At 46.4% G+C, this 72,089-nt stretch overlaps 3 protein-coding genes across 3 annotated transcripts; 1 reads left to right on the forward strand and 2 right to left on the reverse strand.

The window, feature by feature from the left end:
• Positions 1-21,088: 21,088 nt before the first annotated feature.
• LOC125543054 (PI-PLC X domain-containing protein At5g67130) lies at positions 21,089-24,696 on the reverse strand. The gene is made up of 8 exons (XM_048706299.1): positions 24,459-24,696; positions 24,068-24,190; positions 23,808-23,945; positions 23,569-23,667; positions 22,940-23,243; positions 21,875-22,098; positions 21,691-21,777; positions 21,089-21,408 (listed from the first exon to the last, which is right to left on the reverse strand). The coding sequence occupies exons 1-8, from the start codon at positions 24,534-24,536 to the stop codon at positions 21,223-21,225; spliced, it is 1,239 nt and encodes a 412-aa protein (XP_048562256.1). The 5' UTR covers positions 24,537-24,696; the 3' UTR covers positions 21,089-21,222.
• A 1,770-nt stretch (positions 24,697-26,466) lies between these two features.
• Positions 26,467-27,869, forward strand: LOC125548050. The gene is made up of 2 exons (XM_048711745.1): positions 26,467-26,749; positions 26,878-27,869. The coding sequence occupies exons 1-2, from the start codon at positions 26,593-26,595 to the stop codon at positions 27,603-27,605; spliced, it is 885 nt and encodes a 294-aa protein (XP_048567702.1). The 5' UTR covers positions 26,467-26,592; the 3' UTR covers positions 27,606-27,869.
• Positions 27,870-29,876: 2,007 nt separating this feature from the next.
• On the reverse strand, positions 29,877-35,252 carry LOC125543055. The gene is made up of 5 exons (XM_048706300.1): positions 34,813-35,252; positions 33,235-33,388; positions 32,157-32,377; positions 30,340-30,513; positions 29,877-30,231 (listed from the first exon to the last, which is right to left on the reverse strand). The coding sequence occupies exons 1-5, from the start codon at positions 35,002-35,004 to the stop codon at positions 30,145-30,147; spliced, it is 828 nt and encodes a 275-aa protein (XP_048562257.1). The 5' UTR covers positions 35,005-35,252; the 3' UTR covers positions 29,877-30,144.
• Between the last annotated feature and the right edge of the window lie 36,837 nt (positions 35,253-72,089).

Consider the following 72,089-nt stretch of genomic DNA (forward strand, 5'->3'; position numbering starts at 1 on the left):
CCAGATTGCCGCGTTAAGCCGGTTTATCAGCCGCCTTGGTGAGAAGGCGATCCCTTTGTATCAGATGTTGAAGAAGACGGATCAGTTCGTCTGGAGTTCTGCTGCTGATGAAGCATTTGAGGACTTAAAGCGGCAATTGGCCAATCCGCCTGTGCTCGTCGCTCCCATTGACAAGGAGCCGTTACTGCTATATGTTGCTGCTAATGCTCGTGCGGTCAGCGTGGCTATTGTGGTGGAACGAAAGGAGGCAGGTAAGGAGCATCCGGTTCAACGTCCGGTCTATTATATCAGCGAGGTACTCATTGAGTCCAAGCAAAGGTATCCGCATTGGCAGAAGCTAGTGTACGGAGTTTTTATGGCAAGCCGGAAGCTTAAGCAATACTTCCAAGGGCACCCAATTACGGTGCTCAGTTCTGCTCCTTTGGGAGATATCATCCAGAACCGGGAAGCAACTGGCCGGATTGCAAAGTGGGCTATAGAGCTGGGGCCGTACGGTTTGAAATATGTGCCTCGGACAGCGGTTAAATCTCAAGCACTTGTTGATTTCATCAATGATTGGACGGAAATGCAAGCACCTGAAGAAAAGCCGGATCATACGTATTGGACCATCCATTTTGACGGATCCAGGCAGTTGGAAGGCTCGGGGGCTGGAGTCATATTAACTTCCCCACGAGGTGATAAGTTTTGTTATGTTCTCCGTTTAATGTTCCCTTGTACTAGCAATGCAGCTGAGTATGAAGCCTTGCTCCATGGTCTTTGGATGGCTAAGGAGATGAATCTAAGTCGAGTTAAGTGCTTCGGTGATTCGGACCTTGTGGCTCAGCAAGTGTCTGGCACTTGGGACTCCAAGGACCCACTCATGGCAGCATATCGTCGTGAGGTGGATATTGTTGCAGGTTATTTCAGAGGCTATCAGGTGGACCATGTGGACCGGCGGAAAAATGAAGCGGCGGGCGCTTTAAGCCGGCTGGGCTCTCAGCGCAAACCGGTCCCACCCAATGTTTTTCTGGATGTGTTGCACAACCCGTCGGTGAAGATCCCTGGTGAAGAGGATTTGGCCATTCCTGATCCGGAGGCTCAATTGGTGGCAGTTCTTCATGTTATTCCGGATTGGACGCTTCCTTACCTGGCGTACAAGAACCGGGGCGAGTTGCCAGAAGATGAGATTCTGGCCCGGCAGATAATCCAGCGATCCAAGTCCATGGCTGTCATCAACGGTGAGTTGCATCATTGCAGTGTATCAGGAGCTTTTCAACGTTGCGTGTCTCCTGAAGAAGGCCGTGAAATTTTGCGTGAGATCCACGAAGGAGATTGTGGTCACCATGCCGGTTCAAAGTCTCTGGTGGCTAAAGCGTTTCGCCATGGTTTCTATCGGTTAACTGCTCATGCTGATGCGAAGGATCTGGTCAGACGATGTGATGGTTACCAAAGGTTTTCAAGACGTACTCATGTACCGGCTCAAGAATTGAGGATGATTCCAATTACTTGGCCGTTTGCGACTTGGGGGCTGGATATGGTTGGGCCTTTCAAAAGGTCCAAAGATAAGAAGACCCACCTCCTGGTGGCGGTGGACAAGTTTACAAAGTGGGTGGAGGCAGAACCTGTTAGCAAGTGTGATGCGGCCACGGCGGTTCAGTTCATCAAAAAGGTGATTTTCCGGTTTGGCTTTCCGCACAGTATTATCACAGATAATGGTACCAATTTGTCCAAAGGTGCTATGAAGGAGTTCTGCGAACGGGAGCACATCCGGCTCGACGTTTCATCAGTGGCACATCCACAGTCCAATGGTCAAGCAGAAAGAGCTAATCAAGAGATCTTGAGAGGCATCAAGCCCCGGCTCATGGTTCCTTTGCAGAGAATGCCGGGTTGTTGGGTAGAAGAATTACCATCTGTGTTATGGAGCATCAATACAACACCCAACAGATCAACAGGATACACACCGTTCTTCATGGTTTATGGAGCGGAGGCGGTTCTCCCCAGTGATATCCGTCATGATTCACCTCGTGTCACGGCTTATATTGAAGCGGACAACGAAACAGCACGGCAAGATGCTTTGGACCGGTTGGATGAAGAGCATGATATCGCAGCAGCCCGATCAGCGATTTACCAGCAGGATCTTCGTCGTTATCACAGTCGCCGAGTCAGAACCAGAGCCTTTCAGGAAGGAGATTTGGTGCTTCGGCTCATCCAAGATCAGACTGATATGCATAAGCTATCCCCACCTTGGGAGGGGCCTTTCGTGGTCAGCAAGAATCTGCACAATGGGTCGTACTATCTGATTGATATTCGAGAGCATAAGGACTCACGTACATCAGAGGAGGAGACTAACAGGCCGTGGAATATAGCTCATCTTCGGCCTTACTATACCTGAGCCATTGGCTATACTTATGTACATATTACGACAATGTATATATTATAATAAACCGGAACCTCAGCTAAAGCGGGGTATCTGTTCTTTTACATCATGTGAGGTTACACGAAGTTGCTCTAAAGCGGCCTCCGGTTTACCCCTTGAGTTCGCTTTGCTAAAAGCATCGTGTTATATCACTTGGAGGATTGGTCGTGTCCGAACCAATACCATGCCTCTTGATAGGCGAAAGCCACCAGATCACTTGGGGACTTGGTCATGTCTAAACCAGTCATGCCTCTTGATCGGCCTAAGGCCATAGAATCACTTGGGGGCTTGGTCGAACCCGAACCATGACCACGCCATTTGGTCAGCATAAATGCCACAAGAATCACTTGGGGACTTGGCTAACTAGAACCATAGTTACACCTAACGGGAGCTTGGTCGTGTTTGGCCATGGTTACACCATTTGATCAGCTTAAATAAATCTTTTTTGGTCATGTTTCATACTTTTCTTTGAAGGGTTTTTTTTTTGCTTTTCGTTGTGTTTTTAAACCGACAAAGTTTTTTAACCAATCAATTGACGGAACACAGTTCACGTCAATCCGGAGACTATTTGCCCGGTTTGATCCTTGTTGTTAACATCCTCTTATGGAGTAACACGGCGTTTATCACAACCCAGCACGGTTTTAGTATAAACCGGCACAATATGGAAGGAGTTATCAGTACTCAAAATTTGGGTTATCACCCTTATTACAAAAAGTTGGTAAAACCAATGATGTGATTCAATGCCACAGGTATGATATATTTCATATTTGATTATACATATATACAGGAGTCGTTATTTCCTCCAACAGTGTGGGTTTGCAAAACTCCGCTTCAAGGTTGGCCAAGCCAACTTCACACTCAACGGTGGCAGAAAGTATTTTGGAAAGTTCATTACCACAGGAAGAACAAGTTATGCACGAAGGCATATGAACATCAAAGGTATCAGCTAGCCTATTACAAGGCAACATGGTGCCCGTAATAACATAATTGTTTTTCACAAAGGAGAGACAGTTTTAAAACCGGCTACCGGTTTAAGATTGGCCACCAGCCTGGCCTGATGGTTGTGGGTCATCCTGCGCCGCTTCAGCTTCCGTTTCTCTACCCAGTGGCTGGAAATCCACAGTTGTCCAGTCGATTCCCATTAATGCTTGAAAAACAGCTTCGTCATGGATTAGCGAAGACGGGTCAATATCGGGAGCGTAAGTATGCTTACGAATTGGAGGGATCAGGTTTTCTGATTCATGGATTGGTGCAGCTATTCGCTTGTTCTGGCTGTCATATTGGGCTTGATAATGAGACAAATCTGCTTCCTCAGCCAGTTGACAAGCTAGCGGACATACCTCCCAGTTTATGGCTCACAAATCCGCTTCACCAAATTCTGACCCGTCTTCCTTCAAGCTGGGATAACCCTGAGCCGCTTCAATAGGATCAAAATCCGGCACCCAGGCTTTTGCCCGGATTAAAGCATTGATTGCACCGGTTCGAGCAGCAGATTTCTTCAGCTCTTCAACCCGGGCAGGAAGCACTGACAGTTTCATCAGAGTATCTTGAATCAAACTGGGCGCCGGTTTGTTATGAGACGCGGTACAGATGATCCGCTGGGCACCAGTATACAATTGTACAACTAAGGTATAGGCGGCTTTCAATTTCTTCCGCACATCTGACCCCAAGTGACCAATGCGTGTCCCTGAAATACCATAAAGGGTTAATAAACTGGCGACTCTATAAGAAGGCAGAACCAATTCAGAAGGCAAGCTGGCTTACCAAAGATAGCAGTGGTCATGGCATGAACGTGCCGCTTTATGCTGGTCAGTTCATCTGTCACTGGTTTTAATGCAGCCTCGGCATCCTCTGCTCGTTTGGTCAAAGCGGACTTTTCAGTGGCCCAATCCGCCTGTTTCTTCTTGAAGTTCTCCTTAAGTTGTTCCATGGCGCTTAAAGCACTGGCCAATTCCTCTTTTGCTTTGGAGGTTTCAGCCTGTTGGGTTTTCAGCTTTTCTTGAAGATCGATTACTTGGTTTTCTTTCGCCTTCAGCTCCGCCTGCAGGCATACAGATATATGTTTCAACAAATCGGTAGAAGGATTCAAGTGCCAACCACATAACAAGTTATGTGCTTAGCACTTGGGGGCTAATGCATATTCGATCTTCATCTTTTCAATTGTTTACAAAGTCCCAAGCTCAATACAAGTATTCAACTTGGCACTTGGGGGCTAATGGCTATTTGATCATATGTATTCTGATGCGGCAGTTTCAATTACTTAAAGTACCGATTTAACTACACTAAGTTGAACCAGCCCTTGGGGACTACATCAGCAAATTTCAAAGCATCAAGATTCATATTATTAAGTCCCGGTTTGAAAGAATATTTCGAATCGGCCCTTAGGGGCTAGGAGAGTCAGCAAGAATGAAAGCATACAAGCAGGAAGGAGCATACGGAAGTTACCTCATATTTATCCTTTATCATGTTAACCAGACCGGCTTCATAGTCACGGCTGGTATACAGCCGGTTCAGATAGCCGGAATGGATATCTTGGGCGTTCAGAGCAGCGTAAGCCATCAGATCAGCATTCCACTTGCCTTTGCCAAAAGCAGCTAATTCTTCCTTGGCAGAATGTTTGGATAAAGCGACAGGATTGCTTGGCTCAGTATGGCCAGTGCCAGTAATGACAACTTCATCATCATTGGTACCGCCGGTTTGCACTGGAGCTGTTGGCTTGTCAGTAAGTTTTGCGGGACCGGTGGAGCTTTCAACCCGGAGGGAACCTGTGGGCTGATGGATAGGACCTGAGGTATCAGTAGGTCTTTCCTCAGCAGTAAGATCATCATCTGGCTGCGGTGGATCATTGGGAATATCCTCGGGAATAGCCGCTTCAAGATTGGGTGTTGTGCCTAGTTCAAGAATGACATCTTCTTCGGCCGCTTTATCCAGGCGGGCCTTCTTGCTCGGCCTAGGTTTGGCCCTGAGAAGAATAACAAAATTAAATACAGCATATGTTTTAAGGCAATATACTGCAAACATCACAATAAATATAGCTTACCCAAGCACCGTTTTGAGCGGTGGGAGCTGAGTAGCCGACGACTCGCCAGAAGATGAGTGGGAAATAACCTGATAATCAGAGTCAGACGGATTAAGAGGTTGACGAAAGCAGCCCGCTTTAGGACAAGCACTGACAAGCGAATTAGAGACCTCGGAATGACGTTTCCGAACCGGACTGTTCGGTAAACCGGCGGAGGTAACTACCTGGCTGTTGTGCCAGGTGGTGCGGCGAGCTTCGTGTTGTTGAGTCTTCATAAGAAGTTTAGGATCCAAATAAGCAAGAGGATGAGAAAATTTAACTTTTTGGTTTTCCTGACGGATTTTTTGTGAAGGCAAAGTTTCTGAATCGGAAGAGAGAATAATTACCTCTGCAACATCCGCATGGCTGGCTTCGGCATCATCCTGACAAATATCATCATTAATAAGATGCATGAAAAATAAACCAAGTGAGTCAAGCTCTACCTCAAAAGTCCGGATTATCCACCTCGTCATCAGGGGCCGGATTAGAAGATGCAGTGGTTCTTTTCCGGTGGGCAGTCTTCTTCACAGCTTTAGTTTTTTGCCGGGTTGCTCTTTCCGGTTTATCTGTTTTCTCTGGTTTCTCCTGCGGCAGCTTTTTGCTCCAAAACGGATCATCGCCCTGATTATGCAGACACTGATATTAAAAACAATGACCAGACATATCAATAACAGATTCAGCAAAGAGAAAAATCAAAGTCTTACAGCTGGCGGTTTGTTGGTGGCACAGAAGGGAAGCAGGCCGGTTCTAGCGCAGATGTGCTCCGGTTCATTCAGTATCTTACGCACAGCTCTGTGATTTCTTCACCGGAGAGCTGGAGTCTTGAATGTCGCAGTGGGTCATCCACACTATCAGTATATTCGCACATCAAACCGGAGCGCTGACTAAGGGGCAGTATGCTCCATGATATCCAACAGCGAGCAAGGTCAACCCCTGTTAAACCGTTGGCCATAAAGGCTCTGAGCTTTGACAGCTGGGGAGCATATTTGCTTCTCTCCTGGGCAGTCAATCGTTGAGGAAAAGGATGGGTATTGCTGAGCCGCTCCGGACGAAAGCCAGGCAAGGGATTCTCACCAGCAGGGGAGGTGTCTTTGCAGTAGAACCATGTCTGATTCCACTCCTTGGGGTGACTGTGCAGCTTGGCGTGAGGGTATGTGACCTCTTTCCTTTTTTGAATCGCCATGCCACCCAACTCCGTATTAGAGCCATCAGTAAACTCAGTACGGCGGTTTAGATGGAAAAGATCTCTGAATAATTCCACTGTGGGCTCCTCTTGAAAGAACACCTCACAGAGCACTTGGAAGTGGCACATATTTGTAACAGAGTTGGGGCCAGTGTCTTGCGGATGGAGTTGGAAATCAGCTAGAACATCCCGGTAAAATTTAGAACCGGGCGGTTTAAAACCCCGGGCTAAGTGGTCTACGAAAACAACAACCTCTCCTTCTCGAGGTGTGGGGGGGCATTCTTTGCCAGGAGCCCTCCAATGGACGGTGTCTTTGCTGCCCAAGGCGCCAATCAGGACTAAATCGTCCAGTTGATCCTCTGTGACGCGAGAAGGGACCCAATTGCACTCATACACTTGCTTGGCCATGATGAAATCTACAAGGTACATTGATATGTGCAATGTTAAACCGGAAGCAGATCTATCTAAACCGGAGTTTATGAAGCAACAGCATCCCGGCGGTTCAACAAGGGGACTAATGATATATGATAGATTGCTTTTTCAAAGGTGAACCGCCTATGTGGTAAAGAGGATACAGATCTAAGGCAAGAATGACTAAGGAAGGTAAAAACAGATTTCATAAGGTCGCAGTGAAATTTTGGATCTACCGTAAGACAGGAAAATAAAAGGATTTAGACCTAAAAGGTTGATCTCAAAGCAATTCACAAGGGACCAGATCAGTGTTTTATGCGCATAAAGGTTTGCTTTGGTAACAGAAGATAAGCCATTACGGGGAATACATCAGGTTTGAAGTTTTATTCATGGGCTAAAGAAGAAACAAAGGAAGAACAGCGCCAGAGTCTCGATGAACTTCGACGAACGAGGAAACCCTAGAACAGATCTGCGGGGGAAAGGAAAGAAGATTTACCGGAGCTGAGGAAGAAGCGGAAGGTCGCCGCGATGCTCTGGTGTGCTCAGGTTGATGCAGCGGCCAAGGTTGATGCAGAGGTCGACGGTGGCGGCGGAGCTCCGAAGCTGGGCGACGCGAGGAAGATGAAGCAGAAGGGGTCGGAGGGAAAGAGAAAGGAAATGACCCTTCGGTCCTATTTATAAAGAAAGGGATATGTCAGGCGCGAGAATCAAGGAGCCGCGAGTTTGGAAACGAAGCTGCGGCCTTAATTGTCGCAGGCTTGTTAACAGGATAAGGTTCTTTATAACCAGTGACGTCACACCGGTCTACCGCGAGCAGAGAAGATGACATCACGGCGGTTCAACAAAATACAAGAAGATGTTGAAGATGAAGATTTTTGCTAAGGATTGACATGAACCTGTTCAAATCAATTTGGGGCCTAATGTTGGGGATATTACTACTGGGCGTAAACCGGCCAGGACAGGCCGGGTTAACTTCATCAGTAGTTGAGTATGTAAAAGCCCATGAGGGCAGATGAGGGCTAAAGGCCCATAATCGGTTTAAGGCCTATAGCTATAAACTGGCGTCGGTATGTAACTTGTGTTATAAGTTAGGAATAGTGGAGACCGAACCGGACGCATCTATGAGCCGGTATCGGGACTCTGTAAACCGACGGGCGTCACCCATGTATATAAGGGGACGACCCGGCGGCGGTTCAAGGAGACAACAACTCGAGACATAGGCGAAGCTTATTTGCTCCCTAGTCATCGAAACACCCATCAATTCCATCACAACTAGACGTAGGCTTTTACCTTCATTGAAGGGGCCGAACTAGTATAAACTCTCTTGCATCCTTGTCCGCTTTAACCCCTTCAAGCTAACCCGTAGCGATGGCTCCACGACTAAGTCCTTTCTCTAGGACACTGTCGTGACAAAACCACGACAGGTACGTTACTTGCCCGAGAATTCGATCGTCAGTATCCCAATACCTCGTTCAATCTCGTTACCGGCAAGTCACTTTACTCATACCGTAATGCATGATCCTGTGACCAGACACTTGGTCACTTTGAGCTCATTATGATGATGCATTACCGAGTGGGCCCAGAGATACCTCTCCGTTATACGGAGTGACAAATCCCAGTCTTGATCCGTGTCAACCCAACATACACTTTTGGAGATACCCATAGTATACCTTTATAGTCACCCAGTTACGTTGTGACGTTTGGTACACCCAAAGCACTCCTATGGCATCCGGGAGTTACACGATCTCATGGTCTAAGGAAAAGATACTTGACATTGAAAAAACTCTAGCAAACGAACTATACGATCTTGTGCTATGTTGAGGATTGGGTCTTGTCCATCACATCATTCTCCTAATGATGTGATGTCATTATCAATGACATCCAATGTCCATAGTCAGGAAACCATGACTATCTGTTGATCAACGAGCTAGTCAACTAGAGGCTTACTAGGGACATGTTGGTGTCTATGTATTCACACATGTATTATGATTTCCGGATAACACAATTATAGCATGAATAAAAGAGAATTATCATGAAGAAGGAAATACAATAATAATCCTTTTATTATTGCCTCTAGGTAAGTTTCAAAGAATCAACATCAAGAGAAAGTCTATCCACGTTCCTAGCCAACTCATCAAGCTTAAGCAATATTTCTTCAAGCAAAGCATTGAAATTCTTTTGCGAATTCATAAATTTTTTAACACTAGTCTCAAAATCAGAGGGCATCTTATTAAAATTTCCATAAGAGTTGTTGTAGGAATTACCATAATTATTAGAGGAATTACTAGGAAAGGGCCTAGAATTAAACTTTCCTCTATACGCGTTGTTACCAAAATTGTTCCTACCAACAAAATTCACATCCATAGATTCATTATTCTTCTCAATCAAAGTGGACAAAGGCATATCATTAGGATCAGAAGAAGCACTCTTATTAGCAAACAATTTCATAAATTCATCCATCTTTCCACTCAAAACATTAATCTCTTCTATCGCATGAACTTTTTTATTAGTGGATCTTTCGGTGTGCCACTGAGAATAATTATGCATAATATTATCTAGGAGTTTAGTAGCTTCTCCTAAAGTGATTTCCATAAAAGTGCCTCCCGCGACCGAATCTAAAAGATTTCTAGAAGCAAATTTCAATCCAGCATAAAAACTTTGTATAATCATCCATAAATTCAAACCATGAGTAGGGCAATTACAGATCATTAATTTCATCCTCTCCCAAGAGTGTGCAACATGCTCATGATCAAGTTGCTTAAAGTTCATTATATCATTTCTAAGAGAGATGATCTTAGAGGGAGGAAAATACTTACAGATAAAAGCATCTTTGCACTTATTCCATGAATCAATACTATTTTTAGGCAAAGACGAGAACCAAGTTTTAGCACGATCTCTAAGCGAAAACGGAAATAGCTTCAATTTAACAATATCATTATCCATATCTTTCTTCTTTTGCATATCACATAAATCAACAAAGATATTTAGATGGGTAGCGGCATCTTCACTAGGAAGGCCAGCAAATTGATCTTTCATGACAAAATTCAGCAAAGTGGTATTAACTTCACACGATTCAGCATCGGTAAGAGGAGCAATCGGAGTGCTAATAAAATCATTATTGTTGGTATTGGAAAAGTCACATAATTTAGTATTATCTTGAGCCATCGTGACAAACAATCAATCCAACAAACAATCACGCAAGAGGGAAGCAAAAATAAGCGAACGAAAAAAAGGTCAAACGGAAAAGAGGCGAATAAAACGGCAAGGGTGAAGTGGGGGAGAGGAAAACGAGAGGCAAATGGCAAATAATGTAATGCGAGGGATAAGAGTTTGTGATTGGTACTTGGTATGTCTTGACTTGGCGTAGATCTCCCCGACAACGGCGCCAGAAATCCTTCTTTCTACCTCTTGAGCATGCGTTGGTTTTCCCTTGAAGTGGAAAGGGTGATGCAGCAAAGTAGCGTAAGTATTTCCCTCGGTTTTTAAGAACAAAGGTATCAATCCAGTAGGAGACTACACGCAAGTCACCTAGTACCTGCACAAACAAATAAGAACCTCACAACCAACGCGATAAAGGGGTTGTCAATCCCTTCACAATCACTTACGAAAGTGATATCTGATAGAGATAATAAGATAAATATTTTTAGTATTTTTGTTGTATAGATTGAAAAGTAAAGATTGCAAAATAAATAGTAAACTAGAATTGTAGATCGGAAACCTATATGATGTAAAGTAGACCCGGGGGCCACAGGTTTCACTAGTGTCTTCTCTCAAGATAGCATATATTATGGTGGGTGAACAAATTACTGCCGAGCAATTGATAGAAAAGCGCATAGTTATGATGATATCTAGGCATGATCATGAACATAGGCATCACGTTTGTGTCAAGTAGACCGAAACGATTCTGCATCTACTACTATTACTCCACATATCGACCGCTATCCAGCATGCATCTAGAGTATTAAGTTCAAAAGAACAGAGTAACGCATTAGGCAAGATGACATGATGTAGAGGGATAAACTCAAGCAATATGATATAAACCTCATCTTTTTATCCTCGATGGCAACAATACAATACGTGCCTTGCTGCCCCTGCTGTCACTGGGAAAGGACACCGCAAGATTGAACCCAAAGCTAAGCACTTCTCCCATTGCAAGAAAGATCAATCTAGTAGGCCAAACCAAACTGATAATTCGAAGAGACTTGCAAAGATATCAAATCATGCATATAAGAATTCAGAGAAGAATCAAATATTATTCATAGATAATCTTAATCATAAACCCACAATTCATCGGATCTCCGCAAACACACCGCAAAAGAATTACATCGAATAGATCTCCAAGAACATCGAGGAGAACTTTGTATTGAGATCCAAAGAGGGAGAAGAAGCCATCTAGCTAATAACTATGGACCCGAAGGTCTGTGGTAAAATACTCACACATCATCGGAGAGGCTATGGTGTTGATGTAGAAGCCCTCCGTGATCGAATCCCCCTCCGGCAGATCGCCGGAAAAGGTCCCCAGATGGGATCTCACGGGTACAGAAGGTTGCGGCGGTGGAAAAGTGGTTTCATGGCTCCCCTGGGTGTTTTCAGGGTATAAGAGTATATATATAGGCGAAAGAAGTAGGTCGGTGGAGCTGTGAGGGGCCCACGAGGGTGGGGGCGCACCGCCCTACCTTATGGTCGCCTCGCTGCTTCCTTGGCATCCACTCCAAGTCTCCTGGATTGTGTTTGTTCCAAAAAAGATCCTCGCGAAGGTTTCATTCCGTTTGGATTCTGTTTGATATTCCTTTTCTGCGAAACACTAAAATAGGCAAAAAAAACAGCAATTTGCACTAGGCTTTCGGTTAATAGGGTAGTCCCAAAAATAATATAAAAGTGCATAATGAAGCCCGTAAACATCCAAAATAGATAATATAATAGCATCGAACAATCAAAAATTATAGATATATTGGAGACGTATCAGCCGTTGGCTCCCCATACGTACTTATGCTATTTATGTTGGCATAGGTTACATCGTGTGTCTACCTCTGCTATATATGAGAGGCCAAAGAGCATCTCCAGCCGCGCCCCCAACAGGCCCCCAGATGATTTTTTAGTGTCGGCGTCCAAAAAATCGGCCCAGTCGCGCCCCCAGAAGACTGTTTTCGCCGATTTGGGCCGAAACTGGCACCGACAGACCCAGGCAGAACCCGGCGCGTCGCGGGGCACCGGGGCAAGTGATTTTGGCACAAACGAACTGCGGGCCCGCTGAGTCAGTGACACTCGCCTTGTCATCCTCACAGCGCCTCGGTTTCTCACGAGGAATCAATGCCAAGGATGCCACCGGTCAGCCTTCCATTGATTCCTCACGGGCGGCGCGGCGACACCCCCCTCCCGCCATGCATACACATGGCGCCCAGCCCACGACTGCTATAAAGAAATGCCTCCCCAAGCCTGTGGCCACACCCCGCCCACAGCCGCCGAGCTCTGCCTCTCTCTCCCCATGTGCATCCGCCGCCGACGCTCCTCCCCCTCTCTTCCGGTGCCCAGACGCGATGATGGGCGAGCGGTTCTGAAAGTGCAACTATCCCTGGGTGGTTTTGGTAATTCCTAACAACATACAGCTCATTGAACTAATGTTATTTCAAGATGATCATTCCAGAAAGTTCAATGATTGGCATGGCATGGATTAGGAATGTGGACCCCTCAAAATGCTAAGGACACATATTGGCTCAAGCTCAAGACTCTACATTTTTATTTTAGTTATCCAAGATCACATTGAGTCCATAGGAAAAGCCAATACTATTAAAAGGGGATGAGGCGTTGCTTAATGGATTACTTGCTCAAAATGCATAGTGATATGTTCCAAAAGCCCTCAACCACTTTCTCATATCCACATATGTACCAAACCAAAAGTCAAACTCGGCCCCACTGAAATTATCTATCCAGCGCCATCGAATTAATTTGACATAGCCACTTCCAGAAACCCTAGTCATTTCGGTCTCACCGATAGGGATCTCGGTCTCACCGAGATGGGATTGCAAACTCTCTGTTTCCCTTCGTAACGTTTCGGTCCAACCGAGATGAGCGATCGGTCCCACCGAGTTCGCAATGCAAACTCTCTATTTCCCTTTCGTAACTCTTCGGTCTTACCGAAATGAGCGATTCGGTCCCACCGAGTTTGCCTGACCAACTCTCTGTTTGCCTATTACAGAAATCAGACCTACCGAGTTTATGTGATCGGTCTCACCGAGATTACGTTATGCCCTAACCCTAATGAAATAGGACTCACCGAGTTGACATGTCGGTCCCACCAAAAATCCTAACGTTCACATTTTGAACTAAATCGGTCTGGCCGAGTTTCATGATTCGGTCTCACCGAGTTTGGTAAATTAATTGTGTGAGAGAGAGTTGAGTGTTGGGGAGACTATCATTTGAAGCACAAGAGCAAGGAGTTCATCATCAACACACCATCTACTACCTTTTGGAAAGTGGTGTCTCCTAGATTGGTTAGGTGTCATTTGGGAGCCTCCGACAAGATTATGGAGTTGAACCAAGGAGTTTGTACGGGAAAGGAGATCGCCTACTTCGTGAAGATCTACCCTAGTGAGGCAAGTCCTTCGTGGGCGATGGCCATGGTGGGATAGACAAGGTTGCTTCTTCGTGGGTGGAGCCCTCCATGGACTCGTGCAACCGTTACCCTTCGTGGGTTGAAGTCTCCATCAACGTGGATGTATGATAGCACCACCTATCGGAACCACGCCAAAAATCTCCGTGTCTACATTGCATTTGCTCCCTCTAAACTCCTCCCTTTACCTTCATGTGCAATGATTTACATTCTGCTGCTATACTCTTAGAATTGCATGTGTAGTCTGATTGCTTGACTTGTGCTAAGTTGCTAAAATCTGCCAAGACTTAAAATTGGGAAAAGGATAGATTTTTATTTGGTCAAGTAGTCTAATCACCCCCCCCCCTCTAGACATACTTTCGATCCTACAGGTTCCCCGGCCGATGGGGCGGCGGCCAATGGCTTCGGCCGCCGCTCGTTGCACGAGTGGGAAGCCCACTTGCTGTTCGAGGCCAACATCCCGGTGCCTCCCGGCATGCGCGTGTCGGTGCGGTGGAAGCTCAGCGTCGGTGGCATCCCCATCCCCCGCTGCCCGACGTCACCGTGCACGCCGACTACTTCGCCGACGAGGTCGACCGCGTGCGGGTGTCGCTGACGGAGGAGCAGCGGGCCCTCCCGCAGTACGCCGCCAGCAACCATGAGGCATGGGCGGCGTACTTCCAGCACCGGCAGGCGCAGCGGCTGGCCTCCACCAACGGGGCGCCGGTGGTGCAGGGGACGAAGAACAGCGAGGGTCGCCGTCTATGGTTGGGCACCCCCGGCCGCACTCTCCATGCCGTCCTCCGGCACCACGAGGGCGGCAACGACCCGTCGTTGATGTACCCTGCTGCCCCGCCACGCCAATGGATACCGAGGAGGACGGCGTCCTCTTCCTCCTCCTCCTCCTCCTCCTCCCGCTCCTCCACCTCTGGGTCGCCGACGTTGTTCAGCGTCAAGGCCGAGCCCGCGGAGACACCGCTCAGCCGGCGCACCCGCAGAGCCTGCATCATCATCAACGAGGGTGGTCATGCCTCCTCATCGGCTCCTTCCCACTTCGTCAAGCCAAAGACAGAGCCAGGGCTCGCCGCCGCCGTGAAGACGGAGCTCGGGCTCGCCTCCGTGAAGACAGAGCCAGGGCTCGCCGCCGTGAAGACGGAGCCGGAGCTCTCCGATGCGGCAGCCTTGAAGTGGGCGCGCGAACACTGGGCGCGGACGGAGCTAGAGCGCCAGTGTCGCGCCCTAGAGCAGATCGCCGCTCGGCACCGTGGCCGCGACGAGGGAGGCGTCATCGTTCTCGACGACGACAGCGACGAGGACACGCCGCCACCGGTCCGTCAGGGCGACCCGGGCAGGGGTCCAGCAGGGGCGGCCGCATGAAGGAGGAGAAGGACGACGACAACGGCGATGGCGGCGACGGCGGCCACTTCGCCGTGCGCAACGCGTTCTTCGGCTTGTAGTTGCGGCCTTTGTTTCTTTTAAGTATTTCACTTTAAAACTATTTAAGTCGCTTAAGTAATGTCATGTTTGCCAAATGTTAGCCGAATCTTTGTCCCATTTGCCAATTTTAGCCGAATTCCTTTAAAAAAATAAAAACGCCTTCTGGGGACGACCCTGGGGCCGGTGACTGGGAACCCCAAAGCCCCCATGCCAATTTTTACGCCGGTTGGCGGCGATTTTACGAGCCCCCTGGGAGGCCAATGGCTGGAGATGCTCTAAGATACAAGTGTCCTATTTGGACACGACTCCATATTCTATCTAAACACAATACAACTACAAGACCAACTATAACCTACCTTGTAGAATAATATTCGACACAACTCTAATAATGGATTTATTTGCTGGCTAAAAGGAATTGATCTACTGGGTGGATTTGAAAAAAAAATGAAATTTGACAACCTATGAGGGAACTCGAAAATAGGATCTAAACTACGAGACCGATCTAATCATTGATTGACCGGGTGCCATGCCCCCGACGAGAGGAGATTAATCTCCTCGGGGCGGCGCTCTGCAGAAGTGGTGGAAGGTCCTAGGGTCGGCGTCGTTGGACAAACCGCTCTAATACCATGTGAAAATTGTAAGATGGGTAATATTTTTGTTGTGTTGATCTGTCTCTTGTAGGGGTATTTATAGAGTACAATATGAAGAAGAGAGACTTGGAGTAGAGAGCAAATCATACATGTTTAAACCTATTCTATCTCTAGCTCTTGTCTCTATCTTAAACACTAGGACGTCGATATCCACCACACGTGTGGTATAATAGGTATTCGCCCACACACCGTGTGTGGCATGAGCAGGGCAGCCCACACGGGCTGTGTGTGGGCGAACAGTAGAATTGCCGACACGTGTGGACGTAGGTACTTCGTGTCACACGCCCAACAAGTACTACTCATCCCCACCCCGTGCATGTGGCACGAAGCAAATATGCCCACACGTCCTGGCACAGCTACATTAGGTACCCACGGGATGACGATTTAGTTGCCATCTGGGATGGCAGATGTAGTTATCCAGGATGGCAAATATGGTTGTAAAAGCATGGCAACTCTCACTGTTTTGGTTAACTATAGTTGCCATGTCTAATTTATGGTAGTTGTTGCGTGTAATCAAACCATAATTGTCGTGTGTGATTAACTACTTGTCACATATGGTCAAACAATAGTTGCCATGTGTATTTACCTCGTTGCCACGTGTGGTTAATCACAATTGCCATGTATGTTTATCTGATTGCCACATACGTGCAACTGCAGTTGCCGTCTAGCAAACGAATCATAGTTGCCATGTGTGTTTGCCTAGTTGCCATCCAACAACATACGACTGTCGTGTGGGCGAAAATCAGTTCACCCACACGCGCGTGGACTAGGTGGTGGCTGTGTGCGCAGAAACTAGTTCACCCACACAACGCAGCTGGCAACCGTGTGTTGTGGGGCATGTGGGCGACCTCTCCAATGCCCACACACCATCCTTGTCCTACGTGGCACACGAAAACTGTCTCGGTGTGTCAAGATTCGTGCAAACTTAATTGGACGGCGATCCAGACGTGTGGGCGAGTTGCAGTGTTGCCACACGTGTGGGTGTTAGTGTTTTCGAAACACTATTATACTTCTAACAGACACCACACAACTTTGTTTTGATAATTTACCAATGTGAGAATAATTCAATCATTTTCTTTGTACTATTTCGCGAGGGGGACAAAAAAAGTACAGAGTGCTAGCATTGCACACTATTTGTTCTATCCACACTGAGTCCAAACTTTCTCGAATACGTAGGAGTGTGCGTATTATATTATATAGAAGGGAGGGGCAGAGAGCCCAAATCCACCGATGATGTTACAAATTTAGTACATCGTGAGCCAAGCTCCTACATCCGCACGGAAACAAGAAAGATCTGTATGACTACTCACCTAGCGCCCACCTTGATAATTCCGCGGCAACTTCAGCCCAGTCACCCTTAAGCAGTCCGGCTCTGAACCAAGCCATTCCCTCCTCCACGATCCTCATGATGAGACCAGCTAATGAGGGAGAGGCGCCATCGAATACAATGGCGTTGTGATGCTTCCAGATTTCCCATAGGACCAAGGAGATGATGACGCGCATGTTCTTCGGCTTATCTGCACACCAAGTAGCCAGAGTGTCGTGCCCTGCGGGTGTCCATGCAAGTTTGCCTATCGTGGTGCATAGAGTTCTCCAGATTGTCCGAGCAAAGACGCAAGTTAGCACAATGTGATTCAAGGTTTCTTCTTCTTGGTCGCAGAAAGGGCAAGTATCATTGTGTGGCAGCCCTCGCTGAGCTAGCCGATCCGCTGTCCAACACCTATTCTTCATGGCAAGCCATAGAAAGAAGCAACAGCGTAGTGACGCTCTGGACTTCCACGTAAACTGCGTTGTGACTGACACCTCTCTGCCAACGAACTTCGCCACATAGGCAGACCGGGTTGAGTACTTGCCACCAGGTTCCCAACACTAGGACACCACATCCTACACGTCTTCCTGCAGTGTAACTTCCTGAACTCTTGACCACAGGTTCAGGTACTACCAAAGGGCCTGCAGGCCTAGATCTTGTTTGATATCGGATGCCCAGACTCCAGTGGTGATGGCCTCCTTAAGGGTTCTCGTTCTTCTTTTGAGCGGAGGGACGGCCTCATAAATTTGCGGTGCAATTTCCACAATGCGATATCCATCCATCCAGCGATCTTCCTAGAAGAGGGTCAGGCTTCCGTCTCCTACTGTTATCTTGGCTGCTGCATTGCAGAGTGCGGTCGATTCCTTGGGTACTTTGATGTCAAACTCACTCCACGGTCTGTTCTGATCCATCCGTTGTAGCCAGGGCCATCTGGCTTGCAGCACGACATTGAGCCAAGCCAGGTCAGGGATGCCTAGCCCGCCCGCCCACTTTGGCATACAAACTGTTGTCCAGGCCACCGAGCAGTTTCCACCATTCGCTTCCTTTTTGCCACATCACAAGAACCCTTGTATAATCTTGTTTATGGCATGAATTGTCTTCATTGGTAGTGCTAAATCAAGCATCGTGTGGATGGGAACCAAGCAAAGAACTGAGAGTATGAGGATGAGTCGGACGCTCTTCGGCAAAGTAGCAGCCTTCCAGTTCGGTAGGCACTGAGCAATGCGTTCCGCCAGGCTGTGTAACTGGGCAGCCGAAGGCTTTCTGGGACAAAGCGGCATCCCCAGGTAGCGGCGTGGAAAAGATGCAAGCTCACAGCCCAGGGTAACCGTGGCCAGAGCTTTTTCTTCATTGGAGCAACGAATTGGGATTGCCGCCGTCTTGTTGAAGTTGACCTGTAGGCCGGAAGCCATCCCAAATAGGTGCAGTATGTGGGAGCAAGCATGAAGATCGATTTCCACTGGTTTGAGGAAGACGGTTGCATCATCTGCGAAAAGGGACACCCGCTGCTTGAGACCATGGCTGGCAAGTGGTGTCAAGACGTCCATCTCCGTGGCCAGCTGAAAGAGATGGTGGAGCGGCTCCATCATAAGGATAAATAGCATGGGGGATAGAGGTCCGCCTTGCCGCAGGCCCTTGCAATTGAAGATTGGCGCCCCAGGCACTCCGTTGATCATGATGCGAGTAGAGGAGATAGCAAGGAGATCCATGATCCAGCTCAGCCACCGACTTCCAAAACCCATCGTTTGGAGAACTTCAATCAGAAAAGACCATTGTACCGTGTCGAATGCCTTCAAGATGTCCATCTTTAGAAAGATTGCAGGTTGACGGAGCGCGTGTAGCCGTCTTGCGGTGCTCTGAACGAACATGAAGTTGTCGTGCAGCGCTCTCCCTTTGACAAACGCGCTTTGGTGGATGCCGACCAAGTGCGGCAGCTCTAGCGCAAGGCGGCTTGCCAAAACTTTGTCAAAAATCTTAGCCAGCCCATGCATGAGGCTCACGGGTCTAAAATCTCGCAGCTCATTTGCGCCATCCTTTTTTGGCAGGAGCATGACCAGGGCTTTGTTGATCGTGACGAATCCCCTCAGATCTCCACGGTAGAATGTCGTGAAAGCCTTCGTAATGTCTCCCTTGATGATGGACCAACATGCTGTGTAGAATCGGCCGGTGAAGCCATCCGGGCCGGGTGCCTTGTCCAGGGGCATGTGCTTAATGGCTTCGAGGATCTCCTCCTCCGAGAAGGGTTCTTTGAGCTTGCGCAAATCCCGAGTGGGCATACTGATGGCATCCAGGTGAAGGTCGTGATCGCGTGGCGAGGTCATGCCCAGTAGCCTATCATAGAAGTCATCCACGGTAGAAGCAATCTCCTCCTGCCCAGTGAGGACCTGGCCGTTGTGGCGCAAGGTCATGAGCGCATTCTTCCTCTGGCGATGTCGCATGTGTTGGTGAAAAAAATCGAGTATTGGCGTCCCCATCCTTCAGATGCAGTAGCCTCGACTTTTGCCTAGCGATCGTCCGCTCAAGGGAAGAGAGGCCAAGAAGTTTCCTTTTCAGCGTGCGCCTAAGAGCCAACTCGCCCTCGCATAGATCCCGCGAATCCATGGCCACATCTAGCCGTAGGATGACCTCAAGTGCAACGGCAATTTGAAGCCGCACGTTGCCAATCCACTTGGAGCTCCATGCTTGCAGACGGCGCGCGGTGATTCTGAGTTTGTTATTGAGCACCGTAAAAGGGTGCCATCCGACGGGCAGGACTGACATGCCTCCTGAACCGTTCGCATGAAGCCGGGAGCTTTGGTCCAAAAGGACTCAAATTTGAATCTCTTCCCAAAGGAGAAGTCCGCATGGAAGTCCAAAAGCAGAGGACAATGGTCTGAAACCGCCGATCCGAGCGCCGTGAGAAAGCAAGACGGGTATAGATCTTCCCAAGAGTTCGTGGCAAAAATGTGATCAATCTTCTCCAAGGTAGCCCTAGCCCGCTCATTAGACCACGTGCACCTCCGACCGTTAAGGTAGATCTCTTTGAGTTCCAGTCTGTTCAAGCGAGAGCGAAAGCGCGAGATCATTCTCCGGTTGATCAAGGTGTTATTCTTATCCTCCGGGTTCACCAGCAAGTTGAAATCCCCGACCAGAAGCCACGGCCCTGACTGTAACTCTCGAACTTCTGCTAGCTCATGCATGAATTCTATCTTATCCGCCTCTAGGTTAGGGCCATAGACACCCGTGATCCACCAAGAATCCGCTCCAAAGGGAGAGACAACCGCCGAGATCGTGTTTTCAGAGAGGTGAGGATGGGAGAGAGTAGCCACAAGGGGGTTCCAAGCTAAAAGGATCCCTCCACATGTGCCCGAGGCCGGCAAATAGTAAAACTCCTTAAGTTTATTTCCCAAACATTGTGAGACGATGCTCAAAGTTAGCACTTCCATCTTAGTCTGTTGGAGGCAGACCAGGCTCGGATCCACCGCAGCAATGGTCTGATACACGGCACTACGCCTCGCAGGGTTGTTTAGTCCACCTACGTTCCACACAATCAGCTTGAGTGGTTGTGAAGCCATGAGAAAAGCCCACGGAATCCGCACTCAAGGGAGAGAGTCTACGCTCCCCCCTCCACCGTGTCCACGTCCTCTTGCAATGGGGATGCCGGCGACTCCCATCCAAAGAGGGCGAGGATGGCCGCAATCTGTCCGTCATTGAGCGGGTCCTCTTGCAATGGGGATGCCGGCGACTCCCATCCAAAGAGGGCGAGGATGGCCGCAATCTGTTCGTCATTGAGCGGGTTGTCGAACAAGCGAATGTATGCTTGAAATGCTTCATCCCCAATCGTATCCCCCTCGTGCGCCAAGCACAGTTTACGGATGATGACTTGCTGCTGCTTCGTCACTGCCGAGCCACGATCAACACCGTTAGCAAGCCGGACACTCCGGCGTGGCGTGGTTTGAGCTGGCTGTCTACGCTGCCGTGTGCGTTTAAGTGGCGGCTGCACGCGGCAGGTGGGCGCTGGCAGGATTGGAGAGAGTGCACGCCTTACGCGCGTGCAGAAGTCCATTTCTCTGAATATAGCCTAGAAAGCTAGCAAGCTGCTGACCATCATCCCATCACGGAAGCAACATGACAACATACATACGCCGGTATGAAAGAAGAAAAGGACAGTTCACAAACCCACAAGGACACGTAAACCAAAGCCCGAAGGTTCAAAATGGCTTAAGAATCAAAGCAAGACTTAGCGAAATAACCAAGTTGCTCCAGGTGGAAGTACTGCTGGCCCTTGAAGCAGAAGTCTTGAATTCTATAGTTCCTGAATAGACGTTCCCGTTTACAGAAGAGGTAGTTCGATTAGGTGCTCCAGTGTTCTTGCATGCGCCCGTTGGTGCCCCAGCCTGCAAACATTTCTTCATGAAACTTCCATAACAACAATATGGCATTTAAAGTGTAAATGGTGAAGAAAAAATGTATGCCCAGAATAGGAATGGTGTCCTCTTAAATATATGGAGCGGAGTCATGTTGATAAGCCTGATCGTGCATAAGGTATTCATTTTTAGTACTGTTTAATTGTATATAGAAGTCTGGTTGGAAAACATGTTCTGAAGCTAATGCGAATTTACACCAAATTCTGGGACTACAGTTTTTTGTTGGCAGAAAATTTATGTCTTCACAATTACCTGGCAAGCAGCAATGGTGTTGCAACCACATAGCGTAAGGCCGTTGATTCTGTCCTGAACATCAAAAACACCACCACCGTCGCTTCGCTGCGCATGTCACATTAAGAACAGTTCCATACTTACATTCGATACCAGATAAATCTTGTTTTTATTTGTCTGAACTGGGCATAAAGTATTATATTACCATGTAAAAATTCACAGCTATGTAGTTCGGGATTCTATTTCCAGCTGCAGCATAGCAAGTTTGGACCATCTGAGGTAGTCCAACAGAATTCTCTTTGCATGCTTCACTCTCAACAGGAATTGTGGGGAAATAATTTTGCATAAATAGAGACGCAGATCTTGAGTTTAGTGGCTGTGATTCCTTTCTGTTTGGACAAGCGCTAGGGTCAATACCCGGATCTCCAGCTGTCATGATCACGGGAAATAAAATGTAAACATGAATAAAATATAAGAGCTATATATCTGTGCTCAGAGAAAATTAGTAAAGTACTCAAGATAAATCAATTAGAGTTAAGTGCAAATTGAGTGATATATCCACAGGACTACCAGTATAAAACTCCTATGAGAGCAAATTTGTAGGAGAACACAAATCTTGCATACAAAATAACTCCGGATCAATGTCTTAAGAAGCAAATACTGATCAGATAATGTATATTATGATACAGTACAATATAAAACATTCACTTGTGGTGCAATCTTTTTTATTGGTTTAAGCACCAAAACAGCATGAATATTTTTCAAAAACAATCGAGGTGGTTCTTAATTCATCAAGCATCTAATGTGGATCATGTGGATCACTCAAGGGAGGGTTGATCCCTTCTCTTCTTGTGTAACTAGCACATGAGTAAATAAAAAATACCGAATATCCCAGAAAGGACAACTAGCACAATTAGCTCTTAACAGGGAAATGAAAAAACTACACAATTAGCTCTTAACTTAGTTCTAAATCAGAATATGTTCAGCTCATAGTCATCTTTGGAGTAAATTAATCACACGAGACTCTCATGGTCCAATATATTATAAGTTGAAAGGTGAAATGGATGTTAAACAAGGTTCTCAAGACAAAGAAACAACACAACAAAGCCTTTAGTCCCAAACAAGTTGGGGTAGGCTATCTCAAGACATAGAAAGCCAAGAAGAAATTTGTATTTTGGGTTTTAGATTTGCAAATTGTGGTATAGCTATCGCTACCTAGAATCGATAGAACCTCTGTTTTTTTCAATAAAGCCCAGAAAGCCATACTTACACTCATTCTCCAGCAAATAACTCCACTGGTAAGCTATTCCTTCGCTAGACTCCTTTGAAGCATCGGAAGTAAACACAAGCAACCTGTGGTTCTTTGTAACCATATCTGTGACGGTGGGCCACTCCTGCCCACTCGTTGGCATTTCTGAGATAGGGTACCAATACTTCATCAAGTCAGCAGCAGTAAACAATTTGCTCAATCTCATCGGGGCATGTACGTAATCCTCGATGAATATTGTAACAATCTCCGTGGGATTCTCGGATAGAAATGCTTCCACCTCTTTCAACGTGTCAATTGCTGGTTCCTAGAATCACATTGCATTTGAACATTAGGAGTCTGGTCGCCTTAACAGCTATACATCTCGCAAGGTTAGTGATGAATTCAGAAAGGAATCAATTAACTTCCATTCCCCACATTCTTTAGTTCCAATTGATTACCACACTGAAACAATATTATCCACAATAGAATCGTAAGAGTGACAAAACAACACAAGTCTTCGTGTTCATCGTGTTCATGAATTTAACATACGAGTTGACGGAGTATTATAACCGAGCTTCATTAGATTTTGAGGTGGCTTAACTAGAAATGAAATGTCAATTAGTTTGGTATCTGCAAAGAACAGAACTTACGAAAGCGGTGAAGTTGTAGCATTGCCCTTGCAAGGAGTGGCAGAGCCAGACATCCCCACCGAAGTCATACATATCCAGCATCAATCCCCTCACTCCATTCTGCACACACCATTATATCAAAGAAAGAAAAAAAAACTAAAAACACCCATCCTATAAAATCGCGAAAATATAACCTCCCCCCACCCCCAAACAAAAAATAAATAAATAAAAAGATTGGCCCATGTATTCAGTGTAGTTACCCTGAGTTGGTTGGTGACAGTGTCTTCCTGGTTGTAGAATGTAACCCTCTCAACCCCGGTGCGTGATGGCTCGCCGACGATGGAGAATGAATTATGGGTCACCAGCCATGAGTACCTGTTAAATGGCAGCCCCTTCACCTGGACAAAACAAGCATGCCCCATCCCATGGTTGAAGAACAAGATAGATGAGTAATTGCCGAACACAAGCCACAGACAGAGTAATACTACAAGCAAGCGCTTAAGGGAATGCAAGAGTTTACGATGGAGGTGGGCTGGATGGCTAGGTCCCTGATGCAGGACGGCCGCGTCCGGCCGGCGGCGGCGCAATCGCCGCAGTAGAGGCCCACCCCGCAGTCGCGGGCCGCCGAGCACGAATCCCCGACCTGCAAACAAGACCCAGCGGTAAATTCAGGCTCCCTCAAAGATCGCACCACTTTTAGGAAGAAACAGACACTGAGAGATAAATTCAGTTCATGTATCACTCTCGCGGAAGAAGGAGAAAAGAACAGTATGCTCATGCCATGCCATCAGGAATTATAGGCATCAAGAAGGGTTAGATCGAACTGGACAAGAACTTGATGGGAGACACAGCAGGTAGGTAACACGCAAGAATCGGAACCGTGGAGAGGATCGGGCTGACGAATCGGGTACCTGGCAGGTGCAGGGGACTAGCAGCAGCAGCGCGACGTGGAGCGAGAGGAGGAAGCGGCGGCAGGAGAGGCGCGCCATTAGTGGCCACCAACCACTCTCTCCACCATGGAGTGAGCTAGTGATCTGCTGCTGCGAGAAGGGAAAGCAGGGGAAGCACTACATGGCTGCCCTTTTTCTCTTTCTTTCTTTCTTTCTTTCTTTTCGACGAGGGACAGCGCCGGAGGAGGGGTCAAATCGTCAACACGCTTTCCCTTTGTTTTCTTGGTAGGATACCCCGGTCCTTTTCTTTACAGAATTAACCGACAGCAACAAGCAACGGTAGTAGTATTTATAATAGTTCACGTACATGATTTGGAAATAGCATACTCCCTTCCATCCATATTACATGTCCCACAAATAAATGTATGTAGCATTGAAATATATCTCTATAGAGCTATTTAAGCGACGAGTAATATGAATCGAAGAAAGTAGGAATCTTCACATGAGCTTGGAGTGGATAAAACTTTTTACTATAAAATGCAGGACAAATGAATCCCAAAAATTATACTGCATTTGTGCGGGCAAAATCTTTGAATCAAAGAGGAATGTAGTGAATATTGTGGCATCATTTCAATAGGTCTCTCGTAATCTAGTTTTATCCTATACAAAAATATGGTACACACTTTTGGTGTACTTTTGAAAAAAAAGCACAAAGAGTATTAGCGCTCCTCACAAGTAAAATAGCAGTCTTGAAATCATCCCGTCATGCTCATGCGCTCTTTTCTTCCTTTTGTTAATGTCATTGAACGACTGTCCCCACCGTCAGGCTCTGTCATCATCACTGTCCACGTCGTACCGCTTTAGAAAGCAATTGGAGTCCAGCTGTCTCTCCATGAAGAGAGATGCCTTGACCTCAACGCTAGAACCACTGGCATGCCTGTTCATCAGCTTGGATGTGACTGTTGAGCGACTATACTGATATCGAGATACAAGAGCGACGTCCCATGTAGCAAGCATGCACTCCAACAACAGGGTCCAAACATAACGCTATATGTGTAGGGTGCGAGTCGAGATAGTGAAAGGATATTAAATCTTTTAACATTTTATAATATAATATTAAATCTAGTTTATAATAGATCAATAGAACGTTGGATACAAGTAGATGCAAGGTAATTGAGCGGACCCTAAACAAAGATGCAACTGCAAACGGCTATATGTCTTAAAATTATTATCAAAGTCGCAACTAAATTTGTCACGGTTACACCATCATAGCTCTTTCCCACAATTGACAACATCAAGATAAATCCAGTCAAACCACGAAGTACCTACCTGCAACTATAGAGGAAGAAATCTCAACAAATCATAACAGTAGTAGACCGTCGCGTACATGAAGGTTGGCAATCGCGTCAAGCATACCAGCGATGGGGCCGCCAAATCAAGAAGATAGTGTTACAGTTGTTGATGCGCATGAAAACACGCGACCTGGAGCACAAATAACCAACCAACTTTTCATAAAGAGTAACCGGGACACAAAAACTCTGGAGCTCCTCAGCAACGCAACACCAATAAAAACGATTGGAGTTGAAGGACTTTTATTCAAAATGACATTGATAGCATTGTTAGAGCAACATCACTAAGACACAAAACTTGCTACACAAAGGGTGAGAGACAAGGGGAATCCCCTTCCCTTCGCCTCACGGTGTCGGAGCAGCGGCTGAAAGCAAAGGGGAGAGGAGATTGATTTTGTGGCAGCTAGGGTTTCTCCACAATGAAGGTTTTATGTCACACACAATCAGTCAATCACTTAGCCTTTCACAGTATGGTCTTATGAACATCTTGTGTTCATGAACCGCAGAAATCTATGAATCTATTGTTCACGTTCCTCTTTTCGTATCCGGTCACAAGTTCCTGTTCAGTAAAATACGCAGTGGAACATCAATCCTCAGCTCTGTTGATCTGTGACTGTTGGATCTCAATCTAACGGTCAGCGATCGCGCCTGAAGCGCTGATCGACAAGTTGCTCCCCCGGCGTTCAGCGCCGACGGGACGGGTCTCGGCCGAGCACCTTCAAACTCGCCTCCTCCACCAGCGCACCCAACAGAAGCCACCTTCCCACCCCCAGTCTCCGCAGGTCACACGCACCCACCGCGCTGCAATGCCGTTCCTGAGCCCCCTCCCGGGCGACGACGCCGACGACTACTACTACGGCTACGACGCCGGGTACCGCCGCGGCGGCGGCAGCGGCACCGGCGGGAAGAGCGCCAAGAAGGACAAGGGCATCTTCTCCTGCCTCCCCTGCTTCGCCCCCTTCTGTAATTGCTTCCCCTCCCTTTCTTGTCCAAGAAGGATTTCATGGCGGCTCTCTTCTAGTCCATGGCGCCGATTTCTTGGCTTTCTTGCTTCGCTGATTCGTGCCTCTTTCTCGTTTCTTTCCGACCAGCGCCCGGGGCGGTGGACCCGATGGCGCACCGCCGCCTCCTCTCCTCCGACTCCAGCGACAGCGACAACGTCGCCGCCACCGACATCACCGCCGATCTCGCCCGCCTCCGCCTGCGCTACTCCCGCCTCGCCGCCGGCCCGCCCGTCCGCCCGCGCGACGTCCCCGCCCTCGTCGCCCGCACGGACGACCCGCCGCTCGCCGTCGCCGCGCTCTCCTGGCTCGGCGGCGACCTGCGCCCGTCCTGCATCCTCGCCCTCCTCCCGGCGCTGTTCCCGTCCCTGCGAACAAGCGAGTCCGAGGGCGACCTCTTCCTCCCCTCCAACGAGCGCCAGTCGCATGCGCTCTCCGCCGCCAGGCGCCGCCTCCAGGCCCGCGAGGCCGCGCTGGACGGCGAGGTGGCCGAGTACCAGTCCACCTACGCCATGAAGCTGGCGTGCGAGAAGACCAAGGAGGGGTTCGCCGAGACGGCGGCCGAGGAGGTGTGCAAGATGGCGCGCGCCGCGCGGCGCGCCGACAAGTTGCGGTGGCGCGCCGTGGAGGCCGCCGTGAAGGAGGTGCTCACGCCGGCGCAGGCCAAGGAGTTCCTCAAGGCCGTCGAGGACGTGTCCGGCAAGGCCGGGCGGCACGGCGCGAGGTGGCAGGCGCGCGCTGGGCCCCTCTCGGTGCCCGCCGAGGCGTTCGAGCGCATGCGTACCAATGCCAGAGCAGCCGCAGATGATGCGTGGTGACCGGACCTCGCCATGGCCTGCTTCTTTGACGATGACTGAAGCCTGTTGGGATAGTTTCGTCGATGAATCTCTCTGCAGCTAATGCTGAAGAGAAAGCTGCTGCAGATTCATGGTGAGCTTCAGATGGTTTTACTTTCAACAAGGGCATTGTATCTGAATCTGTGAACCGACAGCAGTTGTGTGAACCATCGTGAAATCGTGTTAATCGACGTAATATGCTCCTTTTGCCACTTTGAAGGAATATGCTCATAGTAGTTTTGTGAATTGCAGTGTTTCTATCTCGCTTTTTTTTCATGATAATGATAATACTAGTCTTATTAATAAAGTAAAAATTTTATTACAAGCCACACAAACACCGACATCACAGGACTGAAAAGATAGGATAATCCTACGCAAAAAACCGATGCATGTCCCTCTTCACCAGGAAAAAGAAGACAAATCACCTCTTCATCCAAACTGGACGTGGCTCCATCGCTGATCAACAGCTTTACGAACCTCCAAAGTAGTTTGCCTCAAGCAAAACCATTGCCGTTGAAAGAATCAGATCAGGGCAACGTGTCCCCAGACATGCTATCGAACTCCAGAACTGACATCCCCCGCATGACTACGACGTCGGAGAAGGAAGCCAAAACTGCCATCCTCCAATCACCAACCCAACACAGGATGCACCTTCTTCCAGCTATCACCTGCATAGACAACCGTCTGCGCGTACTCCAAGACGTCAAAACCTCCCCGCTCCATCGTGACGTCGGAGACAACGCCACAGTAAGATGGACAGAGCAAAAGGGGAGACACACATGAAAGGGTCGCTGTCGCTGCCTCGCCAACACCATCCATGAACACTAATGCTGCTGATATGAAGGATCGACAAACACGTGATGCCATCAACTTCGAGACGCCGCCATGAAAGACACCGCCGGTGTGAGAGTGGGGCTGAGGCAGATTTATTCGCTCGGGCGCTGCTCCCACCACCCCAACGGCTCACCACGACCTACAAAACGATACCCTAACTACAGAGCAGAGGGAGAGGGGACCGGCCCTGGCTGGTGTAGATCGAAGGTAGAGGATCGCCTCCCTAGTCACCTTCATGAGGTGGCGGCTAGGTTAGGGAAAACTGCGTCATGGTTCTATCTCTCTGACACCTTGAGGAAATACGGGAATAGTTACAACCAAATCAAAAGACTATCAAAATGTGCATTTGTAGAAAGTTTGGATATGCTAGTGAATATTAAACCTTGCCAGCTCTTATTAGTGATGCTAAGACCATCTACAATTAGGATGTGCTAATTTAAATCCCTATATGTCCATGAACATGTGTCACCTGTCAAGTTTCTGCGTCCACAGCCGCCCCCTCATGTGGAAACTCTAAATCCATGCAATACATGCAACGTGAAAGTAGCATAACGTACATCAACATATACGTAGCATTCAAAGAACCGAACATGGCAAGTTCAATATAAACAAAAGCATTCAAAGGACATGAAATTTGGAGCGGCTTTTTTCTGTTTCTCACTGATCATCGTCAACCTTGCTGCACAGATGCCTGTCATGTTCGCCGCCACCGCCGGTGTTGTTTCTCTCGGACTCCGCACTTCTCCTCCCCGCCCTCTGCCTCAGCACCCTCCTCCTCGTCCCTTCTCGCGGACTTCCCGTGCAACAAATGATGCTAGTGTCGCCGATGGAATCATGTGTAGCTGCTGCCACTCCGTGCGTGTCGGACGCGACCCATGTGTAGATTTGAACTTTTAATTGTCTAATGCATGCAACCAAACACCGTGTAGTACATCAGCCCAGCCAAGGCAGGCCACCAAACACCAGGGAAAGATTGCTTTCCTGATGCAGCCTATCAAACTACTCCCCCGGTTCCTAAATATAAGTCTTTTTAGAGATTCCACTATAGACTACGTATGGAGCAAAATGAGTGAATCTACACTCTAAAATATGTGTATATACATCTGCATGTAGTTTGTAGTGAAATTTCTAAAAAGACTTGCATTTAGGAACGGAAGGGAGTACATGCAGAACAATTACTTACCATGCATTTACTCAACAGGCTCAACAGATTCACGTTGTCGCCCGACAGCTACATATACTTGAATAACTTAAAAACAAGACAAGTAAACAACGCACCACACTTGAATAACTTGTGCAGCATGCAACAGTTATATGATGAACACTATACAGTAATAAAGCCACACATTCCTTGTCACAGGATGAGCAAAACTGAACATTTTGCAATCACGGCACAGAATGAAAAACCGCACATCTGTGTAAAAATCAAATGTGTTTTTCTCCTTTCTTTTAAACTTCATCACATTATGTCTGTTCTTAAACAACAGCACGACTCATGCTGGGCTGACCGGGAGGGCAATCAGCACACTATACAGAGGTACAAAGGTATACATCACCATATATCAAAGCTATCGTATCACTTGCCTATAATATCTTGAGTATAGGTGATATATGTTGAACATAGCCTCTCGCAACAAGACCTGCAACTTGTCCTCATGCTATGGAAACCTTGTATTGGCTTCTGGTTTCACAAAATGTCCCGATGAAAGTGCCCTGGAATCGAGTTACCCTGCTGAGATTGTCTGAGGTGCATGGACAAGGCGTAGTTGTTTATCTGTACACAAGTGGAAAGAAACAAAAATATCATTTACCACAACCGTGTTCCCAAGGTACATCAGAGGCATGATAAAAAGGGAATAGCAGAGCAGTAAGAATACTGAACCTCAAGATTCCTAATTTGTTCCCGGTACTGCATAACCAACTGCTTTAGTTGTTGAAGCTCCTGGTTTCTCTCTTCATGCTCCTTTTGGCGTTCATGTTGAATTGCCACGGCTTTCTTAAGAATAGTATTTTCTTTAATGACGGCTTCAAATTGTTCCTTGTACAACAAAATTTCCTGTTTGAAAAGCAAGAATTTCTCAGGGAGAGCACAAAATCAATCAAATTCTAATTTTGCTTCACATACTTACAATAGCAAACATACTATGTAAACCTACTTTATGTTTTAAACCACCATACATTGATATATTTTATTCATATTCGTAATGGGGCTGTAATAGCAGAACACTATAGCTATGTCAGCTATCACGGAAGCTATTTACAATAGTGTTTTTATAGGAATAGCGCTTTTATAGGAAAAAGATAAAAGTAAGTGCCTAACCAAAAACACTAGCCAGGTAAGGACTAAAGAGGATCCATCATTTAACTAATTGGATCAATGATTCTTTTTCTGGTTGCAACATCATGAGTGTCGGTGAGAGTCGTCTTGAAGTAGTCGCCAACCGGCCTATGCTCCAAGATAAAACAACCACCCAAGATAGATTGGATGCTACATTGTTAGGATTTCTAATTTATTTTATTTATATATGTGGTCGTTTTGGATTAAATTTATGTGTACAAATGATTGCATGATGTTTACCACTCAATATGGTCGTTTTTGGACCATGCACACTTGCTATAGCTTTAGCTATAGCGGTCGTAGCTAGGATAGCGGTACAACGTGCCATAGCTTCGCTTTTAGTCTCCTAAAAAGGTATGAAATCAAAGATTTGGCTGCGCACTTGAATTTCTTCCATCATGTTTACCACTCAATATTTTTAACTAAATTACGTACATGATCAAATAACCTACGAGCACAACAGGTAGTACCTCCTTTAGGGCTTAGAAGGCTTGCACGTATTTTGAGGTCAGCTTTGACCATAAATTTGACTAACAAAAAACTCGTGTTAATTATATGTCGTAAGTATTACCATTGAATTTGTATTCAGTATTCGAAAGAAGTTTCCATAGTGTAATTTTTATGGCACACAATTCATATATTCTTGGTCTAACTGATGGTGAAAATAATCTTAAAATACATACAGGCCTTGTAAACCCAAAAGGAGGAAGTATTACCCTGTAGAAGTGAACAAAACCACCAACAATAACAACAACAAAGCCTTTCATTCCCAAACAAGTTAGGATAGGCTAGAGTTGAAACCCATAAGATCTCGAAACCAAGTCATTGTTCTGGCGCGTGGATAGCTAACTTCCACGCACCCCTATCCACGGCTAGTTCTTTGGTGATATAAATAGACCATCGTATGAAAATGCTATGGTTTGATATCTAGCAATCACTAGTAAATAAATTACAACAAAGAAAACAAGGAGAAGGTAATTTAAACAAACAAACTGTGGAAATAAGGGAGCAAGTCCCTGGAATAGTACATTTCAGAAAGCGGAAGTTTGATGCAAAGTACATTTTTGGAAGTCATTAGTTCATTACTGATATGTGACACATCATGGAAGTCCTCGTTACTGACAAGATTTCTACAAGGCATGGACCTATACAAACCATCAGTTGCCAATACTTGGCCCTCAAGCCACTTATAGAGTGTCCGACCAGTCACTGGAATCAAGCTACAAGCACAAACTTATATTGCTCGAGAAGCCAAAATCAAAGGACAAGGATAAAAGCACAAAACCCATAACAAGTATCAAAAATCAGACAGGTAACAAGCAGGCAAGTTCCGAAGTGCTTTGGGAGGGGTATTCAACTACCTTCTGATATTTCTGCATTGCTTCTGTATGGATACAAGAGGACGTGGACTTGTCATAAGCCTCCAGTACTCTTGACGCACGAACCTTTGCATCATCTGAATTAGAGGCACTTGCCATCTCATTCATAAGAATCTCAACCCATTGGGTGATACCTGATTGAAGGTTCTCTGCACCGGGAACACTTCCTATGGGTGCTGGAACTTCATTACATTCTACAATACCTGTAGCATAAAGCAAGATAGCTGTCATTATTAAGATCATCGCTTTTATGAATAAGATATCTCCAAATTAATCTAATCAAAACATAAAACATGGATGCACGATTCTCACAGCTGAATAAATCATTATGTAAACCATTTGTTATCTAAAGCATGCTACTTGCATTAAACAGGGTGTTTTTACTTAGCACAAGACATTGTTGAAAAAACATATACAGTTACGTGGTCATTTTAGTAAATTCCTTAAAATAACAGAAGCCTTAAAGCCACGTAAATATGAACAGAAGAAGTACCGAGGTAGAATGCGATATAGCATTAAAAGGACAGACCCAGTGCTAGAAGCTCCCACACCAGGGGAGGTCTGGGAAGGATTATACGAGGCAAGACCTACCATGCATAGTGCAAATGTGCAATGCAGAGAGGCTGCGTAAACCCAAGACCTTGCACAAGGGGGGGAGTACTTCACCAAAGTGATAGAATGTAATAGCATTGCATTACATTAAATATTTCAACCAATTTCACATATACGTGGAGCTCTCCTGCTGGAAAAACAATGCTGGGACAAGCTAGAAGAGTGGATACTAACATAGTAACTGACAATGATAACTGACAGAAGAAAATGCTTGACCACAAGTGTGGTAAAATCTACCAATGCCAAGAGGAAGCAAATCTAATTCAAAACAACAAAGATTACGGTGTCCAGGCATCACTACAGGCGGAGCTTAGTGCTTAGGGAGTGTAAAGAATTGTTTTTCCTCTATTAATGCATCAAGACGCAAAGCTTTTCGCATTACTTGGTTTTCTTTCAGATTAAGTGGTGTCAACATCACATAAAGGATCAGACTACAATGAAAGACTACCTTCATTGGGCACTTGAACCTCAGTAGACATTTCATTGGGAGATTGATACACGGGATCCACATTATATTCTGTGGGTTCTAAGTGTAGAGGAAGTAAATACTTCATCGCTGAATCCAAATTGTTTTCACATTCTTCCAGAGCCTTTTCAATGAACTGAAATGAGAAAAGCTTCCATAAGGCTTCAAATAGTGAGTAGGTTTAGTTGCCAAAGCCAATAAGCCCTCAAAAGTGACATACTTATACCACTTTAGCAAACTACATCTAACATGTCAATAAGCAAATGTGACAATTCCAATGTTCAAAAAAGCGGAAAGCCTAAGTGAAGCGGAAGGGCACAGATTAGAGCATGCTCAAGCGTTTTTTTTTTAAATTGGCCTGATTTTTACTGTTATTGAATAATATGCACAGGAAAATAGGAAACATAGCACATAGGTAAATATTACCATTACACCGTAGCAAATACACATCAGGTTCACACAGCAAGCAAAATAACAACTAAAATGCGGTTTAGTTCAAATAGACATAGCTTAATAGAGATGATGTGGCCAGAATCTGAAGGAAATAGTTCCAGAACAGACACTAATAATAAGATAAATGGCATATTGCCACTATTGCGCAAGCAGCCAAGCAGAAGTAGTTCAAAAACAGCCAAATTCTGGCCAATAAAAAAAAACTTAATCTACCGCTTAGTGCCAGAGCGAAGTGTTTTGCCATTGCTCAGCGCTTAAGCCTGGCTTAAAAACGCTTTCTTGAACACTGGAGAATTCAATAAAAGGGTAAGAATATCTAGCTATGGCAGGCTGACATTACCACTTCTTAACAATTACGAAAAGTTGAAGAATTAGAGGATAGCATCCCATGTAAGCTAACAAGACAACACATGACATGACTACAAAATCAAACAATGGCATCCTATCTAAGCCAAGAAACACAGTAAGTGGCATAACACTAGGTACAAAACAGGCGAAGAAGAAGACAACTAACCAACAGGGATTTGTAATGGTACCGGTTAGCATGTTCCTCCAACCAAGACAAGGCTGTCGGTGCCACGTTATTATTTGTTAGAACTGCCAGCTGCTCATATTCGCAACAAATATATTTGAAAAGGGCAGACCGGTGCAAGTAGCTCCCGCTTGCGCAGGGTCGGACAACAAATATATTTCTTACTAAAATTTCCCACAATGCATAATGCAGAAAATATCTAGGCACACATATCCTACCTCCATTTCAGCATAAAATGATCACAAACAACAAGTTCAACAATTAACAAGGGCACACAATTACTAAAAGCACAAGCTAAAACAAACTATCTTGTTCCGGCAACTCCATCTAACCTTGTCAATGGGAACTTAGCACCCACTCCCAGGGGGCTGGAAAGCATGCCACGCTTGTTCACGACGGCTACAGCGGCGCGTGGGAACTCTTGCTCCTTGCACAGCCACATCAGCGAGAGCTACTACTTATTTCAAGTGAAAGAACAGATTTACATCACACGAAACGTTTCCTCTCGCAATCAATCCAAACAAGGAAGCATAACCATGTCCGCTTTGGAATGGATTCGAGCAGGGTGGGATCACCTCAAGCCTCACGGAAGGGAACCGCGCGCGGATCACGGCCACCAGGTCGGAGTCGACGACGCCCCGCGGCTTGGGGCTGCCGCCGTCCGCGAGGAAGCGTGCGCGCTTGGAGAGCGGCGAGGACGACGCCTCCGCGTGGGAGCGTTCCTCGGAGAAGGAGGACGCCCGCTTCCGGCACATGGACGCGGACATCGCCGCCAATGCCGCGCGGGCCGCGGGCCTCTCCCGCTGCTGCTCCTTCTCGCCTCCTTGCTCCTCTTGCCGCCCGCCGCCGCCTCACTCGCGAGGTGAAGGGCGTTGTGGTTAGGGTTTCGTGGGAGGGCGGCGAGGATTTGTACGGGTGCCGAGGGGGTCGGCGCTCGAGGGTAGTGTGGGGAGGCCGGAGGAAAAGGCTGGGACGGGACGACTCGGGCAGGGAAGGGAGACGTTTGGGCGGGCAGGCCGATGGCCCGTGCTGTGCTTTGCTTGCTTCGGGTGGCCTGAGGATCCGACGCGAGGCCAGGGTTCCACGCGTCAACCGCCACACACCTTGCATTTTTTTCCCGACGGAGATAGGGTTTCGTATTAATTAACCTGAATTAAGACAATCCAGTTCACGCAGTTTCACGTCTCTTTTGGTTCATAGGATAGGATTATCGTAGGAATAGAAATTTTGTAGGAAATGAGATAACATGTATCTCAAATTCTATGAGTAGAAATAGGAAACGAGATGTCATTTGGTTGACACCAAAGAAATTTTTCCATTAAGTCTGAATAGGAATCCATTCCTATGAACCAAAGGGCTTTATAGGAAAAAAATTCTATAAGAATCCTATCATGTACAATTCCTATGAAATTCCTCCAAACTAAAGGAGTACACAATGTCTCGAAATCCGATTGTAACCATACGACCATCTGAATCTAGTGCGAACCAATCTATGGTTGGATGGTTAGAGGCAGTGGCGGAGCTTGAGATGAAATTATGAAGGGGCATGGACTGAGGGGGGGGGGGCAAACATGATTGCTTTAGGCTGATTTTAGTCAAAAATTAAACCAAATATTAAGGCATACTAGGTGGTACCTCGCGCGTTGTTGCGGGATATTCTAGATGAGAGCCGGTGCAATGATAAATGTTGACATTGTGAAAGCAAACATATATTTGCTATGCCTTAAGGCTTGCTGCAACATTTTGACAATTTTTTAATCATATTTTGTACGGGTGCCGAGGGGGTCGGCGCTCGAGGGTAGTGTGGGGAGGCCGGAGGAAAAGGCTGGGACGGGACGACTCGGGCAGGGAAGGGAGACGTTTGGGCGGGCAGGCCGATGGCCCGTGCTGTGCTTTGCTTGCTTCGGGTGGCCTGAGGATCCGACGCGAGGCCAGGGTTCCACGCGTCAACCGCCACACACCTTGCATTTTTTTCCCGACGGAGATAGGGTTTCGTATTAATTAACCTGAATTAAGACAATCCAGTTCACGCAGTTTCACGTCTCTTTTGGTTCATAGGATAGGATTATCGTAGGAATAGAAATTTTGTAGGAAATGAGATAACATGTATCTCAAATTCTATGAGTAGAAATAGGAAACGAGATGTCATTTGGTTGACACCAAAGAAATTTTTCCATTAAGTCTGAATAGGAATCCATTCCTATGAACCAAAGGGCTTTATAGGAAAAAAATTCTATAAGAATCCTATCATGTACAATTCCTATGAAATTCCTCCAAACTAAAGGAGTACACAATGTCTCGAAATCCGATTGTAACCATACGACCATCTGAATCTAGTGCGAACCAATCTATGGTTGGATGGTTAGAGGCAGTGGCGGAGCTTGAGATGAAATTATGAAGGGGCATGGACTGAGGGGGGGGGGGCAAACATGATTGCTTTAGGCTGATTTTAGTCAAAAATTAAACCAAATATTAAGGCATACTAGGTGGTACCTCGCGCGTTGTTGCGGGATATTCTAGATGAGAGCCGGTGCAATGATAAATGTTGACATTGTGAAAGCAAACATATATTTGCTATGCCTTAAGGCTTGCTGCAACATTTTGACAATTTTTTAATCATATCGATGTAATCAATATTTTGGAAGCAATTTCATTCAAAATTTTGATATGGTCTGTCTTTATTTTTGTACTATTTGCACATGTAATAGGAAAATAGTATATATTGACAACAATTATAGTAAAATCTACATAATCATCCCAATAAAGTGGATAGAAGCGCATATATACTTCACAATTCAGATTTGCTCAGTTTTATACTAATGCAATTCAGCCCATTTATAGTTGCATAAGCTGAATCCATAATACATGCATATGATCATCCTGAAGTAGTACAAATAATAGTTAGAATGGATTACAATTTAAGCAACAATATATAAATTTAAATAGAAGTGTGGTTCTTTGCTGCTTGCATGCATGCTTGACGATAGCAACCCATATATACCTCTTGTATATGATACTGGCAGATCCATAGGCAGAACCCGCAGTGATGGATTACATGAAACATTAACCTGTAACGCCCTCGATGCGGCTATATCTTCCACGTGTCGAAGCACGACTTAGAGGCATAACCGCATTGAAAGCAATGTCGCAAGTGAGGTAATCTTCACACAACCCATGTAATGCATAAGGGAAAGAGATACATAGTTGGCTTACAATCGCCGCTTCACACAATACATGAATAAAGCATTACAACATCCAAATACAATCAAGGTCCGACTACGGGACCAAAATAAAAGAAGAACCCCCAAATGTGACAAGGTCCCCGATCGACCCCAACTGGGCTCCACTACTGATCAACTAGAACGAAACAACAAAAAGGACAAGATCTTCATCGAGCTCCTCCTTGAGCTTAGTTGAGTCATCTGCACGGTTCAACGGCACCTGCAAGCTGGTTTTGGAAGTATCTGTGAGTCATGGGGACTCAGCAATCTCGCACCCTCGCGATCAAGACTATTTAAGCTTATGGGTAAGGTAAAGGTATGAGGTGGAGCTGCAGCAAGCGACTAGCATATTTGGTGGCTAACATACGCAAATGAGAGCGAGAAGAGAAGGCAAAGCACGACCGAGAAACTATGATCAAGAAGTGATCCTAGAACAACCTACGTCAAGCATAACTCCAACACCGTGTTCACTTCCCGGACTCCGCCGGAAAGAGACCATCACGGTAACACACGCGGTTGATGCATTTTAATTAAGGTCAACTTCAGGTTTTCTACAACCGGACATTAACAAATTCCCATCTGCCCATAACCGCGGGCACGGCTTTCGGAAGTTCAAATCCCTGCAGGGGTGTCCCAACTTAGCCCATCACAAGCTCTCACGGTCAACGAAGGATATTCCTTCTAGCGGGAAGACCCGATCAGACTCGGAATCCCGGTTACAAGACATTTCGACAGGGTAAAACTAAACCAGCAACACCACCCGAATGTGACGACAAATCCCGATAAGAGCTGCACATATCTCTTTCTCGGGGCACACTCAGATTGTCCAAACTTCCGGTAGGCCCAGAGTTGCCCCTGGTGGCCACCGGCGGCTGACAGTTTGGACCAACACTCAGAGGAGCACTGGCCCGGGGGGGTAAAATAATGATGACCCTTGAGTCTGCAGAACCCAAGGGAAAGAAAAGGCTAGGTGGAAAATGGTAGGTTGGGCATTGCTGGAGGAGTTTTATTCAAGGCGAACTGTCAAGGGGTTCCCATTATTACCCAACCGCGTAAGGAACGCAAAATCCGGGAACATAACACCGATATGACGGAAACTAGGGCGGCAAGAGTGGAACAAAACACCAGGCATAAGGCCGAGCCTTCCACCCTTTACCAAGTATATAGATGCATTAATTAAATAAGAGATATTGTGATATCCCAACAAGTAAACATGTTCCATCAAGGAACAACATCTCCATGTTCCAACAAGGAACAAACTTCAATCTTCACCTGCAACTAACAATGCTATAAGAGGGGCTGAGCAAAGCGGTAACATAGCCAAACAACGGTTTGCTAGGACAAGATGGGTTAGAGGCTCGGTTTAACAATATGGGAGGCATGATAAGCAAGTGGTAGGTATCGCAATATAGGCATAGCAAAAGAGCGAGCAACTAAGCAAGCAAAGATAGAAGTGATTTCGAGGGTATGATCATCTTGCCTGAAATCCCGCAAGGAAGAAGAACGAGTCCATGAAGAAGATAAACGGACGTAGTCGAACGAATCCTCACACAAATGACGTTATCGGAACCAACCCGAAGAAGCAACACCGGAAAGAAGCAAACAACATAGTAAACAACCAACACATCAACATGGCATGATGCACAATCGAGTATGATGCATGTCCGGTTTAATGAAGCATGGCATGGCAAAGTGCACAAACAATACTACAAATTAAGTGGAGCTCATTATGCAACGGAGTTACATATTGACGGAACACCACATTAATTTTTTAGTTCAATCTCGTTTATGTACCCAACAAAATTAAATGTTGATTAACCATGGCAAGAGGGTGAAGCAAAGTAAAACTACCTATCAAGTCAAGGTTAAATGAGGCCGGAAGCAACGAACAACAAATCCGGAAACTCCTCATGTGCATAAACTATATTTGGTACTGTTCTACCCTAAACACAATTTTAGGGTAGTTAAACATGCAAAGTAAAGCCATCATGATAATCTAGGCATTTTTCCACCCCATTTACATATAAAGTTTATTAAATTTTGAGTTACGGTTATTTAGTTATGAATTAAACCATTTTAGCAAGTTATTTAAGCAAATTTAAACAAACAACATATTAAACATTTTAAACATGGATGAAAAAGACATATCATGAAACTATATGAAATTCTAAGCATTTTACATATTTAAACCATTTTAATCCGAAGCACGGTTCAAGAGTTATTAATGCATGAACAACAGGGGCTTTCTGCAAAACTGCTGCCTTTGGAAAAATACTAAAACGCAGATCTGAAAAAAAAAGGAACTGGACCAAAACAGGGGCGGCTGGGCGCTCACCATGGGCCTTGGCCCGGAACTGTGGAGAGGAGGAGGCAGGCCCGCAGCTGGGCTAACAGATCTGGGCCACGGGGAGGCTTGAGGCCCAGGTGGCTGCCCACGTTGGCGATTGAACGGTTCAACGGGGAGGCTTGGCCGAAGCAGAGCAGCGCACGATAGGGCCAGCGAGCACGAAGCAGAGCAGCGCCCGAGCTCCGGCGAGCGGGCAAGGCAGAGGGAGAAGGGCGGCGGCGAGGACCACTCCGGCGAGGCACGTACTTGGCGCGGGGTCCACGAAGGAGCGGCAGGAGAGGTTCGCGACGGCAGCAGCGGCGCAGGCGGTGCTCCCGCGCCGCACTCGCCGGTGCGGCGGCGGAGGCTAGGGCGGAGAGGTCGCCGGGGCCCTGGGCGATGGAGGTCGTCGGAGGGCGAGGTCACGGTGGGTCTGTAGTTCGCCTAGGCCACGACGAGGAGGAGGCCACCGGAGATGGCTGGATCGGGACAGTTCATGTCGGGGAGGCGAGGTGCAGGCGAAGCTTGCGGGCATGACGAAGGTCATGGCAGGCGGCTGGAGGGCCGCAGGAGGAAGGAGCGCTTGGGCGCTGTTCCTTCTTGGGGTGGAGCGCCGGGCATCTCCTGTGTGGGGGCTCGGGCGGAGGAGGCAGAGACTCGTTCGATGCAGAGGCGAAGCAGCAGTCACAAGGTTCGGAGAGGACGCGAGGATTCAGGCGGGGATGGACGCCGACGACGCGGACGAGGTGAAGGCCTCTGGCGAAGAAGCTCCAGGCGGCGGCGCTGCAAGATCGGGGACGTGAGCGTCCAAGGCGTCGAGTCTCTGCTAGAGAAGGGAGAGGCGAGAGAGATTAGAGAGGTTGAGAGACAGGAGCACGACGAGCAAAAGAAGGGAGGGCAGGGGCATGGCGACCTGGTCCTCTGTGGCCTAGCTGACCGTGGTGGTGGTGAGGCACAGCTCCGGCGCACTAGGCAAGGGGCTTCTGCTCCGGCGATATACGGCGGGGCCATGGCGCTCGGCTCAGGAAGGGCACGGGAGGAGCTTGCGCCGACGAGCTTCCCGGTGACTGGTAGGATTTTTGGGTGGCCGCGAGTGATGGGGATCGAGGAGGGACATGGGGGAGCGCTGGTTGGTGGATTGGATCAGGGAGGATCCCGATAGGGGATTTGGTGGAGAGTGCGGCGGCGGGGAAAGGGACAAACCTCCTAATTTCTAGGGTTGGCTAGTTTAGGTAGGGTTTCATCTACTATAAATAGCAGGTAGGAATTGGGTAGGGGCTATCTAGCCCCTCCGATCATAGTCGGACGGGCAGAAAAAAAATAGGCTAGGGGGTTCAATGAACAAAAGGAAGATGTTTTGTAGATGTTTGGGGTTGATCCGGATCCAACGATGACGACTGCCCGGGTCGGGTCCGGGACAGATTTCGGACGCGCGCGCGAGGGGTCGGGCTGACGAGAGAGGTTAGGTTGGACCTGGCGGAAGGTAGTGAGCTGTGTAGGCGGTCTCGAGTTGAGAGAAGAGAAGAGAGGGAGGCCCAGCGACTGTTTTCGGAGACCGAAAACGTCCGACGTTAGACCGGCTATAATGCCGCTATAGTTAAACGTTGGGGCGTCAAATGCGATGAAACTTGACAGGCGGTATATCTACACTATAATAAGACCACACGCCAGTTTTCATCCCATTCCGATAACATTTTCCGGACACTTATAAAATAATATTTCGGACATGCCGCGAGCGCGTGCAAGTGTGTCTAGGCTCAGAACGGACAACATATGGAACTGGGGGAACCCGGACGAATGCAAGTTTTAAAACATGATGATGCAATGCACATGATGACATGATATGCAATGCATGACACGCAAGCACATGACAAGGCAACAACAGCGAATAACTAGAGGACACCTGGCACATCGGTCTCGGGGCGTCACAAACCTAGTGAAGTAACACTTGAAGGGCATAATCATTTTTTACTCAGAAGGAGATAGTATTCGGTTGTGTTTCTATGCTATCATGGAATGCCAAATAGTCTTCTTATAGAGTAAAAGTGGTTTGCTAATCTAAGTTGCACAACTTGTGGAAATCCATGTTGAATTCCATGATACTCTACAATAGCATGCAAACAAATATTATAATCTTACCCCTGGCCTCTTTCTGGTCAGTTAATCTGGTAGGCAGAGGTACTGTTTCAGGTCAAATGAACTACTATTCTGTCTGCCCCATCTTCAAAAAAACTGCATATGATAGATTAAACTCTAGCATTGAAAGAAATGAATACAACATATCTTATGGACCACATACATATCAGGAAATAATATGGGGACCAAGAGAGGTTGTGTGATTTTTTTCTTCAATGAGCCAAGCACCTGTGGATCCAGAGCGCAAGCAGGCAATTCAAAAGGCATAAGTGCATGAATCAGAAAGAATGACGATGGTTAAAAATAGGGAGCGTCCACCTACCGGAGTGGAGGGCTAGAGACGAAGAGGACGCGAGGAATTGTGCGTGCTTGAGGACGTCTTTTTAAAGAGAAAGGCAGCATCGAGCGAAAGAGAGAGCGGCGGGGTAATGGAGGGTCGAGTAATGATCCGCGTTGAATGCTGCTGTTTCATGTGTAGTGGTGGCTGCCGTTTCATGGTGGCGACTGGCGAGTAGAAGAGAAAGCGTCGGCGGCGAGTAGAAGATAGAGCGACGGCGATGAGCGGAAGAGAGAGATGAAGCCTTAGAGACCTAGGTGGTGTTTGGTTCTCTAGTCCTAGGACTTTTTCTAGTCCCAACTAAAAAGTCTCTAATCCCTAAAAAGTCCCTCCCTATTTGTTTCCAGAGACTAAAAAGTCCCTAGTCCCTTCCTAGAGGTTATTAAATGACCATGTTGTCCCTAGTATATAGAAAAATAACAATCAAACAACACTATAGGGTGGCGGGCCAATGGGTGCATGAAGGGGCATTGTTGGAAAAGTCCCAAAAAGTCCCAAAAAGGCTCTCCTTGAGAGTTTTCTTCATTTAGTCCCAAATGCCTAATTTAGTCCCTAAAAAGTCTCTCCCGTTTGGTAAAAAAATCTCTAAAAGGGACTTTTTCTAGTCCCTACACAAAAAGTCCCCGGAAACAAACACCCCCCTAGTGCGATGCATTAGATGGGCTAACAACATGACCAAACTAAGCAAGTTACATGCCTGCCTCTTACATGGGCTAGCACGGACAACCAACAACGTACCATAAGATGTCACACGTAGCAGGGCTATTGGGCTTGATATGGGCTAGCAACGAACCGTGCGGCCGCAACCTCTATCTAGCCCAGTTTGGGTCATCCTCAAGCTTCGGCACAGGCATGGATGAACATATATAGACGCACAACTACCACCAAATCCTGCTGTATTGAACAATTTAGGCCATGGATTGCATCAACTCTAAACATGAAATTTCTTTCTCTATTCCTCGCGAACCCATTCCACCAGAGCGCACACGATATTGTCCAGTAACGAAGGAGATCAAAAAATGAGCTAGGCCGGCCATGGGGAACGACCAGACGCACTGTCGACAGAACCACGCGAGGGAGCGTCATCCGGCCATGGGGAGTGATCAGGCGCACTATCGAGAGAACCACATGGGAGAGCGACCTCGTCCGCCTGGGGAGCCCTCGTAGTTTGTGTGCTGTCACGGCGAGCTAGGTTGAGGAAAGCAACGAGGATGAGTTCTTGCAAGCGATGCCTTTCTTTTTTGTGTGTTGCGCTGTGTATGTCCGGTTCTGTCGAGAAGAAAGAATGAATGAGAGAGAAGGAACGAAGCGTTATTGTCACTTAGCGGTGGCAAGCCTCCGTAAATTTCACCAGTTGCTGATCAGACGGCTGTAGACTTCTCGGCTCTACAGTATCAACGGCTATAGCAATTCGGGTGATGTGGCTTCCTGAGAAGCCAAGAAAATCAGCTAATGGGGTGTCCCTATTCAGATATAGAAGATGTGCATGTTTTCCTATGAGCTGGGGGGCCATGGCCCAGGTTGGCCCCCAAGTAGCTCCGCCACTGGTTAGAGGGACTGTGGTATCCCCAGCCCATCAGAGTTCAAGTCTTGATTCTCGCATTTATTTCTGGATTTCTGATGATGCGCATTCAGTGGAAGGAGACGTATGATATGCTGGCTCAGTCTTTCTAAAGTGCTCATAGGGATAGAGTGTGTGTGCGCGTTCATAGAGGTGAGTGTATGCACGTGTATATAAGCGCTTGCTCTGTACTGTGTTAAAAAAAGACCATCTTAATCTCGCCTCTCTAATCTCTTTGACAAGGGCCATATAGTCATCAAGAGCGTCATATGAAACGTCTGTGAGAGTGGCTCTAGTATGTTAAATAATCACTACGGGCCTATGTGCCAGACATCCTTGATGTCTGGGAGCCTTCACTTCTTGGCCATTGCTCTCCAAAGCTCCACCCCGCGGAGGCACCTACACATAACGTGGAATCCATTTCCGCGCTCGAGGCCACACAAAAGGACATACCTTAGTGGTTTTCAAATGGCGAGAAAATTTGTTCCCTCATGTGACGCGCGGATAATTAAGCCACAGTAATCCCCTTCTAATGGTGCCATGTCACCACGATTACTGTTCTTAAACTCGCGTTGGTTCGAAACTGGTTGAAATTTCAAATCTAAAACAAAGTCAAACAATAAAAGTTTTCAAATATTAAAACTAAAATGCTCGAATAAATCTATAAATTCCCGTGTTCATTTCCATGTTGAAACTAACTTCACTTGACTCACAAATCAATTCCTAGGAAAATAATAAATGATCCAACATCACATAAAATGACCTTTTCAAAATAAATAATTAGTTAAGCTTGTCCAGTTAACCCCAAACCTTGTGTGCACCCTTAATATATGGCCTAGTATTTATGTGCCAATTACTTTGTGGAAAAGAAATCATTTGCTATTTCTATAAAAATGCAAACAGTGAAAGAAAAGCAAATAAATAAAAAGAAACAGAAAAGGGTAAACAGAAAAGGGAAAAAGAAAAGGACCTACACTACTGGACCCAGGCCTATCAAGAAAAACAGCCCAGCCCACCTCCACCATCCCTTACCTCACGCTACAGGAGGCAGAGGAGGGCGTGGCGCGCATCCGAGCCGCCTTAGCCATGGATGGTCTCCACGTCGCCCCCCACGACCTATAAACGCGTCCACCGAAAACCCTAGCCTGCTCTCGATCGATCCCCTCTCATTCCCCCCATCGTGCCGCTCCTCATCTGCTCGAAAACAAGCTCGGAGCTCGTGCGGTGACCGCGCTCGCCGTCGTCATTGTCGCGGCCACCGTCGTCCCTGCGCCAAGATAGTGTGTCCCCCGACTTCCCCGTCGTCTTCCACGTCGTCTACAAGTCCAGATCGAGCCAGGGCACCGCCGAACGACGGGATCGAGATCGTCTTCTTCCTTCTGTCGTCGTCGATTTCGCCTCGATCCGCGCCGCCTCGACCGCCCCCGACCTCGCCGAGTTCGCCTACGCCCCCCATGTGAGCCCATCCGTCGATCCTCTTCTTCCTTCGCGTGGATCCATCACCGTAGACGCTGCTGCCCGCCTGACCCGAGCTCGTTCCGCCATCGCGCCCTCTGGCCGCTTCGCCCGCGTCCTCCTGCAGCCACCTGCGCCCGTCGCCGCTGCTGCTCTATTGCCGCCGCTTGTTGATGCTGCTTGCTGCCGCTGCTGCCCGTCTTCGCTGGCGCCATGGCCGTTTCGTGCGCGCACGCCAGTGCCCGCGAGCCAGCTGCTGCTGCCCCTGCGCTGCCGTTGCTGCTTGCTACTCCTAGCCACTGGTGCTGCTCTTCGCTGCTGCGTTGCCGTTGCTGCTTGCTACTCCTAGCCACTGGTGCTGCTCTTCGCTGCTGCGTTGCCGTTGCCGTTGCGTAGTGTGGTTACCTGCTGCCGCATGCTGCTTGCAGTTGGTCATGGCCTTGGCCAAGGCCATGGCTGAGTGTGGCGTGTGCTTGTGTGCATGTGTGAGCACAGCGCTGGCTATGTCTCCCGCACGAACGGCCGGCCCTTGTTTACTAGTAGTAGTAGGTTTAGTTTAGTAGTATTAAATTAATGCTAATTAAGGTTGTTAGCAAATGACAAATGGGTCCCACCTAATTAGATTAGGTGAAAGCCCCTGTTAACCAAACTAACTAACCCTGTTATTTGATAGGATTATGACAGTGCCCCCCACCTCTAAATAAACAGCTTAAAAGAAATCTTTAAACACTTGTGACACTGACAGAAGGGTCCCACCTGACCCTTTGACTAGTCAAAGTAGACCCAGTCAAACGCTGACTGGGTTGCTGACTCAGCACTCCCCTGGCCCATGGTCATGCACTCTGGCTAGAGTGACACTAGGTGACAGAAGAATATTCTGTTTTATTTCGAATTAAAATTAATTTCAGAAAATGGTTTAATCTTCATAGAAAATAAACTGTAACTCGGATGAAAATGTTTTCTACATGAAAGTTGCTCAGAACGACGAGACGAGTACGGATACACAACCCGTTCGTCCGCCACACATCCCTAGCATAGCGAGCACGCAACTTTTCCCTCCGATTCATCTGTCCGAAAATGCGGAACACCGGGGATATTTTCCCGGATGTTTCTCCCCTTCACCAGTATCGCCTAGTACTGCGTTAGGTCACCCCTGGCACCGCGTTTTGCCTTGTTATATTTTTTGTGATGCATTGTTTGCTCTGTATTTACTGTTTCTCCCCCCTCTTCTCTTTGATAGACCACGTGACGATGCTAATGCCCCTGTGATCGACTACGTCGACGACGGCACTTCTTCCTTTTCAGCAGAGCTTCCAGGCAAGCCCCCCCTTTAATCATCCCGATATCGCCCATTCCATTCTCTCATGTTTGCATTAGATTTTGCTACTGTGTTTGTTTGCTCCTATTCTGATACATAGCCTGCTTTTGTAACCTACTTGTTGTTACCTACCTGCTTATCCTAAATTGCTTAGTATAGGTTGGTTAGTGATCCATCAGTGACCCCCACCTTGTCCTTGTTGCCCCTGCTTCATCATTGAAGACCCGATCAACGGGATCGAAGACCAGGCCCCGGCACCGCACATCACTTTCACCTTAGTTGCTCGACACTACTGGGTTACTATTGAGTGCCGAGGGTGAGACCTCTTCAGCACTTCTAATGTTAACCATGTAGTGTAGTTATTAGGTCGTGGTCATCGAGGGTGATTTCCTCCTTAACCACTTCCGATACGACTCTGTCGTGCAACCCCTCAAGTGTGAACCTCGGGGGTGATTCCTCTTACATTCACCTTGATGATTACATCGAGTGGAATTCACCGGGGGTGATTCCTCGGGTTTTTCCCTTGATGTTTGGACACGCAATTACTATGGTTACTATGAATTTACACTGAACCATGTTACTAAAGACGGGTCGTCCCTGAGGGGTACCCGCGCGAGCTTAATTGCGAGTGATGTGGAGACGGGTTGACCTGGAGGGTGCCCGCGAGATAATTACCAGGCGTGGTCGGGCATTCCTAGCCCTTGCCGCAAGTCCTCGAGACGGGGCAACGGGGTCACATCTTTCATGAGTCTCTGCTTGTTACCGTATGTTCCTAATCCACTACGATTTGGATATTTGATCCGAGGGGCCTCTGGCCTGATAGCACTTACCATCACGTGAGCATAGTATGGGCGTTCTGCGTTGTATGCATCAGTCGAAGCTTAATAGACGTCAGCGACTGAGCGGCGCGCGCCGGGTTGGACTGGTAAGCTCCTGCCTTTTTAGGGAGGTAGCTAGGTCTGCTCACCGGCCGCCCTCGCAACGTGCAGGAGTTCCCGGGGAGATGGCCCATGACCCCTGGGGGCATATGTTTAGTCCGGCGTGTTGACCTCTCTATTAAGCCCAGGTCGGGTTGCGGCGTATTGTTTGGCCGAGGCCGGGCGTGACCCAGGAAAGTGTGTCCGGCCGGAGTTAATCGAGCGTGGTGGGTAAGTTGGTGCACCCCTGCAGGGAAGAAAACATCTATCGATAGCCTGTCCTATGGTAACGGACACTTGGAGTTGTATCCCGATCGATACAACTAGAACTGAATACTTGAGATGAGACATGGAGATGAGACTTGGATATGAGATGATAACTGGATAGTATGGCTCTGGGATTGCTTTCTCGCAGGGAGTCGAGAAAGGATCTCTGGCCGAGGTTGACAACACTACCTACTTTCCATTATGTTAATCTGTACTCTTCTATATGCTGCAAGATGCTTGAAGATCTAGTATTCGATAGGCTAGGCTTTCCCCTTCTCTTCTGGCATTCTGCAGTTTAGTCCACAGATACAACCCATTCCTTTGATACAGATGCATACTTAGTTTAGATCTGATGTAAGTCTTGCGAGTACTTTGGATGAGTACTCACGGTTGCTTTGCTACTTCTTTTCCCCCATACCCGATTATTGCGACGAGATGACGGATCCCAGGAGCCAGACGACGCCACTGATGACTACTACTACCCAGAGGATGCCTACTACTACGTGAAGACCGCAGACGACTAGGAGTAGTTAGGAGGCCCCCAGGCAGGAGGCCTTGCCTTTTCGATCGTTGTTACTTTTTGTGCTAGTCTTCTTAAGGCAAACTTGTGTAACTTATGTCTGTACTAAGATATTGTTGCTTTCGCTGACTCTTGTGTTTTCGAGCTTATGTATTCGAGCCCTCGAGGCCCCTGGCTTGTAATATAAAGCTTGTATTATTTTTATTTGTGTCTAGAGTTGTGTTGTGATATCTTCCCGTGAGTCCTTGATCTTGATCGTACACATTTGCGTGTATTATTGAATCGAGGGCGTCACAAGTTGGTATCAGAGCCGACTGCCTGTAGGTCGCCCCCTTTCCAACTCCTTGGCCGAAGTCGAGTCTAGTCACCACAAAAACTTTTACTAACATGGCTGTGTGGCTTATGGGCCCACGTCGCCATTGGGTGGTATTAGGATCTTTTATTCCTCGTCTATACTCTGGGACTCTGATCTCTCTTCCTTTCGGGTTAAACGATTTTGCTAACTCTAACGTTAGGATCTCGTAACTACTTTCGCCCGGAGAGCCTCCTTATTTTAGATGATCGCCTGCTGCATCAGAAGATTCCAAAGATACTCTACGATATTCTCTCGAGACTTTGTGCCCGTTGCCTTTGCAATTCCCTACCAGCGAAATATCCTTATGGATAACTACACACACTTGCCAATCTTACATTCTATTCCATTGATCTTGTTATTACAAGATGCCCTGAACTGCTCTCCTTTTTCCGAGAATCCTTTGAGATTACTGCCTTGCAGTTCCTTGTCATCTGAATACCTCTACGGATAACCTTGTGCACCTATCGAGTATCCGCTCATCCTCAGTTGACTCATGTACTTCACAAAAGTCTTTGTAGTACCGTTCGTTCTTGTGAAAATCCTCAATAGCCTATTGTTCTTGAATTTCTTGCTTGCTTGCATTATGGTTAATACCATAAGTCTAGTAATCTTATTGTCAGCCTTTGTCATTATCATTTTGAGTCCGTTGATACAATATGTTGTGAATGCTCGCAACCCTCAATCAGATCCTAGAATTCATCCTTCCGGCACAGACGTCATTTTAACATGTGCTGGATCTCGACCAATCAAATCGCCATCGATTGTACCCCTATGGCTATTCTACCTATCCATCCCTAATCAGAGCATTGCTTCTGGTCCCTTGTCTTGGAATTCTTAATTCATTTGCAGTTGAGCTTTGAGTTAGTCAGTTGTTTCTATAATCCGATCTCCTTGTATTCTTTCTTCCTCTAGTTGAATATTGATGCTCACATCAGATCCCTTGTGGACCACCAGACCCCCCCTTTTCTCGGATTTTATCCGACAACGTCCTTCATATTCAATAAGCTTGTGAGCTTTTCCTCGGAGACATAATGCTTTTGGTAAATTGTATCCTCCGCTTTCTCAAGCATGCTCTACTACTGAGCTTGTGTTATTTATTCTCGAAATTTATGATATATGTTCCTAAGATGCCCCGATGGGCTGAACCTATGCATTCCCTAATCTGTGTGAACTCAAAAGTTATGCGGGTTATACTCTACTGGCTTTTCGTCAGATAAAATTTCAATACTGCAGCTTCATCAAGAGCGAGAAGTAAAATGAAAGGTTATGCATTGTAGAAGTGGGAGTCGACCCTGAACCTTGTGTTCATGCCCACGGACACGGTGTGGGACTTATCATGAAAGCTCCTCGCAAGGATATCTAATCATTTGAATAATTCTTACGGTATCATAAATTGGATCCCTTGCAGTTATGGTCCTGACCATATTTCCTCCTTGATCCCATTTACTGGGTAAGTTAAAATTACTTATCATCTGCAAATCATTTCCCCCGTCCAACCTCTACTCCGATTTACCTTCTGGCATTACACCTAGTACTTGATGCTAATAAGCTTTATACCCCATCACATCATTCCTAGCCTGATCGGCTATATTTTTATCATGTCAACTTTTTAACTGTGCTACCTGATCCTTATGCCTGGAGCAACTTTTGACGATGAGCTAAGCTTACGTCGATCTTCCTCATCTTATCATTTCACCTCAAACAACAAGCTTGACTTTGAGCTTGTGTCAAATCCGTGGTTCTCATAGCCTTTCACTTCATCCTTCCTTTTCTACTCGATGGCATCTTCATAGAGTCTCTCGACAAAATTTGTCTTGATCATCGTCAACACTTTGGCTTCTTCAGAGATGTCAATTGAATTAATGGCTAGCAATACCATCCTTGCCTCTCGATGATTTGTGTCAGCACCAACAACATTCTTGTCTTCCCCCAACACAAACTTGTTCATATAATTTTAGAAATACATCCTTTTTTTGCATGTCGGTGGATTCTGGCTGAGCCCGTCAGCCGCACCCTCATATTTCCCCTGCTAAAATTGTATGACTTATTTTCTAAGATTGTTTCCGATGGATCCTTGATGTATCGAAAGTCTGACCTTTGCTTGAAGCCATGTCAATGCTATCTCGAAGCATGTCTATGGTAATCCGATCTCCAATAAGAACGTTTGAAGCACGATATTAAATTTTCTTTATCAATTATCCAAACACCGTTGTATGGGTGATATCATGAAATTTCTTTCCCCTTACCTAAATGGTTTTATACTTCTATCTTGTCATGGATATCATCCTCTGCTTGTCCTTGGGAAGGATATACTCCTGATAATTGTGTTTAAACACATTTTCCTTTCCATTGTTTTGATTAATATATTGATCATATTTTTTCCTTTCCATTCTTTTGTTTAACCTTTCCGGTAAACTAACTTATCTCAGTAGAGATAATTTCCTGCTTAGGTAAGCACCTCAATGTACAACTCTGTCAGTAAAGACCCTGTTACTATTGTTGATGACATTCCGGTAGCCACCGATGGACGAGAACTTTGCCTAACGGCCCGCCTCGTTCAACGAGCAGGAAAATGGTTATCTTCGTCCCTCGCCCTTGGTACCGACGTTGTTGCCGACATAACTGACATGCTACCCTCTGGCATGCCTTGCTATCATGACCGTGCAAGATATCATCGCTCCTTCTATTTTAACCCACATGGTGGGCCCATAACCCACAGTTCCACAGGATCGGAACCTGACCCTCCTGTATATCCTTTACTCCGAAGTATCATTTGCTCTTGGCTTTGTGTATTATCGCGAGCCACCCACGGAGAGATGATCTATTCCCGATGCTCTGAACCCTTCTCACACTCTGTTTAGGTATCGATCGTTTGTCCATTCGTTTGAAACTTCCTATTGTACCTTCATATTTTGCTCTCGATGTTTTCTTAAGTTTCAACTCGAGAGATGCCTCTATGCCACGTTCATTGAGATAGCCCCAGGTACCTATCTTGTGTTGAGCTCCGTCCTTCTTGAGTCTTTCCCCCTTACTCCACCCCTTAAATCTCGGGACGAGATTTCTTGTAGTGGAGGAGAATTGTGACGCCCGGATAATTAAGCTACAGTAATCCCCTTCTAATGGTGCCATGTCACCATGATTACTGTTCTTAAACTCGCGTTGGTTCGAAACCGGTTGAAATTTCAAATCTAAAACAAAGTCAAACAATAAACGTTTTCAAATATTAAAACTAAAATGCTCGAATAAATCTATAAATTCCCGTGTTCATTGCCATGTTGAAACTAACTTCACTTGACTCACAAAATCAATTCCTAGGAAAATAATAAATGATCCAACATCACATAAAATGGCCTTTTCAAAACAAATAATTAGTTAAGCTTGTCCAATTAACCCCAAACCTTGTGTGCACCCTTAATATATGGCCTAGTATTTATGTGCCAATTACTTTGTGGAAAAGAAATCATTTGCTATTTCTATAAAAATGCAAACAGTGAAAGAAAAGCAAATAAATAAAAAGAAACAGAAAAGGGTAAACAGAAAAGGGAAAAAGAAAAGGACCTACACTATTGGACCCAGGCCTATCAAGAAAAACAGCCCAGCCCACCTCCAGCATCCCTTACCTCACGCTACAGGAGGCAAAGGAGGGCGTGGCGCGCATCCGAGCCGCCTTAGCCATGGATGGTCTCCACGTCGCCCCCACGACCTATAAACGCGTCCACCGAAAACCCTAGCCTGCTCTCGATCGATCCCCTCTCATTCCCCCCATCGTGCCACTCCTCATCTGCTCGAAAACAAGCTCGGAGCTCGTGCGGTGACCGCACTCGCCGTCATCATTGTCGCGGCCACCGTCGTCTCTGCGCCAAGATAGTGTGTCCCTCGGCTTCCCCGTCGTCTTCCACGTCGTCTACAAGTCCAGATCGAGCCAATCGAAGCCTGACGCCTACGGTCGGCTGTAATTCCAGTTAGGCGTATTGTGTAATCCTGATCGAAACGGACAAGGCGAGTTAAAGATCGCATTCATTCTTCTGCCTCGGCCCGGTTCTCATAGTCCTGTCTTCGGACCCTCCATCTGAAATTTGCACCCGCCGTCGACGCGCTTCCAAAGCCACCCGAACGTCTGCCCCCTGAGGTATTTCTCGCCTTGGACGCCACCCCCCTGTGAAAAGCCATCCGTCACTTCTCCTCCTCTGCTGTTAGAGCAATTCCCGGTAGATCGCTACTGGCTGTCCGGCCCGAGACCCCCCTTGGTAAGAATATGCTCCTTCTCGTATTACGTGTGTTTGCCACCCGCCCGCCTCATCCTGGACCTTAAACTTTGAAGCTCCCCTCCTCCGCACCGGACCGGATTCACCTCCGCTAGTGCCACCCTTCCCGGCCCGTCGATCGCCGTGAGTGCCTATTCGCCCTGTGTAGCACCGGACGGGTCTGCGCGAGTTCTGCCGCATGGCTCTTCCCACATAACTGTCTGAGAAAGGGACTCCGCATGGGGAGCAAATCCTGCTCCTTGCTACCTAGTGCGGCCCCAACCCAGCCAAGTGCCGCGAGCTTGCTGCTGCTGCCCCTGCGCTTGCTGTGCTGCGGCTTAAACTCCAGGCCCACTGGTGCTGCTAGTCTGTCCAGTAGTTTCTCTCCAACGGCGTTGCCTATTTTGCATTTTCTATTGCGAATTGCTCGTCGAAGGGTGAACCTGGCCGCGTGACAGGATCCCGTACATCGGTTGGGCGTCGGCATTTAGCTCATGCTTGGTCAATGGATGCCTTCCAGGTCTCATAGCCCTCATGCGTCACCTGGACAGTTGCACGCTCTGCCAGCGAGGTAACATGTTGATCTCCCACAGATCTCCTAGGAGTGGCTTGCAGCTGTAGTCCATGCACTCAAAACTTGGCGACATGCCTTAATCAGTAATCGTTGCAGAAGCATCCTTCCTCACTCCCGTCTTGAACATCTCGCACACGTTGGCGGTCGATGTGATCTCAACGCTTCTGCCTTGAGGATCAACTTACACCGGGCAAAGCCAATGTAGGCTGCAAATTGCCTCACGTCGTATCCTATTTGTAACAACCTACCTTATGTTGACAACCCACCAGTCCCCACTTCTCCAATGAAGGCATTTTGACCGTTAACCGATTAACATTGTGTCCTCACAGGATTCCTCAATCTACCTTGGTGGCAACCGACCCTTATGGATCAGATTCAGTCCGACCAACAGCGGCTCTGGAGGCGGTGTCCCTCGCCATCCTGGACGGGGGGCTTCTCGGAACGATCCCACCGCAGAACCATTGCTGAAGGCGCGCTGGTCTACTGTTTCTTTGGAACCGATTCAGGTGTTCTCTTCTTTGGAAAACCGGCTGTGCGTTCCCAGCCGACCTCGCCAACTGGTGCCTTCCAAGGGGTTCGCTTCTGCTCATGCATTGTTCTTAATTTCAGCAAGTTATGTCAGTTCCCTTGAGTGGTCTAGAATAGTGTTATTTACAATGACCCTCAACGCCCAGAGCGAGGTTTTATGGCCGAATGGAAACTGGAATGACGGGCCAATCGCTCCCCATACTGTGGGGGTTCCAAACCTTAATGTAGATTTAGTGGTTTTTTGAAAAGCCGGTCTGTTTATTGAACCAACCATTACTCAAACTAACGTTTAAAACCCGGTTATGATTTGACTTTATGACTAAGTGGCCCCACCCATAATAAATACAGCTTATGAAGCGAAATCTTGACCTAGATCATATATCAACACGGGCTGTGATCACATCTACAAGTGAGAAAGCGCTCTGCTGCCTGCTAAGAGTTTTGACGCCATGTCTGTGATTCTCTTATCGTCTTCAATGGAGTATGTGGACCTGGAGCCTCAATGCTCTTAGAGAACTGGGTGTCCGGGATCCTGGAGTGTCAACTTTTGTGTGCGTGGTTAAATGCTCTAGAGTGCAATGATTCACCTCTGTTGGTGTGTAGTGCCCTTCTTGCACACTGTTGGATGAATGTATACCTGCAATGCTGGGCCAATGTTAGGAGAGATCTTATCTCTGCTTATTGTATTGCATAGGGGAACCATATCTTTTCACTCGGGAATTGAAAATCTTAATTTTCTTGCGTAAGATAGATTTGTATAACCTTTGAGAAATATATCCATTACAACAAATAGGATATCGTAGGATCTCCGGTTATTGAATCGCATCTCAATGTGTTTCTTACCATGGGAAAGTTGCTCAACATAACGACGAGGGAACGATCCGGGATTTAACGGCAGGGGGGGGGGGCCCGTTCGCCGCCCACAACGTCCCTGGCACCAGCCGAGAAACCATGCAACTTTTTTTTCCCCTCCATTCATTGCTTCCGAAATAATCGTCTGGGGAAACACCGGAGATATTTCCCGCGATTGTGGATCCCGAGAAAATGTCTAATAGGGGCGGGTGGATAGGCGAACTACTTGACCCAAATAAAAGTACTTAAACCTCTTCCCCAATTTTTTAGTTCTTGGCAGATTTTAGCTATTGTAGGACAAGTCAAGCAATCATCACACAATTCAAGCAAGCATGCAAAGAGTATATTGGCAGTGGAAAGTAAAGCATGCAACTTGCAAGAATGTAAAGTGAAGGGTTTGGAGAATTCAAACGCAATTGGAGACACGGATGTTTTTCCCGTGGTTCGGATAGGTGGTGCTATCCTACATCCACGTTGATGGAGACTTCAACCCACAAAGGGTAACGGTTGCGCGAGTCCACAGAGGGCTCCACCCACAAAGGGTAACGGTTGCGCGAGTCCACAAAGGGCTCCACCCACGAAGGGTCCACGAAGAAGCAACCACCCACAAAGGGTCCACGAAGAAGCAACATTGTCTATCCCACCATGGCCATCGCCCACACAGGACTTGCCTCACTAGCGGTAGATCTTCACGAAGTAGGCGATCTCCTTGCCCTTACAAACTCCTTGGTTCAACTCCACAATCTTGTCGGAGGCTCCCAAGTGACACCTAGCCAATCTAGGAGACACCACTCTCCAAGAAGTAACAAATGGTGTGTAGGTAATGAACTCCTTGCTCTTGTGCTTCAAATGATAGTCTCCCCAACACTCAACTCTCTCTCATAGGATTTGGATCTTGTGGAAAGAAGATTTGAGTGGAAAGCAACTTGGGGAAGGCTAGAGATCAAGATTCATATGGTAGGAATGGAATATCTTGGTCTCAACACATGAGTAGGTGGTTCTCTCTCAGAACATGTGAGTTGGAATTGTGTATGTGTTCTGATGGCTCTCTCCACGAATGAAGAGGAGGTGGAGGGGTATATATAGCCTCCACACAAAATCCAACCGTTACACACAGTTTTCCAATCTCGGTGGGACCGAATCAACAAACTCGGTCGGACCGAAAATGTAAACCTAGTGACCGTTAGAGATTTTCGGTGGGACTGACATGCAACTCGGTGGGACCGATACGGTTAGGGTTTGGGCATGACGTAATCTCGGTGAGACCGATTACACAAACTCGGTGAGACCGAATTTGGTAATTAGCTAACCAGAGAGTTGGTCAGGCAAACTCGGTGGGACCGATTTGCTCTTTCGATGAGACCAAAAAGTTACAAAAAGGAAACACTGAATTTACATTGCAATCTCGGTGGGACCGATCCGCTCTTTCGGCGAGATCGAAAAGTTACGAAAGGGAAACATAGAGTTTGCAATCCCATCTCGATGAGACCGAGATCCCTATCGGTAGAACCGAATTGCTAGGGTTTGGCAGTGGCTTATGACAAGTGAAACTCGGTGGCGCCGGATAGGAAGAATCGGTAGGACCGAGTTTGGCTTAGGGTTTAGGTCATATGTGGATATGGGAAAGTAGTTGAGGGTTTTGGAGCATATCACTAAGCACATGAAGCAAGAGGCTCATTAAGCAACACCTCATCCCTCCTTAATAGTATTGGCTTTTCCTAAAGACTCAATGTGATCTTGGATCACTAAAATATGAAATGAAGAGTCTTGAGCTTTTGAGCTTGAGCCAATCCTTTGTCCTTAGCATTTTGAGGGTTCAACTTTCACATCCATGCCATGCCAATCATTGAGCTTTCCTGAAATAATCATCTTGGAATAGTATTAGCTCAATGAGCTATATGTTGTTATGAATTACCAAAACCACCTAGGGATAGTTGCACTTTCATTCTCCCTTTCACTAGTATCGCCTAGTACTGCGTTAGGTCACCCCTGGCACCGCGTTTTGCCTTGTTATATTTTTTGTGATGCATTGTTTGCTCTGTATTTACTGTTTCTCCCCGCTCTTCTCTTTGATAGACCCCGTGACGATGTTGATGCCCCTGTGATCGACTACATCGACGGCGACACTTCTTCCTTTTCAGCAGAGCTTCCAGGCAAGCCCCCCTTTGATCATCCCGATATCGCCCATTCCATTCTCTCATGCTTGCATTAGATTTTGCTATTGTATTTGTTTGCTCCTATTCTGATGCATATATAGCCTGCTTTTGTAACCTGCTTGTTGTTACCTACCTGCTTATCCTAAACTGCTTAGTATAGGTTGGTTAGTGATCCATCAGTGACCCCCACCTTGTCCTTGTTGCCCCTGCTTCATCATTGAATACCCGATCAACGGGATCGAAGACCAGGCCTCGGCACCGCACATCACTTTCCCCTTAGTTGCTCGACACTACTGGGTTACTATCGAGTGCCGAGGATGAGACCTCTTCAGCACTTCTGATGTTAACCCTGTAGTGTAGTTATTCGGTCGTGGTCATCGAGGGTGATTTCCTCCTTAACCACTTCCGATACGACTCTGTCGTGCAACCCCTCAAGTGTGAACCTCGGGGGTGATTCCTCTTACATTCACCTTGATGATTACATCGAGTGGAATTCACCGGGGGTGATTCCTCGGTTTTTTCCCTTGATGTTTGGACACGCAATTACTATGGTTACTATGAATTTACACTGAACCATGTTACTAAAGACGGGTCGTCCCTGAGGGGTACCCGCGCGAGCTTAATTGCGAGTGATGTGGAGACGGGTTGACCTGGAGGGTGCCCGCGAGATAATTACCAGGCGTGGTCGGGCATTCCTAGCCCTTGCCGCAAGTCCTCGAGACGGGGCAACGGGGTCACATCTTTCGTGAGTCTCTGCTTGTTACCGCACGTTCCCAATCCACTACGATTTGGATATTTGATCCGAGGGGCCTCTGGCCTGATAGCACTTACCATCACGTGAGCATAGTATGGGCGTTCTGCGTTGTATGCATCAGTCGAAGCTTAATAGACGTCAGCGACTGAGCGGCGCGCGCCGGGTTGGACTGGTAAGCTCCTGCCTTTTTAGGGAGGTAGCTAGGTCTGCTCACCGGCCGCCCTCGCAACGTGCAGGAGTTCCCGAGGAGATGGCCCATGACCCCTGGGGGCATAGGTTTAGTCTGGCGTGCTCACCTCTCTATTAAGCCTAGGTCGGGTTGCGGCGTATTGTTTGGCCGAGGCCGGGCATGACCCAGGAAAGTGTGTCTGGTCGGAGTTAATCGAGCGTGGTGGGTAAGTTGGTGCACCCGTGCAGGGAAGAAAACATATATCGATAGCCTGTCATACGGTAACGGACACTTGGAGTTGTATCCCGATCGATACAACTAGAACTGGATACTTGAGATGAGACATGGCGATGAGACTTGGATATGAGATGATAACTGGATAGTATGGCTCTGGGATTGCTTTCTCGCAGGGAGTCGAGAAAGGATCTCTGGCCGAGGTTGATAACACTACCTACTTTCCATTATGTTGATCTGTACTCTTCTATATGCTGCAAGATGCTTGAAGATGCTAGTCTTCGATAGGCTAGGCTTTCCCCTTCTCTTCTGGCATTCTGCAGTTTAGTCCACAGATACAACCCATTCCTTTGATACAGATGCATACTTAGTTTAGATCTGATGTAAGTCTTGCGAGTACTTTGGATGAGTACTCACGGTTGCTTTGCTACTTCTTTTCCCCCATACCCGATTGTTGCGACCAGATGACGGATCCCAGGAGCCAGACGACGCCACTGATGACTACTACTACCCAGAGGATGCCTACTACTACGTGAAGACCGCAGACGACTAGGAGTAGTTAGGAGGCTCCCAGGCAGGAGGCCTTGCCTTTTCGATCGTTGTTACTTTTTGTGCTAGTCTTCTCAAGGCAAACTTGTGTAACTTATGTCTGTACTCAGATATTGTTGCTTCCGCTGACTCTTGTGTTTTCGAGTTTATGTATTCAAGCCCTCGAGGCCCCTGGCTTGTAATATAAAGCTTGTATTATTTTTATTTGTGTCTAGAGTTGTGTTGTGATATCTTCCCGTGAGTCCTTGATCTTGATCGTACACATTTGCGTGTATGATTAGTGTACGATTGAATCGAGGGCGTCACAAATTTTTGTTCCAGTATTTTTATATATTTCAAAAAATTCTCCGTTGATTTTCATCGCATTCCCGAGAACTTTTATTTCTGCACAAAAACAACACCACGGTAGTTCTGCTGAAAACAACGTTAGTCCAGGTTAGTTCTAATCAAATCATACCAAAATCATATAAAACTATTGTAAACTTGGCATGAATACTTCATAAATTATCGATATGTTGGAGATGTATCAGTCTCTGCCCATGGTATTTTTAGTGCGTAGTTATGTATGCGCGGTACGTATGCCGCTACTTGGTCGGGACTGGGACGGAGGTCGAATTTCTAGTCTAACTCTTGATGAGCTGGACTGTCATGCTACGGAGTAGTCTGGACTCGTTTGACAGTGTCCGGGAACTTGGTCGCTGAATTAAAGTTCTGCCTTAAAAGGCCGCTTTGTACTTCCGCTGCCAGGGCCACAGTGTGTTCCTCGGTACGGAGGGAGCGCTCCGTGTTTCCATTGACTGTTATGACACCACGTGGTCTGGGCATCTTGAGCTTGAGATAAGCATAGTGTGGCACCACATTGAATCGAGCAAACGCGGTTCGTACGAACAGTGCGTGATAGCCGCTACGGAAGGGGACGATATCGAAGATTAACTCTTCGCTTTGGAAGTTGTCCAGAGATCCGAAGACGACCTCCAATGTGATTGAGCCCGAGCAACGGGCCTCTACACTTGGTATAACTCCTTTAAAGGTAGTTTTGGTGGGCTTGATCCTTGATGGATCGATGCCCATTTTGCGCACTGTATCCTGATAGAGAAGGTTGAGGTTGCTGCCCCCGTCCATGAGGACTCGTGTGAGGTGGAATCCATCAATTATTGGGTCAAGAACCAGTGCGGCTGAACCGCCATGACGGATACTGGTCGGATGGTCCCTGCGATCAAAGGTGATCGGGCAGGACGACCATGGGTTGAATTTTGGGGCGACCGGCTCTATCGCATAGACGTCCCTGAGCGCGCTTGCGCTCCCTCTTAGGGATGGGTAGCGTATATCATGTTCATCGTTTTGACTGAGGGGGAAACTTCTTCTGTCCCCCTGTGTTCGTGGACGGGGCTCCTCGTCGTCATTCTCGCTTTGCGACCCCTTCTCCTTGTCTTCGGCATTTAACTTGCCGGCATGTTTGAAGACCCAACAACTCCGGTGGGTATGATTGGCTGGTTTATCAGGGGTGTCGTGGATCTGACATGGACGATCGAGTATGCGGTCCAGGATGGAAGAGCCCGAATGTTTCCTTTTATATGGCTTCTTCCACTGACCGGACTTGGAGCCACTGTCTTCAGTATTGTCACTATTGTTTCGGCTTTATGCCTGTTGCGTCGGGGCTTGCCATTGCTATTTATGGCTTCAGGTGCCAGATGACTTGCATTGTTTACTATGGGCTAGCCAGCTATCTTCGCTCATGCAAAAGTAGGTCATGAGTACCGTGAGGGCTGCCATGGACTTTGGCTTTTCTTGGCCGAGGTGTCAGGCAAGCCATTCGTCGCGGATGCTATGCTTAAAGGCCGCTAGGGCTTCGGCATCCGGGCAGTCGACGATCTGGTTCTTTTTAGTTAAGAACCTGGTCCAGAATTTCCTGGCTGACTCTCCGGGCTGTTGAACTATATGACTTAAGTCATCGGCATCCGGAGGTCTGACGTATGTGCCTTGGAAGTTGTCGCGGAAGGCGTCTTCTAGGTCTTCTGTAACACCCCGGATGTAACTTGCCATATTTGTAACTCCAACTCTTGCCTTTTTCGGATTTAAGTTATGAGATTCCCTTTGTGGTTGGGTTTTGGTCTTCGTTTTGCATTTTGTTCATGTCATGCATTTCATATCATGTCATCATGTGCATCGCATTTGCATTCGTGTTCGTCTCATGCATCCGAGCATTTTCCCCGTTGTCGTTTTTGCAATCCGACACTCCCACATGCACCGGTGCACCCCTCTTGTCTCTTTTCGTGAGCGGGTGTTAAACGTTCTCGGAATGGACCGAGATTTGTCAAGTGGCCTTGGTACACCACCGGTAGACCGCCTGTCAAATTTCGTTTCATTTGGAGTCCGTTTGATGCTCCAACGGTTAACCGGGGAACCGCAAAGGCCTCGTGTGTGTTGCAGCCCAACACCCCTCCAAAACAGCCCAATAACCCATCCAAACCACTTCCATGTCCTCCGTCGTCGGATCACGATCGTGTGGGCAAAACTACACTCATTTGGACACTCCAAACTCCCTCTACCTATAAATATGTGCACCACGTCCAAATCCGGGTCCCGAAACCCTAAAAAAACCTCCGCGCCGCGGACACGTCCGCCGTCGGCCGGACACGTCCACCGCCGCCTCAGCCAGTCCAGGCGCGACACGTCCACGCCGCCGCCGCCGTCCGCCCGCGGCCCGTCGGGGCCCAAGGTCAGCCCCCTCGGCCCGAAGCGCCGCCGCCTCCTCCCGCCACGCGCCCACGCCTGCTCCTCCGCCCGGCGCTGCCGCGCCCTCGCCGGCGTTGCAAGCTGCTGCCGCCTCCCACCGGCGCCGGCCTCGCTGACCACCGCCGCCACGCCGCGGGGCCGTGCTCCCGGGGCCGTGTCTCCTCCGCCGTCCTCCGCCAGCCGGCAATCTCGCCGCCCTCCTCTGACCCGGGGCCGGCCACCCTCTCCTCAAGCTCCGACCGCCGCCTCCGCAAACTCTGGCGAGCTCGGCCTCGCCTCGACATCCGTGCCTTGAAATCCTAGATCTGGTCCGGAGGGTATATTTCTCCAAGTCCTTTTTCTACAACATTTTATGCCCCTATTCATGGCCTCATATCTTCATGACCGTAGCTCTGTTTCATGCATACGATATATCAAAATGTTCATTGTGAGATGCTCTTCACTTCATTACATTCCGGCATGCTTGTTTGAGTTCATATTTGATGCCCTAATCATTGATGCAAGAGTGCTAAAATGTAACTGCTGTTACTTATCATATCATGGTGATTTGTCATTTTTGTCACATTTGATGTGTGCTTCATATGAGCATGAGCTCTACATGTGTTTTGAACTATGCATGCCATCTTTACAGGGGTTGCTTGTCTTGTATTTTTGTGATCTATGTGGTGACTAGCACAAGCATGCAAACTAGGCTTCGTGATATTGCTGTTTTCAGGGACTTAGGATTTTTGTCTTTTGCCTGCTGTTATTTTGATGCCATGTAAACTTGATGCTACAGTGATATCCATGTCTTGTTTTGAGATACTTTGTAAGGATGTTTTGAACATATGGTTATGCTCTATCCATCCATGCCCCTGTTTGCAATTATGGAGTGCCCTAGCATGTCTTGTTCTTGCTCTACTTTTGCTATAAAATGTTCCTGGCAGATTGTTTACATGTTAATCAATTTTGCCATGGTTGTTGCTAGTGATCCATGCATTCTATGAACTTGCTCTTGCCATGGTTAGCTTCATGAACATGTCATCTTGCTGTTAGTATGCTTGTTTTGTCATGCAAGGCTTTGTGATGAGTGGATTTGAGCTCGCAAAGTTGCCTTCATAATTCTGTTTATGCCATGCTCTGTTTTCTGCTAAGTCTGAAACTGTTAATAAAACTTGCTATGTTTACATGGGTGCCATCATATCTTCTGTGCCTTTTTGGCTCATGTTCAGTAAGGGACTTTTGATCTATGCATTTAGTAGTTCATGCCATGCCTTGTTTTGCTATGATATGTTCCTGTAGCATGTTGTTTGCTTGCTCTAAACATGTGCTTCCTGATGTTGTTTTTGACATGTTAGTATTTTCACTAAGTCTGTGATGCTGATATCTTTTGCACTTTTGCCATGCTTGTTTGAACCTGCTCTTGTGTGATTTAGCCGTAGCTCAGTGTTCATGTTTTGTCAAGCATCTTGTGTACATCACTTCCATATGCTTTGTTGCTATGTTGGAGTGCAAGTAGCTTAGTTTCTCGTTGCATTCTAGATGGCATCGTGTTGTTAATCGCAGAATTGTGCCATTCTTGTTTTGCTTGACTTTTGCAAACCATGGCATCCGTTTCCGGTGATCTTTATATCGATTTCAACCGAAATCATCTCATCTTTCCAGAGGCACACTTGGTTTGCCAAGTTGATGCCTTGTTCAATTTCATTTCCTTCCGGAGCACGCATATGCATTGCATATCACATCTCGCATATCATGCCATGTTTTGCATCATGTTGCTTTTGCATTGCACCGTATGATTGTTGTTCCTTGCTTGTGTTCTTGCTTTGGGTAGAGCCGTGAGACGAGTACGTGAACGAGGAACCTGTTGAGTACATGATCGTCTCCAACGTATCTTAATTTTTGATTGCTCCATGCTTATATTATCTACTGTTTTGGACTATATTGGGCTTTATTTTCCACTTTTATATTATTTTTGGGACTAACCTATTAACCGGAGGCCTAGCCCAGAATTGTTGTTTTTTGCCTATTTCAGTGTTTCGGATAAACAGAATATCAAACGGAGTCCAAACGGAATAAAATCTTCGGAAACGTGATTTTCTCGCCGAACGTGATCCAGGAGACTTGGACCCTACTGCCAAGGGATCAAAGAGGTGGTCACGAGGGTGGGGGGCACCCCCCTAGGGCGCGCCCCCTGCCTCGTGGGCCCCTCGGTGCTCCCTCCCACCAAACGTACTCCTTCCCTCCTATAATACACACATACCCGCAAAATATAGTGACTGAATCAACGAGAATCTCCATTGCCGCAAATCTCTCTGCTGTCGAAATTCCTCACACCATGACGCAAGACTCATTCTATAATGTTCTGCACTGGGTGGCTCCTCCCATCATTGGCAGCCTGATAGAGTTCTCGGCAGAGTATCAGCTCGAAGCGCTGGGACGTCTCTCGCGACGGATGCGCAATAATACATAACTACTCCGTAGCCCGCTCGGCGCGAATGAGTAGAGAAGTGTAGCATCTATGTACACTCAGACCTGTGCGGTCCATAGATTAGCTAAGCCATAGAATGCTCCTTTCTCTCTCTTGAATCTGCACAACTCATATTCCAAAGTTCTCTGCGCCTCCTTAGTTGTGGTGATGAATCTATATCTCAAGAAAGAGGTCTGTAGATTGCTGTCTATATAACTCAGCCAGAGTGTGGTCTCGTTGAACAAAGTAGACCAGAGATTTGTAATTTGAACTGATGGTTGTTTTGCATGATCACTATGTCATATATCTCTGAATCCAATATTGTTGACGGTGCGCGGGTAGTTTAGAATGTTGTCCTACTGTTCTCCATGCAAGTTTAATCTCTTCATATAATATCTGATGGCCATTGATGTCGCGTAAGAATATTCAACGTGTGTCGGCATAGAGTCTCTATCTCTAAAGTGTACCATATGTGGAGTCTATGCGCCGCTAAGCAGATATTGGGTAAGCTTCTGATTCTAATGGGCATTGAAGTGCTTAGCATTGGGTTCTTTCGGTGTTTGCGGTTGTTCACTTAAAGCCTAAGGTGTCCTTTCGGACCTGGTCTCGTGTTGGTGATTGAGCGAGCCGGCATATGGCAGCGTCGAGAGTCGGATATGCGGTGCTATGCCTCGTGTGCGCATCGGCGGCTGCGAGTAATCAACGAAGAAGAGTGGTTATATTCGATGTGCGTGTCATATAGAGAATTTATCTCTGACTACGTCCATGTTCCAATCGGTAGCTTAAACAGGCAGAGACAAGCTCTCACTCTATGTTCTTATGAACTTAGAGCACTCTAGTGCTGCGTCTCTGCTGGGCGTAACAGCTGGTAAGATTATGGCGCGTGCTCGGATGAGTTGAGCGGTCCGGTAATACGCTAGAATGCTTGATAGCGGTCGATGAGTGGAGTAATAGTAGTAGATGCAGAGATCGTTTTCGGATCTACTTGTCACGGACGTGATGCCTATATACATGATCATGCCTAGATATTCTCATAATTATGCTCAATTCTATCAATTGCTCAACAGTAATTTGTTCACCCACCGTAGAATACTTATGCTCTTGAGAGAAGCCACTAGTGAAACCTATGGCCCCCGGGTCTATTCTCATCATATCAATCTCCATCACTTTTATATTGTTTTGCTATTTACTTTGCTTTTACTTTTTACTTTGCATCTTTATATCAAAAATACCAAAAATATTATATCTATCAGATCTCACTCTCGTAAGTGACCGTGAAGGGCTTGACAACCCCTAATCGCGTTGGTTGTGAGTAGCTATCGCTTTGTGCAGGTACGAGGGACTTGAGCGTGGGCTCCTACTGGATTGATACCTTGGTTCTCAAAAACTGAGGGAAATACTTACGCTACTCTGCTGCATCATCCCTTCCTCTTCGGGGAAAACCAACGCAAGCTCAAGACGTAGCAAGAAGGATTTCTGGCGCCGTTGCCGGGGAGTCTACGCAAAAAGTCAACATACCAAGTACCCATCACAATCCCTATCTCTCGCATTACATTATTTGCCATTTGCCTCTCGTTTTCCTCTCCCCCCTTCACCCTTGCCGTTTTATTCGTCCTCTCTCTCTATTTGCCTCTCTTTGCTGTTTCTTGTTTGCTCGTATGGTTGGAATAGTCATTTATTCATTACTAAACAGAGAACCTAAGATCTATGGATCCTCATCCGCTTGCCAATCTTTTTAAGAGATCCAATTATGATGAACCAATTCCTAGTGATTTGGATGCACTAGATTATCTTTATAAGCTTTTGCCTGAAATCCGTAAATCTGAAAATTGTGATGAAGTGCTTTATGAAGTGACTCATGATAGATCTTTGAATAAAAAGCATGATTGCAATGATTTTATTATAAATTCTCTTGATGTCAATTGTGCTAATAAGATGCAAAACCCTAAGCTTGGGGATGCTAGTTTTGCTATGTCTACTACTTGTTGCAATGATCATGATTGGGGTGATTCTTCTTATGATCTTGAAAATTTATTTAAACCCATGATGAATATGAGATTGATAATAGTGTTTGCAATATTATTGAAAGTGGGTTTGGAAGAGTGTCAACTTTAGATCCCACATATTTGGAGAATGTTCAATCTTATGAAAATCTTGATAAAAGTGGGTTTGGAGGTCATGACTTTAGCTAATGTTAATCCCACTATTTTGGAAGAGTGTCAACTTTGCATGCATGTGGATCATGTTGAAAATATTTTATGTGATAGCTATTTTGTTGAATTTGCTTATGATCCTACATATAATTATTATGAGAGAGGAAAATATGGTGGTAAAAATTTTCATGTTACTAAATTACCTTTTGTTATGTTGAGATTGCTATTGTTTCTTTCCGCTTCCTTGCATGTGCTAGTTTTCGCTTGCCTTGATAATTTGTTTGCCTATAAGGTGCCTATGCATAGGAAGTATGTTAGACTTAAATGTGTTTGTCACGTGTTTTATGATGCCCTCTTTGTGCTTCAATTCTTGTCTTTCATGTGAGCATCATTGAAATATCATGCCTAGCTATAAGGCTTTAAAGAAAAGCGCTTGTTGGGAGTCAACCCAATATTTATCCTTGCTGTTATTTAATAAATAAATTATTTAGCCTCTGTGTTGGTTGTTTTTTTATGTTTAATTAGTGTTTGTGCCAAGTAGAACCGTTGGGAAGACTTGGGGAAAGTCTTGTTGAACTTGCTGTAAAAAACAGAAACTTTAGCGCTCACGAGAACTGCTGTCATTTTTATTTGAAGAGTGTTATTTAGTTAATTATTTTTGTAGATGATTAATAGATAAATTCCTCATGTCCAGCAATTTATTTTAGAATTTTTGGGGTTCCAGATATTGCGCTAGCTACAGATTACTACAGACTGTTCTGTTTTTGACAGATTCTGTTTTTTTTGTGTTGTTTGCTTATTTTGATGAATCTATGGTTAGTAAAATAGTTTATAATCCATAGAGAAGTTGGAATACAGTAGGTTTAACACCAATATAAATAAAGAATGAGTTCATTACAGTACCTTGAAGTGGTCTTTTGTTTTCTTTCGCTAACGGAGCTCACGAGTTTTCTAATTTAAGTTTTGTGTTGTGAAGTTTTCAAGTTTTGCGTGAATTCTTGTGATGGATTATGGAACAAGGAGTGGTAAGAGCCTAAGCTTGGGGATGCCCCGGAAGGCATCCCCTCTTTCGTCCACTTCCATCGGTAATTTACTTGGAGATATATTTTTATTCACTAACATGATATGTGTTTTGCTTGGAGTGTCTTGTATTATTTGTGTCTTTGTTTGTTAGTATGCTACAATCATCCTTGATGTACACACCTTTTGAGAGAGCCATACTTGAATTGAAATTTTATAGAATACTCTATGTGCTTCACTTAAATCTTTTGAGCTATGTAGTTTTGCTCTATGCACTTCACTTATATCTTTTGAGCGTTACAATTTTGCTCTATGTGCTTCACTTAGATCTTTTAGAGCAGGTGGTGGTTTGTTTTAAAAGAAACTATTGATCTCTCATGCTTCACTTAAATTATTTTGAGAGTCTTAATAGCATGGTAATTTGCTTAATATAAATATGCTTGGTGTTCAAGATATGTGAAAATTTTCTTTTGAGTGCGTTGAATACTAAGAGAAGATTGAAGCATGATAATTGTTTTGAGATATGGAGGTGATAATATTAGAGTTATGCTAGTTTAGTAGTTGTGAATTTAAAGAATACTTGTGTTAAAGTTTGTGATTCCCGTAGCATGCACGTATGGTGAACCGTTATGTGATGAAGTCGGAGCATAATTTATTTATTGATTGTCTTCCTTATGAGTGGCGGCCGGGGACGAGCGATGGTCTTTTCCTACCAATCTATCCCCCTAGGAGCATGCGTGTAATACTTTGCTTTGATAACTTCTAGATTTTTGCAATAAGTATATGAGTTCTTTATGACTAATGTTGAGTCCATGGATTATATGCATTTTTTCCCATCCTTCCACCATTGCTAGCCTCTCTAATACCGCGCACCTTTCGCCGGTATCATACACCCACCATATACCTTCCTCAAAACAGCCACCATACCTACCTATCATGGTATTTCCATAGCCATTCTGAGATATATTGCCATGCAACTTTCCACCTTTCCGTTTATTATGACACGCTCCATCATTGTCATATTGCTAGCATGATCATGTAGTTGACATCATATTTGTGGCAAAGCCACCATTCATAATTCTTTCATACATGTCACTCTTGATTCATTGCATATCTCGATACACCGCCGGAGGCATTCATATAGAGTCATATTTGTTCTAAGTATCGAGTTGTAATTGTTGAGTTGTAAGAAAAATAAAAGTGTGATGATCATCATTTTCTAGAGCATTGTCCCAAGTGAGGAAAGGATGATGGAGACTATGATTCCCCCATATGTCGGGATGAGAATCCGGACGAAAAAAAGAGGCCATAAAAAAAAGAGAAAAGGCCCAAATAAAAAAAATGAGAGAAAAAGAGAGAAGGGACAATGTTACTATCCTTTTACCACACTTGTGCTTCAAAGTAGCACCATGATCTTCATGGTAGAGAGTCTCTCGTTATGTCACTTTCATATACTAGTGGGAATTTTTCATTATAGAACTTGGCTTGTATATTCCAATGATGGGCTTTCTCAAATTGCCCTAGGTCTTCGTGAGCAAACGAGTTGGATGCACACCCACTTAGTTTCTTTTGATGAGCTTTCATATACTTATAGCTCTAGTGCATCCGTTGCATGTCAATCCCTACTCACTCACATGATATCTATTGATGGGCCTCTTCATAGCCCGTTGATACGCCTAGTTGACGTGAGACTATCTTCCCCTCTATTTGTCTTCTCCACAACCACCATTCTATTCCACATAGTGCTATGTCCATGGCTCACGCTCATGTATTGCGTGAAGATTGAATTTTTTTTTGAAAAAGTTAGAGTATGAAACAATTGCTTGGCTTGTCATCGGAGTTGTGCATGATTTAAATACTTTGTGTGGTGAAGATAGAGCATAGCCAGACTATATGATTTTGTAGGGATAACTTTCTTTGGCCATGTTATTTTGAGAAGACATAATTACTTTATTAGTATGCTTGAAGTGTTATTATTCTTTATGTTAATATGAACTTTTGTCTTGAATCTTTCCAATCTGAATATCCATACCACAATTAAGAAATTTTGCATTGAAATTATGCCAAGTAGCACTCCGCATCAAAAAATCTCTTTTTATCATTTACCTACTCGAGGACGAGCAGGAATTAAGCTTGGGGATGCCTCATACGTCTCCAACGTATCTATAATTTTTGATTGCCCCATGCTATATTATCTACTGTTTTGGACTATATTGGGCTTTATTTTCCACTTTTATATTATTTTTAGGACTAACCTATTAACTGTTGGAAATATGCCCTAGAGGCAATAATAAAAGGATTATTATTATATTTCCTTGTTCATGATAATTGTCTTTTATTCATGCTATAGTTGTGTTATCCGGAAATCGTAATACATGTGTGAATACATAGACACCAACATGTCTCTAGTAAGCCTCTAGTTGACTAGCTCTTTGATCAACAGATAGTCATGGTTTCCAGACTATGGACATCAGATGTCATTGATAACGAGATCACATCATTAGGAGAATGATGTGATGGACAAGACCCAATCCTGAACTTAGCACAAGATCGTATAGTTCGTTTGCTAGAGTTTTTCCAATGTCAAGTATCTTTTCCTTAGACCATGAGATCGTGTAACTCCCGGATGCCGTAGGAGTGCTTTGGGTGTACCAAACGTCACAACATAACCGGGTGACTATAAAGGTATACTACGGGTATCTTCGAAAGTGTCTGTTGATTTGACACGGATCAAGACTGGGATTTGTCACTCCGTATAACGGAGAGGTATCACGGAGAGGTATCTCTGGGCCCACTCGGTAATGCATCATCATAATGAGCTCAAAGTGACCAAGTGTCTGGTCACGGGATCATGCATTACGGTACGAGTAAAGTGACTTGCCGGTAACGAGATTGAACGAGGTATTGGGATACCGACGATCGAATCTCGGGCAAGTAACGTACCGATTGACAAAGGGAATTGTATACGGGGTTGCTTGAATCCTCGACATCGTGGTTCATCCGATGAGATCATCGAGGAGCATGTGGGAGCCAACATGGGTATCCAGATCCCGCTGTTGGTTATTGACCGGAGAGCGATCTCGGTCATGTCTACATGTCTCCCGAACCCGTAGGGTCTACACACTTAAGGTTCGGTGACGCTAGGGTTGTAGGGATATGTATATGCAGTAACCCGAATGTTGTTCGGAGTCCCGGATGAGATCCCGGACGTCACGAGGAGTTCCGGAATGGTCCGGAGGTAAAGAATTATATATAGGAAGTGCATTTCGGCCATCGGAGAGTTTCGGGGTCACCGGTATTGTACCGGGACCACCGGAAGGGTCCCGGGGGTCCACCGGGTGGGGCCACCCATCCCGGAGGGCCCCATGGGCTGAAGTGGGGAGGGGAACCAGCCCATAGTGGGCTGGTGCGCCCCCCTTGGCCCACCCCATGCGCCTAGGGTTGGGAACCCTAGGGGGGGCGCCCCACCTTGCCTTGGGGGGCACTCCACCCCTTGGCCGCCGCCCCCCTAGGAGATCCCATCTCCTAGGGCCGGCGCACCCCCCTAGGGGGCCTATATAAAGGGGGGGAGGGAGGGCAGCCGCACCCTGAAGCCTTGGCGCCTCCCTCTCCCCTGCTACACCTCTCCCTCTCGCAGAAGCTCGGCGAAGCCCTGCTGCGGTGACTGCTGCATCCACCACCACACCGTCGTGCTGCTGGATCTTCATCAACCTCTCCTTCCCCCTTGCTGGATCAAGAAGGAGGACGTCACGCTGACCGTACGTGTGTTGAACGCGAGGTGCCGTCCGTTCGGCGCTAGGATCTCCGGTGATTTGGATCACGTCGAGTACGACTCCCTCATCCCCGTTCTTTGAACGCTTCCGCTCGCGATCTACAAAGGTATGTATGCATCCGATCACTCGTTGCTAGATGAACTCATAGATGGATCTTGGTGAAACCGTAGGAAAATTTTTGTTTTCTGCAACGTTCCCCAATGCAACGTTCCCCAACATGAGTCTCTCAAGGCCATGAGAATTTCCATTGATGAGTGCAAAGAAAGAACCGCTAGGATGCGTGCTAAAAAAGATTGCTTTATGAAGGCGTGTTCTTCTAGTTTTCATGATAATAATGATGAAGATCTAAAAGTGATTGGTGTGTCTCCTATTAAATCTTTGTTTGCCAATATGAATCTTAATAAAGATGGGACTAGAGATGAGTCAACTTTAGTTAGAAGGCGTCCCAATGATTCGGAGTTTTTAGATCTTGACGCAAAAATTGGTAAAAGTGGGATTGAAGAGGTCAAAACTTTACATATCAATGAACCCACTATTTTTTATTTCAAGGAATTTAATTATGATAATTGCTCTTTGATAGATTGTATTTCTTTGTTGCAATCCGTGCTAAATTCTCCTCATGCTTATGATCAAAACAAAGCTTTTACTAAACATATCCTTGATGCTTTAATGCAATCCCATAAAAAACTTTAATTAGAAGTTTCTATCCCTAGAAAACTTTATGATGAGTGGGAACCTACTATTAAAATTAAGATTAAAGATCTTGAATGCTATGCTTTATGTGATTTGGGTGCTAGTGTTTCCACGATTCCAAAAACTTTGTGTGATGTGTTAGGTTTCTGTGAATTTGATGATTGTTCTTTAAATTTGCATCTTGCGGATTTCACCATTAAGAAACCTATGGGAAGGATTAATGATGTTCTTATTGTTGCAAATAGGAATTGTGTGCCCGTAGATTTCATTGTTCTTGATATAGATTGCAATCCTACATGTCCTATTATTATTGGTAGACCTTTCCTTAGAACGATTGGTGCAATTATTGACATGAAAGAAGGAAATATTAGATTCCAATTTCCATTAAGGAAAGGCATGGAACACTTTCCTAGAAATAAAATTAAATTACCTTATGAATATATTATGAGAGCCGCATGTGGATTGCATACCAAAGATGACAATACCTAGATCTATTCTTGCTTTTATGCCTAGCTAGGGGCGTTAAACGATAGCGCTTGTTGGGAGGCAACCCAA

This window comes from Triticum urartu, chromosome 3, assembly GCF_003073215.2.
Source record: "Triticum urartu cultivar G1812 chromosome 3, Tu2.1, whole genome shotgun sequence".
Classification (NCBI taxonomy): Eukaryota; Viridiplantae; Streptophyta; class Magnoliopsida; order Poales; family Poaceae; genus Triticum; species Triticum urartu.

Coding starts and splice junctions, on each gene's coding strand:
- LOC125548050 (XM_048711745.1), top strand. CDS start 26,593: ATGCCGTTCCTGAGCCCCCTCCCGGGCGACGACGCCGACGACTACTAC. Junction 26,750..26,877: donor CCCCTGCTTCGCCCCCTTCT/GTAATTGCTTCC, acceptor CTTTCCGACCAG/CGCCCGGGGCGGTGGACCCG.
- LOC125543054 (XM_048706299.1), bottom strand. CDS start 24,536: ATGGCGCGCCTCTCCTGCCGCCGCTTCCTCCTCTCGCTCCACGTCGCG. Junction 22,099..22,939: donor TTATTTGCTGGAGAATGAGT/GTAAGTATGGCT, acceptor TGATCATGACAG/CTGGAGATCCGGGTATTGAC. Junction 21,409..21,690: donor ACACCATTGCTGCTTGCCAG/GTAATTGTGAAG, acceptor AAATGTTTGCAG/GCTGGGGCACCAACGGGCGC.
- LOC125543055 (XM_048706300.1), bottom strand. CDS start 35,004: ATGTCCGCGTCCATGTGCCGGAAGCGGGCGTCCTCCTTCTCCGAGGAA. Junction 32,378..33,234: donor GGTTCAAGTGCCCAATGAAG/GTAGTCTTTCAT, acceptor TTTATGCTACAG/GTATTGTAGAATGTAATGAA. Junction 30,232..30,339: donor AACAAATTAGGAATCTTGAG/GTTCAGTATTCT, acceptor ACTTGTGTACAG/ATAAACAACTACGCCTTGTC.